The sequence below is a fragment of the Myodes glareolus genome, chromosome 14 (assembly GCF_982192425.1).
Source record: "Myodes glareolus chromosome 14, mMyoGla1.1, whole genome shotgun sequence".
In the NCBI taxonomy this organism is placed as follows: Eukaryota; Metazoa; Chordata; class Mammalia; order Rodentia; family Cricetidae; genus Myodes; species Myodes glareolus.
In genome coordinates this window covers 39,785,489-39,855,871 of record NC_142039.1, presented here as the reverse complement: position 1 = coordinate 39,855,871, position 70,383 = coordinate 39,785,489, and the positions used below count along the sequence as shown (strand labels likewise).

The following is a 70,383-nucleotide window of genomic DNA, read 5'->3' as shown; positions in this document are numbered from 1 at the left end:
TTGTAGATCTTCAGGAAGCCTGCCTTTTGAATAATCACTGTCGACTCTGTAGAAGTCTTGTGAGGCCAAGGCTTTTCTCCCTCCCGTGATAGGATTCATCCCGAAATACCCTAGTAGTGTATAAATCATTCCTTAATTATGATTTCCCCTGTACTAGCAATGGGATGATCTTTTCCCATACTGTGGGGCCCTGGTGTGAAAGCATTCACACAGCCAAACCTTACTGACAAGACTTCTGACAAGGAAGCGACCCCTGCTATGGACCACATGGGAACCTCAAAGGGACAGACATTGAGCAGGGGAGACAGTCTACCCTTTCTGATATGCAGATCTGGGCAGCCCTAAAATCTCCAACAGCCAACTCAGAAGAGTATAATCTGCTGGTCTTTGCTCTGCCCTAACAAAGAACTAATATTCTGTACTTCCCTCCACCTCAGGGTTCATTGGCACAAGGTCTTAGTCTAGAAAATTAACTGTGCTTTTACCCCTAGAAAACAAGAAAAAAGCTTAGATCTCTAAACCAGCCCCAGAGAAAGGAATTCCTTCTCACCTGGGTGCCCCCACGGCACTCCGACTGTAACCCGGACCGGAAGCGCTCAGAAAGAGCAGCAACACTGCTGCGTTTTTCTCTACAGTTACTAATCACAAACTTCTAGCTTCACTTGTCACACGTAAGAAATGTAGTTAGTACACAACCTCCACCCCCGTTTCTCGTCTTGGAATTCTGTACTGATTTAGTCCACCTAGTATCTCACAGCCGCAACCTTTCTGAGACTGCGGTAAGACAACCGGCGTATACTTTACCCATTTTATTAGGCCGAAGAAATGCATGCTTGGTATCATTGGTATTTTGCTGAGAATTGTGAGCTGTGTCTGGGTGGGTATACCAACTGGAATCGTTGTGGGTTCGAGAGGGACATCAAGAGAACATGGAACGGGAACAGCAAGAACCATTGAGGATACCATGGAGAACATCGGAGAGAGCATAGGAAAAATAAGTAGAACATGATAAAAGATTTATGTGAGCTAATTTACTCGGTTTACCTGCAGATCTTTTTAGTCAGTTTTTACCTGCTATAGTGGTTGGTCCTTCTGAGTCCTGAGTGGTTTAGGGGTTGGTATCCCCAACATAAACCTCGATATGAAACAGGATTTCTCTGGGATCAGCTTCTTAAGGTCTCCTATCAGACAAACCAGTCTTTCTGGCCAGCTAATTCTCAGAGAGGGATGGTGTTGGAGTGAGGACACAGGACACCATCGACACTTATTCAGGCTTTCAAAGGGCAACTGCCTTGAACTCAGAAAAGGCTAATTCAGTAATCGCTCATTTATTAAAGTTATGGCCATCATGGGTATTCCTACACAAATAAAGACAGACAATGGTATCTAAGAAAATGAATTTTTTTGCTTATTATAATATAAAGCGCATTACAGATATACCAAATAATCCTACAGGTAAGGCAGTTTTACAAAGGTCAAATTGAACTATAAAGGATATGCTAAACAAACAAAAAGGAACGCAAAATACCCCCAGAAATTGATTGCATAATGCTTTATTGACCTTGAATTTTCTTAACGCTAATGAGAAAGTAACAACAGCAGCAGAGAAACATTGGATGGTAGAAAAAACTTCTAAGTTAAATCAGCTGGTGCATTTCAAGAATGTGATGACCTCAAAATGAAAACCAGGAGATGTGCTATGTTGGGGAAGGGGTTTTACTCTTGTTTCCATGGCTGCGGGGGGGGGGGCAAGGACTATGAATATCATCAAAATTAATAAGGATTTGCTTTCAAAAAGAAAAACCTCTTAAAAAAAGAAAAATGACAGCTCATCCACAGAGGTGACAACCACACAGATGTTAAGGAACCTCATATAGGGTTAGGGCAGGCTTCTGTTCTTGTCTTTACAGAAAAATGCACATCTTCAAAAAGTCAAGAGATCCTAAATATTTAGATGCCAAAAGAGAGAAAAAAATAACTATCCAAAAAGGATCACGAAGCCCCCCCAAAAAAAAAGACTTATGAGGACAAGTGATCTCTCTCTCTCTCTCTCTCTCTCTCTCTCTCTCTCTCTCTACATATGGATATATATTCACATATATATAGATATATACACACATATATGTGAATATATATCCATATATATAGAGATATATATGAATATATATTCATAAATATATAGAACTGGCTTTAGAGTTGAACAATGGCTATCCTCTAAATGCGAGCATGTGTTTAAAGAAAAATTCAGAGTTTCTGTCTCATGTCAGTAGCCATCTTGTATGGGACAAAAAAAAGAATTAAAAAGATTTTTACTTTCTTCCTGCCTATTTTGTCTATATCTTATTTTTTATTAAATATATGTCTATATAAGTAATATTTAAGTTTTCCACAATAAACAGTAGATTTTCCTAAAAATCTTTTTCCTGCAGCAATCTTTAAAATTTTCAAAAAAAAGATGGGGCCCCACAGCAACGACTCCACCTGGTAGAAATGATGTCGTAAGCTAATGGTGCTACTATAAGACCAGATTTTTAGTACCAGCTGCTAAAATGGCGCACCTTCTTACCACGTTCTGGCCAGAATTTCAAAGAAGAACCTCAGAAAAACCCGATTGACTGTTCAGAAATCATTTACAATCATTCTAGACAGTAATCTTGAAACTTAATCATCGCTTTACTTTTACAGGATCCCATAAAAAAAAAGAAATCACCCCCATGACAGCTAAAAGCAATTCTAAAATACGACATCCTCTCTCCCAAGGAAGTTTGTCCTCAGGACTGGTGTCACCATTTAGGGTTTAATTATTAGTTGTATAGGGTAGAGGGTTGGGGTGAAAATTATATAGGCCAACATATCTCTTAAAACAAAAAGAGAGGGAAAATTGAATGGGATAATAGGCAATTTAGTAACAATAATAATAGTGAGTAAGAGAGTGATTCCTTGTGAGCTATAATTTATGGACAATTTACATTGGTATAGTTTTTTGTATATTGATATAAATTCAAATCTTTTGCTATTTATGTCAACAATATTTGTACACCTATGCAAAGTTATTTTGTCATATTGTATGCATGCATGTTCCTATCTCTGTTTAAGACATTTTTTATATTGATATAATTTCCGGATATATTTATCATATTGCATTATATATTTCTATCTCTGATTAAGATACTTATACATTTTTTACATTTTGAGGTCATTGTCCTCATTTTACAGCACAGTTGATTACAGAATATTTAATATTCTGATATACAGTCTTAGTCTTTAAGTTATGCAGGTATTAAGCATTATAGGTCATTAGTTATTCATGTTTGTCATACATATAGTCAGAGTATTAGGTTATTTAGATACATAGAGAATATATTCTGCATAGATAGATAATCTTCAACCACTTCAAAGATCTGTAGAACATGGCATTTAAATAACTTAGGGTTCTGTTGATGTGAGACACGATTGCTCCTGATAGCACTGATCTATTCCCAAGAGAATATTAAACACTGAGGACATTTCACTTGGAGTTCATTTTTTTCTTGGCACCATTGACCTTTGGGCAAGGAACTGTCCATGCCTTGACCACTGACCAAGTACATGATATCTGGACTGGATAAGCAGGACACAAGGAAAGAACTGCCAAACCTTGCCAAGACTGGGTAAGACGGTCCTAAAAATTCTTCTGCTTCTGAAAATGGTTTGTCAGTTACTCTAGGCCTTAGCCAAAGTTGGTTGCTTCAACATTGCAAATGAGACTTTGGGTGATTGTCCAGGTAGCCAGTTGTCTCTGTCATCTGCTGCACATTTTTGAAGCTGCTTGATTGCACTTCCTGCCTACTCAAGTAATATTATCTCCCTTCTCAGGCCTTCGACAGGGTTGAAGAATAGACAGTTGTAGTTATAGTTATAGCTTTTTTCAGTTATGACGAAAGATAAAATAGATATAAATGTTCTAACTGTAATTCTTGCTTGATACCTGTTTTGTTATATGTAATTTTACTATGTTAAAGTTAAAAACCTTTCTTTTGTATTTAAATAGAAAAGGGGAAATGGTGTGGGAAGTCCTTCTGCTTATGTGTTGCTTTTATTGGTTAATAAAAAAAGCTGTTTTTCGGCCAATGACTTAACAGAACATAGCCAGGCTGGAAGATATATATTGAAAGAGTAGGCGCAGTCAGAGAGATGCCATGGAGCCACCAGAGGGGAAAGACACGAGCTGCCAGTTGGAACCTTGCTGGTAGGCCACAAGGCTCATGATACAATATAAAACAATAAAAATGGGTTAACCAAAGCTATAAGAGCTAGCTAGCAATACACTTAAGTGATTGGCCAGGCAGTGATTTAAATAATATAGTTTCTGAGTGGTTATTTCATGGTCTGGACAGCCCGGAATGAGCAAGCAGTCTGCCACTACAGACAAGTGGTCTCTTATGACAGGATGAGGCTGTTAGAACAGTATTTCTGGTTTTAAGTTTGGTAGAAAGGCAGTCTTGTTTCTGTCATATAAGGTGTTCTCTCTTTGCTTGACTTAGGGTAGAAAAGGATCAGGAGACCCCTCTGTGTGGGGGCAAAAGGCTAGCAATAGACTGATTCTAAAACTCCATTTCCTTCATGTCCTTAGCATGTGAAAGTCCCATAGTTTGGTGAATTCCAAGATCATTAAAAACCCAGTTTAGGGGCTAGAATAAACCATTTATTTTATTCTTTGGACATTAGCTGTTTCTTTTGTGGACAGATGAAAGCTGTTTTGTCGAAAATCACCAGCACTATTCCATACTGAGACCAGTTCTGAGAAGTCTGTCCTCCTTATCCATCATTCTAGTCCTTAAGGATTGGCTGCCCACTGGATTATCTCTTCTACAAGTTGACCAATATTGTAATCAGCCAAGCATGTATATTAGTTAGGGCATTCTAGAGAAACAGAATTTATAAACTACATACATTTGGAAGCCATTCTAGTAAATCCCTGTTCCCTATGAAAAGGCTAATGGGCTGTTTGGAAGTCCACGTGTGACTCAGTTTCCATCTGGAGTCAATTCTGACTTTAAGGAGTCATTTGAGTTCAAGCTTGCCTGCTCTGCCAGCATCTTTGAGGGGTTTGAGAAAGTTCTGATTAAGCCCTTGGGAAACAGCATTTTGCCCACGAGACAAAAACATATTATCTATTAAGAAGTGAAAGAAAAATAAAATTGCTTGCTGCTAGCAGAATTCACATGAGCTATATGAACCTGTTTGAGCTTCCTCTCAAAGACAGCGCAGGGAGGTGGTTACCTCTTTCTTGTGCCGTCTGCCATGGATCTGTGTAAAAGCAAGCTCTGAAATGAACTCTGGGCTGTGAGACTGTTTTCGCATGACCAAACCGACCTCCCAATTCTATCCTGTGTTTTCTCTCTCAATCTTTTTCATCCGACATGTCCTTAGCCTTCACATACCTCCAATCTAGGAACCCTAGATGATTTGTGGGAGTAGACTCTTACAGGGCTGTGTTCCAGCTAGCCCAAAACTGGCTGTCTGTGAACGGAAGGTCTAAGAATCTAGTAGTTGTTCAGTCCGTGTAGGCCGACTATTTCAGCCGGTCTTCTGTGCGTTTGGGAATCCCAAAGAAGTAGACTCCAACGGCACTGAAGAAATGAACTTGCTAGCGAGAGTGTCCTTTATATTTAAAGGCTGCCAACAGAAGGTGTGGCCAAGACTAAAAGTGGTTCTTTTCACCTCAAAAAAATCTGGATTAAAGGTGTATCTTCCGGGGGCTGGAGAGATGGCTCAGCGATTAAGAGCATTGCCTGCTCTTCCGAAGGTCCTGAGTTCAATTCCCAGCAACCACATGGTGGCTCACAACCATCTGTAATGAGGTCTGGTGCCCTCTTCTGGACTACAGGCATACATGCAGACAGAATATTGTATACATGATAAAATAAATAAATATTTAGGAAAAAAAAAGGTGTATCTTCCATCTCAAACGTACAGTTTAGAAGTGGGTCTTCTCATTTTAAATGATATAATTAAAAATTTTTATAAATTCTTTATAAATTTAAAAAATTAAAAAATTCCTCACAGGGGTGCCCAGCTACTTGGGTTTTAGTTAATTAAGGATGCAGTCAAGTTGGCAAGCAAGAATAAGTAGCCATCACAACATGCAAAGACCCTCCCCTTCTGAGCACTTCCACCCCAGGTTGAAAGAAAGTCATACCTGCGAGGGAGCCGGAGATACAGAGAAGAGTGAAATGTAGATACAGTTGATTAAATTAGTACAGAGCGCTGACCCTTTGAGTATTTACATCCAGTGAACTTCAACTATCTCTGGAGAAATAAGAGTCACATAGTCCACATTTCTGAAAAGGGCACATTTAGAAGATACAAGCAAGTACCTACCTGTCAAGGACCCTCAAACCTTCCTTTGATTTACCTAAAAGACTGCTTTTTAGGACAAGGGGCAAAAAATACTTATAGAAAGGCTAGAGCTTCTCCGTGGCTGGCAAGATGTCTGAGAGGTTAAGAAAACCCAGGTTTTTGTTCCCAATGGTGGGGAATAGTCTCAGGTCACGAGGAATTGAGTCAGGTTGTACCAGCCACAAAGAACTGATTGGCCCTGGCCAGATCCTTCTGGTCCATCTGTAGAAACAATAGCCCTGGGAATCAAAAACAACCCATCTCACTCCCAGTTAAACCACACAGAGACACACAGAGACACACACAGACACACACACAGACACACACAGACACACACACAACTGTAACTTCCTGGGAGCTGTCTCCCCAGTTTCTCTAACTGCAATCAATCTTCTACCAGAAAGGCTGAGGCTGCACTGTTCCCACACAGCAGTCTCAGCCTTTAGCGGTTGGAGAGTCTGTCTACCTCTCCACCTCATTTTTTTTTCTTCACATACCACCCACATGGCAGCTCACAACTGTCTGTACCTACTGTTCCAGGGGATCTGATAGTATTTTCTGACCTATCTGGGCAAAAACATGCATGTGACATATAGGTACATATGCAGCCAAAATACCCACACACCTGAAAAAATAAAATAACAAAAAGAAGTAATTTTAGTTTTATTAAAAAGCAACAAACTTTCCAGGGTTCTTGGAGATGTTCAAGGTTTTTAAAGGTTCCCCAATAACAAAAGTGTCTGCTTCCCATGTGTCCTTTCTGTCTGAACTAAATTTATACAATGCAATGAGATGACTCAGGATAGGAGCTGCTAATTAGAAAAAAAAAAAAACAGGCAAATATAGAGTTTGGGTTGCTCATTGAACGGAAAACAGTGATATAATATTATAATATCTCTTACTTTCTAATAGCCTGGATTTTTTTTTTTTTTTGGCCTCACAGCCAGAGTTAGTAAGTCACTTTTGAGAGTGTTAGACTAGCCTGTTTGTTTAACGTGTGTTTAAGAGAACAAAGTAACATTCAACCTTGTCTCGGATTTCCCATGGAACCAACTTTTGCCACCTAAACTAGTGCATTTCTGTAGTCTGTGGTTACATACTCTTCCACACTCCTTACCTAGATAATGTGTGCGTAACATTTGCTGTAAACATCAACTCCAGAAGTTGAAAGCTACTTTCTAGAATCTACCATACAAGTTGAAAGTGACATTTATGGATGTTAGTTTATAAGGACTAATGTTTGTTGTCTGGTTCACTTATGATCATTTGTAGCCAGTGATATAATCCTTGTAAAACTCTGTTAAAGATTTCTGCAAATCTCAACCTTCCTAATACTGTGACCCTTTAATACAGTTCCTCACATTAAGGTGACCCCTCAACCATAAAATTATTTCATTGCTCGTTCATAACTGTAACTTTGCTATGGTTATAAATCATAATGTAAATATTTGATATGCAGGATATCTGCTAAGTGACCACCCCCCCCCCCCAGGAGGCTGCAACCTGCAGGTTGAAACCAATGCACTAAAGGCCATGGGATGCTTTCTATGCTGTTCAAAAAAATACAGCGTGAAGCCCTTTGTGAGAGACAGACACCATCCACACGCACAGTTCATACAACGGACAGACACACAGAGACAGAGTCAACAAGACAGCCTTCGACTAGGCAGTTCAGACTCATTCACACAGACACACGTTAAGTCAGAACAGACACGTGAAGCAGGAAGCAGGAAGTAGATAGAGAACTCAGATTTGGACTTGATCTTGGTTAAGTGACTCCTAAGGGAAATGATTTTATTTCTCCCCTTAATGTGACACCCATGTGTTACTGGCGACTCAGAATCAATCATTAATTTTTTTTAACCCGCACAATATTCTACCTAGGTTTTTCTCTAAGCTGCTATGTGCCTAGCAAGCACAGCCCCAAGTGGGGCGGGGCAATAGAATGACCAGCGGTGGACACTAGTAGCCCCCCACCCCGATTCCAGGATGGAAGTACCATTCAGACCCTAAAGCTCAGCCTGTAGACGGCACCACCTGCCAAGATGGAAGCCAAGACCTAATCCATCAAAGTCCCTACTTCTGGGGAAGTCTCTAGATATATTATCCTTGCTTTTTGACTTCTATAGTTCTGCTTCTGGCTAACTGTTCCTGCGAACAGAAATAAGCCAACTCAGGATATATTTTTATAATTAAAAGCTCACCCTGAGAAAGGCTCAGTGCTACACTGGGTTCCTGAATATGTAGTATAGTTGCCGGCTGGCTAATAAAGACTTTCAACTTTTTTTTCCCCAAGGCAGGGTTTTTCTGTAGCTTTAGAACCTGTCCTGGAACTAACTTGTGTAGACCAGGCTGGCCTTCAACTCACAGAAATCCACCTGCCTCTGCCTCCCAAGTGCTGGGATTGAAGGTGTGCGCCACCACTGTCTGGCAAGACTTTCTATTGGCTAAAACTTGTGTCAGAATAATCTTCTCTCGTGGGTGCACCATGACAGAGCTTTCTAAATTGAGGTCATATATGTTATTTAGGACTTTTAATAATCTGTAGAGCTCAGATCCCCTCTCCCTCTAATGGCTATGAAGGTAAAGATTAACCCCTTGTGCTGTGGGCAGGCTTGGTCTGCTGTGATGCTGAAGGACCTCATCGCCTGACACCCATCTCAGCACACGGTTCTTCCAAGCCTGGAAATAATGTCTAAAACAGTGACCTGAATCCTTTATGATGAAAGCGTAATAAAATCTCAGTACTTCCCCTTGATACCCGAGTCAGCTGAGAAGTTAATAAGCCCGAAAAGCTGTGAACCTCTGAACTTGATGCCGGACATTCAGGGGAAATAAGAGTGGTCTAGGAAATGCACTTGCAAATGTCACATGACAGGAAGTCAGTCTTGTTGAAGGACATGTGTCTATTTTTGAGTCTCTTTCCTTGTTCGACTTGCCACAGAACTAAACTCCAATACAGTTGTTGACATCAGTAGTTACACGGAAATTTATGGACACTTAAAATATAGACCAACAAATTAGAAAAATTAGACAAACTGAAAAATACCCACAAAGCAAAATCCAAAGAATACATCCAACATGACTTCCAGGGGCTCAGTCATGGCTGGGACTGTGAAGAAATAAAAGACAGACTCATGGACAGAAAGCTGAGATTGGACAGACTGGTGTCTAGGCTGTAGAAAACACAGCGCCCACAAAGCTCAGCATGTTTCTTATATAGAGTTGAACAGGAGGCAGGATTGTTGCGTACAGCTGGGCAGGGAGATAGGGTTATTACACACAGATAAAGGAGGAGGCAGAGGTCATGGCATACGGTTCCATTAAGGCAACAGGGTTTGCTAAACTCTGTGACCCTGGGGCTGGGGAGTTATGGTAGTAATTTTCTGCACACACTGTCAACATCCACTCACAAGAGGAGGTTTTGCCATGCTTTGAGCCTCATCCTGGCATGGGAGGTTTTGCCATTCCTTCATGGGTCTGGTAGTCTAGGGTCCTTGACATTACCTTTCTCTTGTCAACAATACACACTCACTCAGGACTCCACTCATTCTGGGCTTCCTGGGCTCGCTACACCAAAGAGCTTCCTCAGGACTCGTGGCAGAGTGCTATTTAGTATTTGCTAGGTAAGTTTATTCACAAATTCTTTATAACATGAGCTTACTACTCAGTTTCTCCCACATCAATGGAAACATTCTTTTTCATATATTTAATATTCCTTACATATATGATATAGAAAAATTTGGTAAATGCCTGTCTAAATTTTGCCCTTTGCAATGCAAACTGAGGGTATTTTGGAAACAAATTTACGGATATGCTTGATCTGAATTTCCATTAAATTACCAAAGACAAGCTAGTCACCCAGAAGCAAAGGCTTTAGCGTGAGGATCCTCTGAAAACACCAAGGCCAGATGAGGGGTATAACTTACCTTCTACTAGTCTGCTGGTCGCCCTCCTTCACCAAGAAGAAATATAAAGTTACAGATCTCTTTCTTCATGTAATCAATGTATGCACTTTTGTTAATCTATCAGTTTATCTCATTGACTTAATCATGGAACAATGAGAATGGGTACCATGAGCATTATACCAGTAAATTGCCTTACGATGTTTGAGTTCACTGAAAAGCTACCTCTGAGAAGGGTTATTGTACCACTCAACCAGTTCAGACCTAAGTGTGATTGTCTTAAAGTCTCTTTGGAGTCCTTGACAACACACGCTTTTAATCCCAACATTTGGGAGTCAGAGGCGAGCAGGTCTCTGAATTCAAGGTTAGTCTGGTCAACAGAGAGTTCTGGGGCAGCCAGGCTTCAACCCCTCCTCCTCACCCTGCCCATAAAAAAGCATCAGTCTCTTACAAGGCCCCAGAATTATCTGGCTCCCCTAATGCTGTTGCTAGGAAAAAATAGGAAACAAGCCAAGCATAAAACCATTGTGTCCTTAAAAGTTGAACGGTTTCTAACAAATGTTACTTTTGTTTGTCCCATTATGAAAAAGTGCTCTCAGGGGCAAAAACAAAACATAGCAAAACAAACAAACAAAAAAACTATCCAAGAAGCAGAGGCCGGTGGATCTGTGAGTTCGAGACCAGCCTGATTTTACAGAGCAAGTTCCAGGACATCCAGGTCTACAAAGAGCCCTGCCTCAAAGGGGAAAACAAACAAACAAAACAACAAAAACCTAGGACTTCAGTTCTTCAGTTATGGGAAGCTTAGTAGTGGACGACAAAGCCCCAACAGGAAACTCCAGCCGCCTGCAGCTTCCCCAGTTGGTTCCTGCTATATCCTGTAAGCATCTGATTTGATGGTATTATCTCTTCCGCTGCTCTTTGCTTTCACATTACAGGAAGAGCCCCTTCTGCCAAGGACTCCATGAGATCCAGCTGACGGCTTCCTCAGCTGATGGCTGCCGGATGTTTTGAGGTCCGTTTTGTTGAGGTTTTACTGTTTATCTGCTGCATCTCTCATTATTTTTATTTAGTTGCTTTTGACTTGTTATATATTTAGTAAACCAACTCGAGTTCTAATTATCACAGAACATTCTCTGGACTGTAATGAATGTCAGAGTTTACCCTCTTGCAGGAATTCAGGCTGAAACTCTACCTCTGAGTGTGTGTCTGGGCCTGGTGGACAAGCCTCCAGTCACAGCATGTAGCAGGCTGAGATAGGAGGACTCAAGTTCCAAGCAAGTCTGGCTATAAAGCAAACTCTCACTCTTTAAAACAAAATAAAACAAAAAACAAACAAAACAAAACAAAAAAACACGAGTAAACAAATCAATGAAAGAAATTTTATTGAAATTTGACAGAATTTGAGGTATTTCACTTTACAGTGTAGTAGAGATTTTCTTTTCAGGGACGGTACGATTATTTTGGAGAACAGTTCACAGCTCAGTCTTTGCAGTCAAACAAGACAGGATAGTAGCTGCGACTTCTGTGTAGTCCATCCTCATTTAATTTCCTCAACTTTAAAAGAAGGAAGACAATAAAATTTGTTCCACAGGATACTATAGAGATTAGAGATAATAAACAAATGGTTAGACAGGCATATTAACATCTGACTATACCATAGCTAAAATTCACTGATGTTTGGGCTGCCTAGTTTTTGCCTACTTGACACAAGCTAGAGTCATATGATGAAAGAGGGACCCTCAGTTGGAAAGAATATCTTCCCCTTCCTTCTTCTTCTTCTTCTTCTTCTTTTTTTCTTTTTGGTTTTTCGAGACAGGGTTTCTCTGAAGCTTTGGACTTTGCCCTGGAACTAGCTCTTGTAGACCAGGCTGGCCTCGAACTCATAGAGATTCACCTGCCTCTGACTCCCGAGTGCTTGGATTGAAGGCGTGCGCCACCACCTGGCTGAAGAGAATACCTTTATCGGATTGCCCTGTACATAATTCTGATCGATGTGATTGAACTAAGTTTACAGGGAGCAGTGCCATCCCTGGCTGAGGTGGTCCTGGGAGGTAGGAGAAAAACTTTGAATATGAATGAATCTGGTTTCTGCATCTGCTAATGCTTGAGTTCCTGCCCTGACTTTCTTCAGTGGACTAAATCAGGAAGGACTTGTAAGTCAAATAAAGCCTTTCCTCCTCAGCTTGTTCTTGGACATGGTGTTTACAACAGCAACACAAAACTACGACAATATCCTATTACCTACATTTAGGTGATTACCATCCCATTGCACTTTCTATGCCACTAAGAGAATTTAGAAATAACTTTCCTTTTCTAGAGATTTCTATTATAGTTGAATGAACTTTTACCTAGTATTTTATGATTAAGAAACAAAAATTCTTTGTAAGCAGAATCCCAAAACTATATAAAAATATAAATCACATTAAGACTCACTGAGGTTTTCTCCTTTAAATTCCTTTTTGAAACATCACACTAATACATTCTTATATACATAGTTAAAAATCAACAGAAGACAATTTTTAAAATCAACAAGAGACCTAAGGTTACCAGGCAGACTGATAGAAAAAAACCGGATGTAAAACAACACTTGGTTGTATAGGCCTATAACCCCAATTAGCCAAAAAGTTAAGGCCCAAAGATGCAAAATTTGAGGCAAGTTAGGTGTTCAGGGTGAAATCAAAGCCAAGGAGACCAGGTGCCTAGAATATAAAGTGAAATCCTCAGTAAGGCGTGGCCAAGTTATGGTGCCACAAGAACAAGGGCAAAGTAACACAATCCTGTTGTCAAACTTGTTAAAGATGGAACCAAATTACGATTGAAAAATCTCAAGGGCATACTTAAAATATCTAGTAGGGGCCAAGATAAGCAGCTCAAGGATCTGGAGGGCTTGTGGGATTTTGGGTTCCAATACTAAACACAAGTCTTATACAGCCATTCCAGTATAAACATTTGGGTGGCCACATATTGCTACTGGCACAGGGAGGCGAAGATTGCATCGCCAAATAGCTATACAGGAAATGGAGGAGAGAAGGAACGTCGTGTAACAGCTATTTTATACGAAGTCGTGAGGGGCTCTGAAAAGAGCCTTTGGGTTAAGAGCGAGATGGGCGCGCTCACTTGGAGCTGGTGTACTTGGTGACGGCCTTGGTGCCCTCGGACACGGCGTGCTTGGCCAGCTCCCCGGGCAGCAGCAGGCGCACGGCCGTCTGGATCTCCCGGGACGTGATGGTCGAGCGCTTGTTGTAGTGCGCCAGGCGCGACGCCTCGCCAGCAATGCGCTCGAAGATGTCGTTGACGAACGAGTTCATGATGCCCATGGCCTTGGAGGAAATGCCGGTGTCGGGATGGACCTGTTTCAGCACCTTGTACACGTACACCGAGTAGCTCTCCTTGCGGCTGCGCTTGCGCTTCTTGCCGTCCTTCTTCTGCGCCTTGGTCACGGCTTTCTTGGAGCCCTTCTTCGGGGCGGGCGCCGACTTCGTTGGCTCAGGCATGGTAAATTACTCAACAACGTCAATTAACAACGCCTACAGCCAAGCGAACGCACTCCTTATATAGATTTCCATATGCAAATAAGGTGAAAATTTAGACGCGATTCTATTGGTTAGTTGATGTTCGTTTTGTCCAATCACAATACACATTTCCAAACCGGTACTTCTATTGGTTAACATGAAAATACACTTCTAACCAATACCACGTCTTCTTTTTTAGCGCCACCGTGTAAATATAAAGATTGACCTGCTCTCCCAGTTTAGTAGGTAAATTATAGACCTTTAGTTCACAATGTCTGGACGTGGCAAACAGGGCGGGAAGGCTCGCGCCAAGGCCAAGACCCGCTCCTCCCGGGCCGGCCTACAGTTCCCCGTGGGCCGCGTGCACCGTCTCCTCCGCAAGGGCAACTACGCGGAGCGGGTGGGCGCCGGCGCCCCGGTGTACCTGGCGGCCGTGCTGGAGTACCTGACGGCCGAGATCCTGGAACTGGCTGGCAACGCGGCCCGTGACAACAAGAAGACGCGCATCATCCCGCGCCACCTGCAGCTGGCCATCCGCAACGACGAGGAGCTCAACAAGCTGCTGGGCCGCGTGACCATCGCGCAGGGCGGCGTCCTGCCCAACATCCAGGCGGTGCTACTGCCCAAGAAGACCGAGAGCAGCCACCACAAGGCCAAGTAAACGGTATCATTTTCGGAAAGCTCTTAGAAACAAAGGCTCTTTTCAGAGCCCCATTCTGTATTCAAAAGAAGAGTGACACTTGGATCTGTGCTTATTCCATTAAGTCTTACTTTAATTTTGTTCTGTTGAGTTACTAAAGTTATCTGGAACCCAACGGAGAACTTGGCTCTACCTCAGTTTTGTTCAAGTTCAGATTATAGGCCTACATGACAAATGCCTTGTTAAAATTAGTTATTTTGGGTCATAAACTATTCCAAATGGAACACTGATTAGGTTTCCGTGTGGTTCCAGTGTAGAGTTCCTGGAAGGTGGAACTCTGTAGAAGGTGGCCGCAGCACTTTGTGTTTTATTGCTTTGTGCCTGGAGCATCACATCTAAGGAACAAGTTTTCTGCAGTCTCCAGTTTTGTATGAATAAAGTTCAGTTAGTGACCTAGTCCAGAGCCAGGAAGTCTTCGTTGCACTTAATAGTTGAGTTCAATCCCATGAGCCCACATGGAAGGAGAGAGAATCAAGCCCCATAAGTTTGCCTTCTGGCTTTCACATGTGCACGCCCCACCCAGTTGTAACTAAGAATAGATACATATTTTTAAAGAAACTAAGCAGTATTAGCTTAGCTGTTTTTGACTTAATCTTTGATACCTCTGTCTCTGTTTATGACTCAGCTTGGAAATAAAATGGAGATGGAGTTACAGGTAGGGAGAGGTTGACCATCTATTAACATGTCCATTGAGAACACAACTTAAATTTTCTATAGTGATCAGTATTCATATACATGATTCTGCTACTGTAACACCGAAATTAAATTTCACAAGCCAGGTACAGGTATGGGTGGTCCGTACCTGTAAATAACATTGTTGCTGTTTGAGGCATTGGGACAGCTGAGTTGGAAGAAGCCAAGTACCGAGGAAGTAGGATTGCTATATGTGGTGGGTCTATAAATTAATAAAAGTTTAGAAAATAAAATGTTTCTAGCTTTATTTTCCTGTTATGAATATTTGCAGTTAACCACTGTACTTTGCTGTCTTACAATATTGGCTCATCTCATAAACTGTTAGGAACATTGCTTTGCCGGGGTGTCCCACATCTCTAAACCCAGTGTTCAGGAGGCAGACACAGGGAGAGCTCTTGAGTTCCTGGCCAGCCAGGAGACCCCATCTCAAAAACAAAAATTCATTTGCTATAATCAAACGAGTTAAGTGTTTATATACTGAACACACACACACACACACACACACACACACACACACACACACACACACACAGATGGCCAGGGATGGTTCCTAAATGAGACTACGGTAATAATGATGATATTGAATGTGCCATCCCAACCACAGAAGTACTAAAACTAATAAGCAGACAACCCGTTTTCAGGAAGCTTAATTTCTCCTGGAAAGCCAAAGGCCATTTGGGGAACTGTGGGGTCAAATACCCTTGATGCAGTCTATATTAGCATACAGGAAATCTGGATAATGGAAAGAAAATTTATATTTATATCATGTAACAGTTACGTTGTCTCAAGAAGCTCAAGGAGAGTGACTGTTATTTTACCTACTTAAATTCTAACTATTCATTCAGAACCAATTCCCCTCACCCATAGATATAGTGTCTGAGCTACAGAAACCATCTAGGGAGGAGAAATCCAGAAGTGAGTAAACAGCATAAGAAGGGTGAAGAAGTGTGCAGACGTAGGGGAACAGGAGCATGGTGCTTTTAAAGAATAAAAATCTACAGAGGGTAACATCTGCTCAGGAGATTAAAGGAGATGATTATTGAGGGGTACTATGTGGATCCAGCAGAGAATGCCCATAAGCGCAGATTCATGCCTGAGAGGAACAAGCAAATTAGGAAGTTTGATATTGACAATAAGGCAAAAGTTCCAAGAGATACCCCTCTCCTTTGGTTTTAAATATGTTTGCTATACTACTGAATTCCAGATCTTTATGTCTGTGGGAGACTTAACCCCTCTATGTTACCTTTCTGCTAACTCCAAGATTTCTTCTAGGAAAACAAAAAACAAAAATAAAACTAAACACATATCCTAGATCTATTACTCAACAATTCAATTCTTTACGTGTCCTTGTCTTGATAAAGAACATTAATGTCTACCCACTAGGACATGCCAAAACTATGTCCCATCTGTCACCTAGTATTCACTTTTATATGCCATTACAAAAGCAAAAAGACATTCTTATGAGGTGTGCTTGAGTTTTTAAAGTTTATTTAGAGGATGATCTGACCACACTACCATGATAGCCACCACATGGAATATTGTCAGAAACAAAATAAAACGTATACGTAGGCATATCTTATCACTGCCCCTGAAAGAACATTCCATGGAATTCTACCCGAAAAGCTAAAACTGTGAAATGTATACTGAGTATTGATCAGTGCAAGCCTGAAACAAAAAAACCAACAAAATCCCGTGTGAGGCCGTCTAGAGTTTGTAATATAGCATAGTGTTACTCTAAAAGGAAAGAGTGTCCAGATTGCTGTCCAGTCGACAAGTGGCTCAGCCTGGATGCAAAGACAAACGTTTCATCTGTAGTGAGGGCCATTCTGTGTTTGTGTGTGGTGTGTATGGTAATGTGTGTGCACGGAATGCAGGTGTGTGGCCAGGGGTTGACTCTGGCTTGAGCGCTTCTTGTGACCTTCAGTTGAGGTCTCCCAATCTGATCCAGAGCTGAGGGACTCAGTAGTTAAGTTAGTCAATTTTTCTCTGCCTCCCCCTCCCTTGTACTGGAGTTACAGGCAGGCACATGATCGCCAGGGACCAGAACTCCTTCTCTCTCTTGCACAGTGCTATTTTTTCCAGTGAGCCTCCTGACAAGCTGAGGCAGGAATGCTATTAGGTCACTTGGCCAGGAGAAGCTGAACGCTTTGAGGAAAAGGAAAATGAATGTGAGAAAGATACATGCACCCAGAAACTCAAGGACGGCCCTCACAGGCCACGGGAAGCTGGTTTAAGTACTTCGGCTGATCACAAGTTTTGCATCTTCCATCTGGTTTTCTTGCTGCTTCTCCACCCACTCATCCATTTATCCGAGGATTCTTAACGCATTTCCAGGACTATCCAAACCAATACAAATTCCCTTCATGGGAGTGGAGAGACGGCTGAGCGACTAAAGCGACTTGTAGCTCTTCCAGAAAGACCTCAGATTCCCAAGACCACATGGTGGCTCACGTAAATAAGGGTGCGAGGAAATGCTAAAGGAGACCCTAGACTCAAACAGTATGTAAAAGCTAAGTGTTTATTTATTGATTAATTAATATGCAGGTTGTTGACCTATACAAAATGGCGACGACCCCGAGAGGACTATGTAAGTTCCTTAAAAGTTTCAAGAAGTTAGGTCATCTCACATATAATTGGTTAAGCAAACAGCAGGTACATTAGTATACTTTTAATTGGCTGAAACTGTTATCCATTTTTGGACATATTTGCACAAGTTTGGGCAAGTTCGGACTTTGAGTCAGGGGGGCTGCAGGACTTGCCCTTGAGACATTGAGGCTGACCTGACTTAGGCCTGTGTTTTCTCTTGTCCCTGGGAGTAAGGGTATTGCGGATAAGTGGCCCATCTTGGAAGACACCTGTTTTGCCTTTCTCAAAGAGACACCTGAACTCAGTTGAGAGTGGGAGAGTTTAACCCTTCACTCCCAACCCTCTAGAACACTAGTTGCAGGGGACCCTATCCCCTGGTCTGGCCTGAGAGCATCAGGTACACAAGTCGTGCAAACATGTAAAGATTAATCACCTCACTTTTTGAGCACATCTGCTGCTACTTGCAAATTCGTAAAAGCGGACACTATGAAATTATAATCGGGGAAGAGCGACGGTGTTGCAGACTGTTATCGAAGCTTAAGCTGTAAATATACCGAAAAAGATGGCTTTGGACTGGCTTCAATGGCTACGTCAGGATATAGAAACTGACCAAATACACTTAGGAACAAGTAAGCCCAACACTCTTTAATTTTAACCCAAACGTATTTATTCTGGAGTAGCTCGCTAAACACAGGAAGGTACCATTAACTTAGGGAGTTTGAAAACCAAACCTGGCACTTATTAAATACATGCCTCAGGAAACAAACCGGTCAGAAATATACTAAGGAAGTGAGCTAGTGTCTTCCTAAGGGTAAAATTCTAAAATGGCAAGGCCCAAACAGAAGCAAACAGCTCCTTCCGTGCAGATTTGGGTGGCTCTGAAAAGAGCCTTTGAAAAAAACACTGCAGAGACCAACTTAAGCCCTCTCCCCGCGGATGCGGCGGGCCAGCTGGATGTCCTTGGGCATGATGGTGACGCGCTTGGCGTGGATGGCGCACAGGTTGGTGTCCTCAAACAGACCCACCAGGTAGGCCTCGCAAGCCTCCTGCAGCGCCATGACGGCCGAGCTCTGGAAACGCAGGTCGGTCTTGAAGTCCTGCGCGATCTCGCGCACCAGCCGCTGGAACGGCAGCTTGCGGATCAGCAGCTCGGTGGACTTCTGGTAGCGCCGGATCTCGCGCAGCGCCACGGTGCCGGGCCGGTAGCGGTGGGGCTTCTTCACGCCGCCGGTGGCCGGCGCGCTCTTGCGAGCAGCCTTGGTGGCCAGCTGCTTGCGCGGGGCCTTGCCGCCGGTGGACTTGCGAGCGGTCTGCTTAGTACGAGCCATTACTACTAGCTTAAGTTCACAAAGGAAACTCTGAGCCTGGAAGAAGCGCGACCAAAATTTATACGGAGGAGCGGATTCTGATTGGTCCAAATGGCTGCAGGAACAACTTAATTGGCTGTTGACTCCTTTTGTTTTCTGCATAATTTGTGTTTTTTGAGCAATAGTGTGGAATTTTCGCTAAAAGACAACCCGACGGCCTTCATCGGAAATCAATTAATTCTTCTTAAAGCGTTTATTTTAAAGCCTTCTTTCTGTTTCAGATTATACGAAAAGATAACGTATCAGGTAGTGACTTTTAAAAGCGGTTTTAAATGATTAGCAATTTGGGCCCTACAATTCGTGAATTTTAATTTGCACAGAGCAAAGAAGGCGGGAAATGGAAAAGTGTTTAACCGTGGCATCACCAAATTACTTGACATTCTTAGTTGGTTTTGATATTAGCAAATGGCGGCTGATTTCTCAGTCATGCTTACAAATCAACATTCAAGTGAGGACTGTACTCAGTGACTAGTTATTTCCCAGTAAATATGAAGGTCTCGAAGTGTCGAGTTGAACATTCAGTGACCAAAGTGTCTGTCTTAACCTCTAGAAAATTCAGGAGGTAATAAGATTTTGACTTAATGTAGCGGAACATACAGGACCAGTGATTTGAGCAAACGGTGGGGCAACAGTTGTTTCTTGGGGGGGGGGGGAGGGGTCGAGAGGGTTTCGCTGTAGCTTTTGGAGCCAGTCCTGGAACTAGCTCTTTCAGATCAGGCTGGCCTCAAACTCATAGATCCGCCTGTCTCCCGAGTGCTGGGATTAAAGGCGTACGCCACCACCGCCCGGCTAGAACAAATCTCATAATGCCCTACCAGCCATTATTCTTTCCGTAATGGTCAGTTCTTTTAGAGAAAGGGTGAGTGGCTCTGAAAAGAGCCTTTGGCATAGCTAAAAGGTTGTTTTAAACGACTTATTTTCCCTTGGCTTTGTGGTGGCTGCTCTCGGTCTTCTTGGGCAGCAGCACCGCCTGGATGTTGGGCAGGACGCCGCCCTGCGCGATGGTCACGCGGCCCAGCAGCTTGTTGAGCTCCTCGTCGTTGCGGATGGCCAGCTGCAGGTGGCGCGGGATGATGCGCGTCTTCTTATTGTCGCGGGCCGCGTTGCCAGCCAGCTCCAGGATCTCAGCCGTCAGGTACTCCAGCACGGCCGCCAGGTACACCGGGGCGCCGGCGCCCACCCGCTCCGCGTAGTTGCCCTTGCGGAGGAGACGGTGCACGCGGCCCACGGGGAACTGCAGGCCGGCCCGGGAGGAGCGGGTCTTGGCCTTGGCGCGAGCCTTGCCACCCTGCTTGCCGCGTCCAGACATGATACAATCCTAGCTGGATAAAAGTATAGCTGCAAAAAAGCAACACTGGCCCTTTTTATAGTTACCGTAGGGCGCGAAAACGGAGCAATTTCATTGGTTGCACATAAACACCAACGGCACCGTGGTTTTTAAAAACTTCTTTCTTTGATTGGACAGTTTATAGATGACGTTTTGCGATTCATACCAACCATAGCCACAAGTTTGTTTAAAAAGGGACCAGTGCCTGTCACAACCGCAGATCGTTGTATTTCTGTGTTTCTTCTCTTTCGTTTGTTCTTCGCTATGCCTGACCCTGCGAAATCCGCGCCCGCCCCGAAGAAGGGCTCCAAGAAGGCCGTGACCAAGGCGCAGAAGAAGGACGGCAAGAAGCGCAAGCGCAGCCGCAAGGAGAGCTACTCGGTGTACGTGTACAAGGTGCTGAAGCAGGTCCACCCCGACACCGGCATCTCCTCCAAGGCCATGGGCATCATGAACTCGTTCGTCAACGACATCTTCGAGCGCATTGCTGGCGAGGCGTCGCGCCTGGCGCACTACAACAAGCGCTCGACCATCACGTCCCGGGAGATCCAGACGGCCGTTCGCCTGCTGCTGCCTGGGGAGCTGGCCAAGCACGCCGTGTCCGAGGGCACCAAGGCCGTCACCAAGTACACCAGCTCCAAGTGAGCGTGTCCATCTCTCTCTTAACCCAAAGGCTCTTTTCAGAGCCACCCACAATTTCGTATGAAAAAGCTGTTACACGACATTCCTTCTCTCTCACCCATTTCCTGTATTGCTCTTTGGCGAGGCAAGCCCCACCTTCCCATGATAGTATGAATATTTGGGCAGTAAGTCCAAGGGCTCGCCGTCCAAGGATTGTCCTTTTTATTTTGATAGTTTAAGGCGGTTTCTTTTGTAAAGTTATTTCTATTAAGTGTACAGGTCATTCGAACTTTGCATTACTCGTGTCACTGTCCTTTGGGTCCGGGTCAAGCCAACTTTTCATTCCTAAATAGGTAAAGAGGCAGTGTAATCACAGTTCAGCAATGCTGAGTGGGTAAAGGTGAGTCATTACTGGAGATCTCTTCTATTGCCCCTTCCCTGGGAAATCCATACATCCCTCTTTGGGTCCTACTTATTACTTAGGCTCTCTGGGGCTGTGGAATGTAGCCTAGTTATCCTTTACACCTAATATCCACTTCTGAGTGACTACACCATGTTTGTCTTTCTTGGTCTGGGTTACCTTAGGATCTTTTTTTTTCCCCCTAGTTCCATCCATTTGCTGAAAATTTCATGATGTCATGAAAACAATCATTCTTTTCTACTTATGTTACCTTCGTTCTATTTTTAACATTATTCTTAACTGGCAAGGAAAAGTTTTATGCATTAGTTGGGACACAGTATGATGTTTTGATACGTGTATACAATGCCAAATAACTAAATACAAGGAGTTAATATGCTAGTTACTTATTTGTCTGTGTCTGTGATGTAGTCTCTTCTACTTGGTCTTCCTCAGTTTTGTCCCTAAAATTCCCTCCCTTTTTCTCTAGTGGTTTTCCCTTCTGTCTTACAAGAAGTAAAAATGATGAGGGTAGAGGTAAGAAGAATCAGCCTGAGGACTGATTCCTAGTCCAGCTCCCTTGGCAAGTTAACTTCCTAAGTTGTTTTTTTTTTTCTTTTTTCTTTTTCCTTTTTCCTTTTTTTTTTTTTTTTTTTTTGCTCTGTTTTCTGTTTGTTTTTAAGGCTCCCTTCTCTCCCCTTCTCTCTTTTTCTCTCCAGTCTATTTAGATGAAGCAAGGATCTCCAACGACATTTAAAATGACCCTTTAGTGAACTGATGACCCTTTTTCTTTATTTCCACTCATCTTTGAGAACCAGAGAGAACTGTTTCCTTCTGACTTTAACATCTCAACAATTAAGATTTTTGAACAGAAAAGAAAGTTGCCAGTCTGTATTCCAGAAAGCAGCACATATTTTAAGAGGAAAAAGCAGCAGTACCAGATCCAGATCTTATTATATTTGTACTTTCCCCTCAAACAAGTTCTCCATATGCTGCCCAGCCAGTTCACTGGCTGAAGTCATCCTCTATCATTGGCCTGAGCACCTGCAATTAGAGGCAAAGTTTTAAGTTTTAATCGTTACTTTTGTGTCAAAATCTCTGAACTTTGCCCGGTAAAATTCTTCATCTGAAGTATCAGTTGCTGGATCAGGTTCATTTTATGATGCCTAGCAACAGCACGGGTCCTCCGCTGTTGTCATGAGTCTCTGTGTGCAGGATTTTGAAGGGCTGGTGCTTTCAAGGCCTGATGCTGAAGAGTCCGCAGTTACTGGAAGATAAACGCAACCAGGCTTGACACAGGAAGATTGGCTTGGAGCAGTATCGATGATTATTCACAAAAGAGCTAAGAGATGTCAGAACAAATTGCCAAAGTCTCAGAAGTCGGAGGTGCACAAAGAAAATTCCAGGGGATTTTATGCTCTTTCAGGGGGATAACCTAACTGTCGTCATGGGGGTCTTTAGCTGCCTTTGATGTATCAGGATAGCTTACAGCTCAATAGAGACTGGCCAGAACTGCTGAGATGCTCATTTATTTGGTTTTTATCCAGATGTTGCCTGTGGCAGGAAGGTGAGGCTGATATGTGGGTCTCAGTCCCCCTTTCCTTCTCTAGACCTCACCAGTTAACACTCAGTTCTCTGCCTCGAGACTATCGCCCCACACAGAGTTCCTGGTCCTGTCTAGGAAATTCGGAGGTTAGAAAATCTCCATACGTCCAGAGCTCGAAAGTGTGTAAATGCTTTGAAGAAAGGGAGGTTGTAGCTCTGCCCGCCACATTCCACTGCCTTCTGTGGAATTTTCTGAGGGTCTACCCTTCCTGCTCCCTTCTCTCTGAGTCAGAAGGGCTCTCCAGAGGCTCTTCTACCAGAAGCAGCCTGTTTCTAGGAATGTTTCACTCACAAATGTGAACGTGAAAAGATTTGTTTCAGCTGTGGCAAAGGGATTTGCTGTACAAAGAAAACGACTTCCCATGAGGTGCTCTCTCAAAATGACTCTGTGTTGTCGAAACAAAGAGTCCTGTAGGCCAACTGTCCTTGAACTAGCTATGCAGACAAGGACGACTTTAAACTCTTGATTCTTCTGCCCAGACGTCCTATGAGCTGGCTCAAAAGTGTCTTCATACAGCTGTTCTCTGTTGATTTTATACTTGTCATGCTGGGGTAGAAGAAGCTCAAAGTAATGGTGTCAGAGCCTGCTCCAACAAAGCCAGCCAGGGTACCTGGATGGGGGGTGCTGAGGCTAATGAAATGTTAGATTGAGAGAAATTAGGACAGGAAACACAGGATAGATTTGGGAGGTCTGTTGGTCAAGCCAAACAGCCCCGAGTTTATCTCTCAGCCAGCATATATACTAATACGAGGTAAAAAGCAGATCACAGAACAACGTCATCAGTTAACCACCTTCCTGTGCTGTCCTTGAGATAAAGAGGAATTGTAGCCTCATTGTCTATCCTGTGAATCCTGCTAGCAGCAAGCAGTTTTTACTTTCTAACTGGATGTGCCTTTGACTGGCGTTCAACAGCCTGTACCTTAATAGATGGTATGTTCTCTATCATGGACAAAATGTTCTTTCCCATGGGCTTAATCAGAACTTTCTCACAGCTCTCAAGGATGCTGGAGCAAGCAGACAGAGCAGGCATGCTTGAACTCAAATGACTGTGAAGTCAGAATGGGCTCCAGATAGAAACTGAGTTACATAATGGAATTAATGTTATAAGGGGATAGTAGATTTGCTTGGGAGACATTCAATCACACAATGTAGGATTTATCTAAGGGGGCGTTGATCCCCAAAATAATTAGTATGCTTAACTAGGTCTGTTAGAGATAAGCAAAATTTACAGTGCTAGGTTGTAAATGTTCACGAGGATGGATGGGTCATTAGACCCATTCCCCCAAAGCCTCTAACAGGCATCGCGACCTGAATCACTAACTTCTGGCCTGCATTAAGTCCCCGTGCTCTTATTATGAGAAGCCTAATTCTCTAAGGTGGGGAAGACAGACCTGGGTGACAACTGTGTGGAAAAGAATGACACTAGTGTACTTTAGAGTGGATTCTGGCCAGTCTTGACTGTGTAAGTCTCCCCAAGTGGTCAGACGTGTAGTCTCCTGTCTCTGTTCAAACTGTAAACTGGGCCAGACCTTAAAATGTCCTTTAAGCCTGATAGTGTGGTGGAATGCAGAAAGCTAAGGTGTATGTAAGTTAGGGAAATCTTCTGTTCTACGCCATCTCTTGCTTGGGCATTTGCCAAGAGCCAGTCAAGCGCTGTCATCCTTCATCCCTAACCGTGCACAGTGATTTCTCATTACGAGAACCTACTCTTTCTATAACAGTATTAGTGACTTTTCCCCATTGCTGGAACCAAATAAATACCCAACCACCACCAACAGCAACTTAAGAGAGGAGAGGTTGATTCTGGCTTAAAGGTCTAAGGGATCAGGGCAGAGAAGCCACTGTGGCACACTTGAGGAGGTGATAGTCTCGAGGTTCACATAGCCAGGGAGTTTAGCACACTTCTTTGTACTCGGTCCAGGGCCCATGTTTGCGGAATGGCACTGCCCATGTTTAAGGTGGGTCTTCCCATCTCAATTCATCTAACCTAGATAGCTCCCCACAGACATGACTAGGGACACCCTCCTCCCCTGTCTTCAGTGACTCTTGATATTGTCATCTTGACAATAATAACCATTGTACTTCCTAATAGAAAATTCCATAGAGAGGGAGAATTAGTAAGTAACTAGGATGTGAATTGAATTCATCACTTAAAAAACAAATTCTGTAAGTGAGTATCACAATATCCATGACCAAACTGAAAAATTTTTTCTTAAATAGGGCCCAGCACAGAAATTGTAGAGAGTTCCTTTCTCTACAATTGTTTTAGATAAACTGAGTTTGTGTTCAGATCTCTATGAGGCTGAAAACTGAGAACTGGAGTGGATAATATGACTGCAATAATTTTGGAAAATACTTTAATTTTAATGAGTTAGTCTCTCTCTCTCTGTCTCTCTCTCTCTGTCTCTCTCTCTTTCTCTCTCTCTCTCTCCCTCCTTCTTCTCCCTCCTCTCACTCCTTTAAATATAAGAGACTTGTAGTAAACGTGTTATGATGTAAAACAAATAGATCAATGCCATGTGATCATTTCTGTAATCTTTGAAGAACAGAAAATGTTAAATTCTGGTGAGTGGTAAACCAGAAAATGTGTCTTTTAACTCATTCCAAATTACAAGTATCCAAGACCTGTCAAGTGCCACCCCGCTAGGCTCAAGATACAGTTGAAACCATGGAGCAAAAATACAATAACCCCGGTCCTACTGAAAGAGCTTCCCAACACTACCAAAGGAATAAAGCACACCATACTGAACTGGTGGTAATAATCGGCAAGGAGGAAAACGGAATAGGAGGAAACGTCTACTCCCTATCACTTTCTCTGACACTCTTAATCGGGGCTAGCCTTAAGCACCAGCTCCTTTTAACTGTGGCATACAGTTGTGTTACTTTGGCCGCTGGGTTTAATACCGCCGCTCCGAGACTGTCACCATCTCCCAGTTAATTGGAAACGCGGTGTTTTCAACTTGAAGGAATATTTGAGGGCAACACGCTTTGATTGGCTATTATTTTGCGTTTCTATAAGCAAACGGTAGAAAGTTAATAAAGTTATAGTTATAGTTAAGTTCCATACATTCTCATTGTGGCAAGAAAGTAAAGGAGAAAAGATACTAGCAGAGGATGGTTTCGATCCATCGACCTCTGGGTTATGGGCCCAGCACGCTTCCGCTGCGCCACTCTGCTAACCACAACTGACGGGCTTTGAATTCTTCCCTTTACACATTCATGTAACTCCTCCCCTTTTAAAAATAAAATGGTTGACTGCCTTATTTAGGGACTTGGATTTAGCAAAATTCTTTTGGAAAATTTTTATTTTAAATGGCCTCAGATAAATAAAATTCACTATTTCTTTAAGAAAACAGTTTGTCGCTAACCTACTAGTCCCTTTTATTTGAAAGGGTGATTTTAATCAAAGTATGATTAGCATATACGAGTCATCGAAAATTTAAGTAGGTAAAATGTCTGACTGCGAGGGAAATTGTAGTCTAGAAAGAAAAATAAACACCTTGCATTGGCCGGGAATCGAACCCGGGCCTCCCGCGTGGCAGGCGAGAATTCTACCACTGAACCACCAATGCTTGATAGAGACAACTGCTGTAATAATCTTACAAATGGGTACTTTGCCTATTTTTTAAAAAGTATTAAAATACGGTTTTTTTGTTTTTTTAAAAGAAGGCATGAATGTTATTTTACAGTTTTATTGTAATGCTTCTTCCTGATTTATTGCAACCATTGGGAGTTTGCATTGCAACCATCAAGAGCAAGGCACTTGACACGGCCTTGAAAACCATAAGTCTCTCTTCAGGGATGGAAAGGTTTTCTGACCCGGGCAGATATTGTTGGGGGGCAATAAGGAGGGGGGAACCTGCGGAGGCCGTGAATATCACCTTAAGGGCTAAAATTCTCAGCACTCGCTTAGGAATCTGGATGGAAACGGGAGAAACGCGAGCAGGAGAATGAAAAAAAGTAAAAAAACAAAACAAAACAAAACAAAACAAAAACCGGGAAGGACTTCCCCAGGCTAACCAGAGGGCGCAGAAGAGCAGAGCAAAGGGAGAATAGGAATCCCACACCCGCCCAGGTTCTTGGGATCCAGTGCTGCTCCCTGCTGGTCGCCTTAGGAGTTTTGGTCAAGGTTACATTGATTTAGGAAGTAGCTCCAAGGTGTCTTTTAGGAAAACCGAGTGCAACGTCTCATCAAGGGATAACTTCTCCCAAAAGGCATAATCATGACTTCCATAAAAAATATAAACATGAACTCGTTTTAGACGACTTTATATAATATGACAAACTCAAGATGTGATTTCTGTACTCAATCAACAAAAAAATCCGAAGAAGAGAAGCTTTTCCATAAGAGGTCAGGAAGGTCGAAATGAGTGTGTGAGCGAGGTCCTAACTAGGTTTTCCTTTGCGCATACTAAGTCTGGCTTTGCCTGGGGTCTCCTTTCAGGCACCTCCCCGATGAAAATATAAATGTGCAGCCCCACAAAAACTTCTGGAGAAGTTGAAAGGGTGGAGAAATTCTCTCCAAAAATCTTTAGGATTCCGAATATCCGATGGGACAGAAGCTGAGGGTGGAGTCCGGCGATGAGGGTAAGAGAAGTAGAGAGAAGGTGGGAGATAAACCAACCAATCCCTTTTATGGATGTTGCTTCAAAATCCCAAATTAAATGATAAAGGAGAAAGGATATTCAGTATTAAATCAAAATGTAAAACCTGTTCAGCAAAAGGTGCTGTATAAAAATTTAAGAACAAGCCACTGACAAACAGAAAACATACACTACTTTCCTGATAAAGGGATTTTCCCCAGAATACATTGTTAAATTAAAAACCATATTGAGGAAGGAGAGACCGTTTGGATGCAACACTGGAGAGAGAGACTATGGCAATAAGAACTCTTTCAGAGCTAAACTGTCCAAAAACGAAACTTTAAAAAAAATTACATTCAGGAGAGACTTCAATGCAAAATTGCTATTGCAAAGAGAGAAAAAGACTCCTGAAGAAAAGAAAAAGGGCTTTATGCCGCAGAGAACACTGATCGTAAGGCTGGGGCCTCAGAAGCATTGGTTCTGTTTGCCTCTCAACCTCTCACCCCCTCAGAGGGCGGAAGGCTCAGGTGTCATTATTCTTTTTGAAAGTTTTACTTTGTTATTATTGTGTGTGTGTTGTGTGTGTGTCTTGCAAGTGTGAGCCTGCGCGTGGCATGGAGGTCAGAGGACAACCCTTTGAAGTTGATAGGTTTTGCTTAGGGCCTTGGGATTGAACTCGAGTCTTCAGGTCTGAAGGACAAGCGCCTTTGCTGTTGGAGCCATCCCTCCATTCCTGATGCCCGCCCCCCTTGTTTACCTAGAACAAAGCTAGATTCTCATTATTTGTTGCTAAGTGATGAGGAACGGTATGCTTACCTTTGCCATCTGTCAGAATAAAATGCTCACGAACTAAATGCTGCTCCTCTTAGCACGAGCCGAGCAACAAGAGCAGCTTCCTTGTGTATAAGGCATTATATGATATGACTGTGCTACCCTTTCAGTCTAAATTCCTCAACCGCTGGCCTTTTCTGGTATAATGACATTAAAGGAGATCATTCCTTTCGAGTCGTTCATAAAGCACAGAGCCTCTATTAAGAAAAGAGATTAACAGGAAGAAAACATAGCAACTATATTTGATCAAAGTTTGACAAGATGTGGGAGCCTTGAGACTGACCATTTTAAAACCATCTCTCTTTATGATTGCATTTGTTGAAGTATGGGCAATGATGAACAGTAGAAATGTAACTGAACAGAAAACAGTGTAAACAAGCACAAATTGTCTGAGTGGGAACCCTATGATGACCAGTTAGATTCTCATGGTTAAGGATAAGACCCCTCCTGAAATGTCTTAGCAGTCACATAGATCAGCTGATATACAGAACAGAAGGGGAATGTCGAAGTAATATCCCTGGGGCTTATGCCTATAGAGAGCAGGCTCTGGTTTCCATGGCCTGCCTTGGCACTGGGGCTGTGGGAGAACAGGAAAAAGAAGGGCAGGAAAAAATGAGTTAGAAATGATGCCATGGTCAGATCACTCTCCTCCAGTTCTGGGAGCAATGACAATTTGCCTGAACCCTGGAGAACCCACAGTTATCAGTCAGTCCACTCTGAACAGACTGCATATATCTTCCTCTGCCCAAATCCTTCCTATTTAAATGTAAATAAAGTTCATGCCTAAATACCAAGGACAGATTGTTTGTATCTTTCTTTACCTTTCTCCACTTCTTATCTATGATTAGAATATTAGCTAAAATGTGTTATATCCTTTTATGCTATGGAATATATGTTTAAAAAATGCAAAGACATGTTGCATTATTTTATGTTGCATTTGTTTGAATGTGTAAAGCTGTGTTACTTTGCCTGCCTAAAACACCTGATTGGTCTAATAAAAAGCTGAATGGCCAATGACAAGGTAGGAGAAAGGATAGGCGGGGCTGCCAGGCAGAGAGAATAAATAGAGAGAGAAAAAAAGGAAGGAGGAGTGAGAAAAGGAAGAGAGAGGATGCCAGCCAGCCACACAACCAGCCACAGAGTAAAAACTAAAGAAAGGATTGTAGAATAGAGAAAAGCAAAAACCCAGAGGTGAAATGTAGACAGGATAATTTATATATATATATATATATATATATATATATATATATATATATATATATATGCTAGCTAGAAATAAGCCAAGCTAAGGCCTTTCATTCACAATAAGAAAAAGCCTCCTGTATTTATTTGGGAGCTGGGTGGTGGCCCCCAAAGAGCAAAGAGAAAAGAAAAAAACCTATACATCTACTTAGTTGAGTCCCATTGCCACACTTTTGCTTAAAAACTTAAGAAAAGCAGTGACTATCTCTTTGAGCCTGCACAAGTGTTTTCTGTCTGATGGCTTAACCGCCACCCTAGGAACACACTGCTCGCTGCTACCATCTTCTAAGCATGTTTCTTCATTCAAACAACAGGCCACCGCTTCACTTTTCCCTGCCTCCAGTTTCCTCTTCCCCACTGCAAGGTCCCACAAAGACCCCTAAACCCTGCTCTCAGGGAGGCAGCTGATTGTGCCTACTCACAGGCGATGTCTGCTGGGTAAACTTTTTTCCGGCCGTTCCCAGGACTGACTGGCATTCTGTGGCAACTGGCGACACGGTAGCTATCACAGCATCCTGAGCTACACACAGGTGAGTGTCCGGGATGATAAAAGCGTCTAGAGCCTGCTTCACTGCTGGAGGTGCCGGCGTTAATGCAAATTTCTTTATGTTTCTGTTCAAGTCCCGTTGACGATGTCAATTCTTTACAACGTGCAGAGCTGCTCCCGTGTCTGCCAAAGTCTTCAGCTGCCATCACGAGCTTGACTACTTTTCCTCCGTTTCCCAGATTGTCCTCCTGTATCCTGAAGCTGTATCACGTGTACATGTGCTTAAAACTTACATGTCTTCAGAGGAAGCCAATATTTTATCATTAGTAAATGATGATAAATTCTTGGTAATGTTCTTTGATCTGAAATCTATTTTTTTTTTAGATAATAATACAGCCAATTCGGTTTTCCTTTGATTGGTACTAGCATCATACAGCCCTTTCCAACAATCCACCGTTTGCCTTTCTGTGTCTTTAAAACATGGTTTCTTTTTGTCTCAACAAATCTAAAAGAACTGACATAATACCAAATGTAAATCTATTTTCCAGCCCAATCACAGTAGTAAAACTAGAAACTAATAGCAAGAAAGAGTTGGACACCGTACAAATGCATTGACATTAAACAGCTTACTCCTGAACCCCAGAGGATCAGGAAAGAAATCATGAGGTAAAGGTGAAGCCTTCTGGAAGCCTGTTGCTCTGTCCTTGTGTGATGTGTCCTTGGCCTGTGTCTTCATCTCAGAAAATGGTAGCAAGGGTGAGCACTCAGTTCGGTAACAGGGTCCTTGTCTGCCATTCATGAAGCCCAAGATGTAATTCTAAGTGCCACACAAAGAAAAATTAAGTAGCAAATAAAAGGAAAATAATATGGTGATAAGCCCTAGACATTTCCGAGCTAAAACAGAGCTCAAAATGTAAATCCAGTTAAAACCTATCAACTGCCGCAGAAACCCAAAAAATCTCAGAAAGTGTTGTGTGGTGGTTATCTTCTCTGACAGGGTGACTCGAGCATCCTGGGCTGATTAGTTAGTGCTTTGCTTGGCATTTAGCTTTGCTGTCTTGTCGGCTTAACCCAAGTTAGGGTCATCTGAGAGGAAAGGATCTCATTTGAGAAGATGGCTCTGTCGGCTGGTAGACAAATCTGTGGTGTCTTCTTAATTAATGATTAATGTGGGAGGAGCTAGTCCACTGTGAATGGTGCCAGCCCTGAAGAGGTGACACTGGGTGACCCACCAGGAACAAGACAGCGAGCCATAGTCCTGTGCGGCCTTTGCTTCAGTTCCTCATTCCAGGCTCCTGCCATGACTTCCCTTCAGATGGACAGTAAATTTTTTCCTCTCCAAGTTGCTTTTGGTCAAATAATATAAAGCAAACTGAGACACATCCTAAACCTGTAGATTCATCTTTTGTTTTGTTTTTACTTTTTGGCTTGTTTGTTTGTTTGAGAAAGAATCTCAATAGTTCAGGCTGGCATTGAATTTATGATCCTCCTGCTTCTACCTCCCAAGGGATGGGATCCTAGCTAGGGGGCCAGGCAGCTTAGACTCATGATCACTGTCTAAGAAAACTGTTTCTACATCTGTGCACACTACCACCATTCTTTCATTTTTCCCAATACAAGTAATTCTGTGAGGAAACTAGAAAGAGGGTTAAAAGCATTTGCTAGGCTTCCACAAAATAACTGCAAGTTTGGTTTCTACTACTTACATTGAGCAGCACCCAACCACCTATATAACCCAATTCCAGGGGATTAGATGCCCTCTTCTGGTCCCTACAGGAACCCCCACCACACACATTCCTACAGACAGACACATAAACAAAAATAAAATAGGTCTTTAAATAGTAATTTTGTGTAGAAGAAATAACTTGAAACAAATGAATGGAGAAGAGTTATAACATAACAGAAACCATGCCGTACAGTAAAAGTAGTACTAAGAGGAAAATACATCACAGCTATATCAAGACAGCACAAGGAAGGTGAAAGCTGTGTTTGTGTGTGTGATGGTGGCAGGCTCACAAATAACTCACATTACCTTTTAAGAATCAAGGAAAACAAGAATAAACTAAAACCAAAATCAGCCAAAAAAAAAAAAAAAAGAAAGAAGAAAAAAACAAAATTCGGATAGAGAAAACTTAAATAATGACAAATAAAATGACACTGAACAGTCAGGGAAACTAAGGGGTTTTTGTTTCTGTTTTTTGAGACAGGGCTTCTCTGTGTACTCCTGGCTGTTCTAGAACTCATGATGTAGACCACGCTGGATTCGAACTCAGAGATTTGTCTGCCTCTGTCCCCTGAGTGCTAGGAGTAAAGGTGTGTGCCATCACTGCCCAGCAAAACTAAGATTTTTCTTCAATAATATAAACAAACTTTGCAAACCCATCACTGCTCAGCAAAACTAAGATTTTTCTTCAATAATATAAACAAACTTTGCAAACCCATCACTGCCCAGCAAAACTAAGATTTTTCTTCAATAATATAAACAAACTTTGCAAATCCTTTTCTAAATAAGAAAAAGAAAAGACTCAGATAAAAGAGGAGATACGTAACATGATTAATAAAAACCCAGAGACAGATATTGGGGTTCAGCCTGAAGGTCAGAAAAGCAAAATAGTCAATCACTGGCTCTGACCTCTACCTCAGTGCAAAAGCAATCCTGCCTCCAGGAATCTCAGAATGGGAATGTGACTGAGAGCTGTCTCCTCCTGTTTTATATTTCTCTCTAGGACTGGGATTAAAGGCATCCACCACTACCACCCGTTTCTATGGCAAACTAGTGTGGCTACTGGGATTAAAGGTTTGTGCCACCGCTGCCTGATCTGTAAGGTTGGCCAGTGGGACCAACTCTGTGATCTTCAGGCAAGCTTTACTTATTAAATACAAATGAAATATCACTACAGAGATGTAAAAGGAGACAAAACAAAGAAATAAGACCATTAGAGACTGTCATGAACATTTATATGTCAACAAATTTGATAATTAACCGAGAAAAAAAACCAGACTAATTCCTGGGCAAACATACCTTGACAAAATGAAACCAGAAGAAAAACAGAAAATTTGAAGAGATCTATAACAATGAATAGCAGTGAAGAGGTTTCCACCAAAGAAAAGCCTGAGGCCAGAGGCCTTCACAGCAGAGCTTTACCCGGAGTTTGAAGTGTAGCTAATATCAGCTCTCCTTAATGGCTCCAACAAAACTGAGAAAGGAATTATTCCAAGTATATGTTGTGATGCCAGCATTACCCTGATACAAAAGCTGACAGATACACGGTGATAATATTACAGGATGATATTTTTGATGAACATGACTGATTAAATTATCAAGAAAACACAACCCAAATCCAACAATATACTTAGAAGATTATTCACCATGACTAAGAGGGCTGAAAGGATAGTCCAACAAATAATAAGCATATTATATCATACAGTAAAGACAAAAATCCTCGCTCTCAACTCTGTAGGTGCAGAAGGCATTTGATACATTCAATGACCCTTCAAATGTATGTTTATATACCCATGAACATATATACACACCCATCTCCCTCCTCCCCCCCCCCCTCTCTCTCTCTCTCTCTCTCACACACACACACACACACACACACACACACACACACACACACACACACGAAGTCTTTCCCAGCCTTTGGGAGGCAGAGGCAGGCAGATCTCTGTGAGTTCAAGTCCAGCCTGGACCACAGAGGGAGTGCCAGGACAGGCTCCAGAGCTACACAGAGAAATCCTCTCTCAAATCCCCCACCCCCCAAAAAATTTTGGTCAAAAATAATAAAAATACTGTAATCACATATCTTGGTTTAAAAGTATACTATCAAGCAGAAACAATCAAAATAGAAAAGTTCTGGCATAAAAACAAACAAAGCGATAGCAGAATAGAAAGATTGATAGTAATCCTGTACTTCTCTGCCAACTGATTTTCAACAAAGATGCAAAAAACACATTTTCAAGATAGGGCAGGCTTTGTATTAAAAAAATAGAGGAAATATTCGACAGCATTAAAATGTAGAAGGCTTTTTTGGACAAGCTCTTAAATGCACAAGAGACAAAACCGAAAGTAAGTATATGGGACCATGTCAAGCTCAGATGCTTCTGAACAAGAGGAAGCAATTGAACCAAAAAGATGGAAGATGTCTGCAAATTGTATATGTGTCATTATTCAGAGTATAGGAGGAATTCAAGATACAGCAAGGCCTGAAAAGACAGAAGAAATGGCAACAGATCTAAGCGGACGTTTCAAAAGGGTGACCTAAGGATGGTCCGTGGGTTTCTCTAAGAATACTGAGCCTCACTTCATCAGGGGGCTGCAAATGAAACCACAATGACGTTCTGTCATTTCACCCCAGCAACACTCGGCTTTATAATACTGGTGATGACGTAGATAAAACGGAACATTTAGGTACTGTTAGTGCTAATGTAAATTAGTTACTCACCACAGAAAACAATTTAAATTAGCACACCCGTTATAGAAAACAGTTTGAAGATTCCTCAAAGACCTTGAAATACCACATAATGCAGAAATCTCGCTGTTGCACACTCATCTATAGTGCAGAAATCTCGCTGTTGCACACTCATCCAAAGTGCAGAAATCTTGCTATTGCACACTCATGTACAGTGCAGAAATCTGGCTATTGCACACTCATCTATAGTGTGGAAATCTCACTATTACACACTCATCTATAGCACAGAAATCTCACTGTTGCAACTCCTCTATAGGGCAGAAATTTCGCTTTTGCACACTCATATACAGAGCAGAAATCTTGCTGTTGCACACTCATCTAGGAAATGGCATCAGTATTTCAAGGCATCTGCATTCCCATGTTTACTGTGGCTCTAGTCACAACAACCAAGAGATGGGAATTTAACTTCTTCTCCTGCCAACTTCTGACCAATGTTTAGTTCAATGTATACCCTAGTAAGTGATGCAATCTCCCTTCTACTGCTTCAAATAGGAACAATATCCCGAGTTTAAAGTCTTCTCATGATAGTAAGATAGGGATGATGCTAGGAATGAGAGTAAAGTGGATTCTTGTGCATTTCATCAAGATTCTAGAAAACAGCTTAACTTTGTCCTCCTTGCCTTAGGAGATGAAGGGCTATGTGATCCCCAACGGTAGAGGTGGCTCAGCACTTTAGCGATGATCTTCTTTTAGCAATGAGGTAGGTATACAGGCATGCCTCATACCTTGTGTTACCTTAATTAGCAAAAGGTGGGGCTGAGAATCTTAAGAGGAAGTATTTATTCTAGATTATTTAGATGGCTCCCAGGCGCCATCATGAATATTTATGGGACAGACTGAGAAAGATTCGGCCGAGGTTCACAAAGTGGAGAAAGCACTGTGAAGTGACCCACAGGTGAGACTACATGGCTGTGGGTAAGCAACCTGACACATGCAAGGCCTCCAGGAGCTGCACCATGCCTGGGACAGTTCCTCCCAAGGACGCTTCTCCTCCTCACCACTCAATGTGAAAAATGGCCAGGCTGATTGATACCTTAATTTCAGGTACAGAACTTTGGAAATCTTCATATCTAACCAAGTTCTTATAGCTTCCAGGACCTTAACGTTTTGGGTAGAAGAATCTTTACAAGCTGCACACTGCGGCTTCTATCCAGCATTTGTAAATCTCAGAGACATTTACTCATTGCTGTCATTTCATATTTTCTAGTGTGACGTCTATGAGCACAATTGAAATAAGCGATTCTGTCCCTTGAAGCCACAGCCACCAGCTCAACATCTGCACAGACTTTTCAATGTTACAGCTGTCATTTTCAGTCTGCTTTCTTTCCTTTAGTCACTTAGAGGAATTAGTGATTCAAATTTGATCTCACTGTTGAAAACTGCTGAAACAGAATGAAATAGAAAAGCATTGAGTAGGTTTTGGACTCAACCTTGTTTCATAAATATCTGTTTTCCAAGATTGTCAGAAATGGTCAACTTTATTAGGACTTGACAGTATTGATATTGTTATGAGTCCTTTCTTTTATTGTTAATGTGAGATTCCCCTCTGTATGCTATGAATATGTTTTACCTTTGGTTACTAAAGAAGCTGCTTTGGCCTATAGCAGGGCAGAATAAAGCCAGGCTGGAAGAGATAGAGAGAGAAAGTAGGCGAGTCAGAGAGATGCCATGTAACTGCTGACAGAGAAAGACGCCAGAACAGAACCTTATCAGGTAAACCACAGCCTCATGTTGATACACAGATTAATAGAAATGGGTTAATTTAAGATGTAAGAGTTAGATAATAAGCCTGAGCTAATAGGCTAAGCAGTTACAATTAATATAGTTTCTGAATGATTATTCAGGCCTGGGCAGCCGGGAAATGAAAGAGCAGCCTCTACCAACACATTATCCTAAAATCAATTTCTTGATTTTTTACTCACTGGTCGGAATTCTTCTCTTTATGAAAGAAGAGCACCCTTCCAATCTGATGTCAATGACATCAGGACAAAGTACTCCCTACTCCATGATGAACAAATCCATGCCTTAAAAAGTCTTTGAGAAGTTTGGTATTCTGATTGATTCTTACCCTCTATTCTATGAAGGCATCTTAGATGCCTAATATGTCTATTAAAATGCAAATCCCAGCGCTCCAGCCAATTGTTGATCAGTATGTTCTCCCAGGTGAGGGTTTTATGGAATATATTGTCAATCATATTTCTGTATCTTCTAGTGTAGAAAATGAATTTAAAATATCTATACTGGTTTATGTTAAATACCACCCATTTGTTGCTTTTACCTCAAATCTTATTTCTCATATTTGTAGAATTATTATCTCCTATTAATCATCCTTTTAAAGCTGTCAGATCTGTCATTTTTAAACTCAGACAGGCTATAGATAAGTGTCAATTAGTAGAGTAAAATATTTAAACCTTGTAGCAACAGTGAATTCTTCCCAAGATAGTAGCATTTTATTAATAACTTTTAATGTGCAGTTTTCCTACAGAGGGAACACATAGAATGATTCTGCCTGCTTAGTCACTATTGCTCCACATCGTACAAAAGTGTAAGAAGAATCAGCTAGGGAGATAAAGAAACACATATCATATGTATATGCATCAACTAAACAGGAAAATATTTCTAGAATTAAGATGTAAATCCCTTTAAAATTCATAATATACAGTGTGCTGGATCGATCAGATTGCTCATCCTCTAAAATATAAAATACTTCAATTTCCGTCGCTCTGCTTATTCCTCCAACCCCACCGCTGGTTTCTGTCAAGGGTCAGTAAATACCTTGTGCTGGCTTCACACTAGTTCTGAACGCTGGATCTGATCCCAGATGGAATTTGAGAAAATAGTCAGCACTGTCTCAGAGGGCCAGGGTGGAGCACACGATTCAAAGGCTTCCTCCTCAGCCTCCCGCCTTTGTGAGCCATCATAGTCAGCTCCTCATAGATCTCTTAGGACACTGACATTGACGCTGAAGTGACATAAAACGTTGTCTCTGGAAATTTGGTCTTTCCTTTACTTGGGCTTTACAACAAGCATGGTCTTCCCTTAGAAAATGCCCTCTGGTTTGCAAAACACACTTTTAGTATTCTCTCCCGTTTTTCTCGTTAATTCCCATTGATAGAAATAAAGAATAGGATCCCAGTATAATTGCTATTTTTCTTTAACTGTTAGTAGAGCAGTTCTTAAAGTCTGGTCCCTGCCTGGATAAATCAACATATCCTGGGACTTTATAGACAGACAGCTTCTTAGCCTCGCCTCAGATCCACTGGTTTAGAAATCCTGAGGGTGTTGCAACTCAGTGTAAGTGTTCCATGTGGGTGTTGTTGTCATTACTGCCTTTTCTGTTTTAAGATCAGTTTGGTGAAAAAAGAATCGAAGAGATCAATTATAGTGTGATATATAATAAGCATTATCAGTTATGACTTCTAGTATATAAAAATTTTGTTCAGCACTGTTGAATTCTGAAAGCAATATGGGAGAACTATAAATTGTAGTCTGTGTTGATGCAAGGCAACTAGCAGAAAACAAACTTTCTTCTTGCATTGGAAAAGTACAGGGAAAATGAGAGGGCAACACTGTAAGACTTTTTTATTATTTAAACTATATCTCTAGGATATAATGAGAAAATATTATACATACATATATATATATATGAGAAAGCATTTAAAATGTCAAACAAGAGTTTGATTAAAGATTAAAATATTGCTTTATTGCTATTTCTTTTTTAGTAGATGAAACAGGATGTCACTTTAATTTAATAGAAGTATAAAGTGTAAAAATTAAATAATGGAGTGCTTTAATAACCTTTGAGTGAGTGATTCACTGTGGGATTTAAATTGTATTGGTGTAGAAATAAAGCTGAATTTTCCCACAAGCCTCAAAAAGATGGGTCTATGGCCAGCACCACAGACTTCTGTTCAAGCTTCTACACATCTTTAAAAGCATGTAGGGGGTGTGCTTATATACCTGACAGTGTGTCTGCATGTATAGTAAATGCCTTGTTTTTGTAGAAAGGATTCTCAGATTTTTACCTGAGAAATCTAAGGCATCTTACAAAGCACACACAAATTATGATGCTTGAAAATATGCAGGGTGTAGGGTTAGCTTTTTGGGAGGATCATAAAAGGCTTGTGAAATGAATATATTTAGGCAGCAGAACACTGATGTAATTCTTTCTCGGCAAGATTTTATTTGAGAAGGATCATCATCATAGTTCAATAAAGAAGAAAACAATATAATATATGAGGTTGTAAAAACTTACATTAATAAGGAAGTTATTTGGGCATTCCTTATTTTTTAATCAAGAAGACCCTTGTCATCAACCTCTTAAATGCTCCCTTTACCTCTTTGTTCCGAAGGGTGTAGATCAGGGGGTTCAGCATGGGTGTGATGATCCCATAAAAGAGGGACACCATTTTCCCTCTGTCCTTGGAGGCAGGGGACGGTGGCTGCAGATACATGTAGATGGCAGTACCATAAAACAGCACCACCACAATTAGGTGGGAGCCACATGTCCCAAATGCCTTTCGCCGACCTTCAGCTGACCTGATCCTCAACACTGCTTGCACAATGAAGGCGTACGATATGAGGATGAGAGTCACAGGTATCAGAAGAAACAGCACACTGATGAAGAAGAGCTCTGCTTCATTTGCCGTCGTATCCGCACAGGACAGCTTGAGCAGGGCAGGGACTTCACAGAAGAAGTGATCCACTTTCCTGTGGCCACACCGTGGCATCTGAAGGGTCCACGTGGACTGCAATACTGAGTTGCTGAAGCCACTGATCCAACACGCAGCCGCCAACTGGAGGCAACGCCTTTGGTGCATGATGACTGAGTAATGGAGAGGTTGACAGATGGCTACAAACCTGTCGAAGGACATGACGCCCAGGAGAAGACATTCAGTGGAACCCAAAGCCAGGAAAATGAAAAGCTGGACCACGCAGCCTCCATAGCTGATCACCTTCCGGGAGCTGCAGATGTTGACGAGCATCTGGGGGACTGTGCTCGTGGTGTAGCACAGGTCCAGCAGGGACAGGTTCGTGAGGAAAAAGTACATGGGGGTGTGGAGTTTGGAATCCAGGCGGGACACAAGAATTATCGTCATATTCCCAAAGATGGTCAGGATATAGGACACCAGAAACACCACAAAGAGTGGCAGCTCCAGCCATGGCCGATCTGAGAACCCTAAGAGAATGAACTCCCCTGAGATGCTCTCATTCGCCAGAGTCATGGTAGATGGTGCAGTCTCTGGGTCCCTGGAACACAAAGGGTTAGTAAGCCGGTGAACATGTTTATTGACCACATCAATTAGATATGAAGTAATGATGCCAGAGTGTTTCATGCATTTACAAACTGATCCTGTTAGTGTGAAAACCGTATTGATAAAAGGTTAAGCGTCTGCCAAACCTTTCACAGGTGTTCATGGATTCCTCACAGTTTTTAACACAGCGATTTCAAGTTTGCAGCACTGTGTTCATTTCTACAGTCACAGAGCTTCTCCTCTGTGTTTGCCTATCCTGTGGATGGTTGGTTGTTCTGGGGTGTTTCTATCTGTATATGTGCTGTTTGGGAGGACAGAGATATTGCTCCTGTTATTTAAATTCACTTAAATTTCTTCTCAGAGTCAGTGAGAGTGTCTGGTTGCAGGCATTTGTTAGAATTATGTAAACCTCATTTCTTCACTATTCCTGTCCTTTCCTCAAATAAGTGCAGGCATTATGGCATCTACCTCGTAAGTGTTCAGACACAATGTCAGGAGACTCATCCTCTAATGCTGTGTCACAGAATCCACACAGTACTGTTACTGGTGTGACAGTGAGGCTGGCGGGAACTAGTTTCATTGCATCTTGTGCTCTGATCTTCAGGGTCCTCATCTGTAAGGTAAAGACACAGATGCATTTTCTGGCCTGTTGAGAGTCACAGGTGCACCCCGCTCAACCTAACTCTGGGAGGGAACAGAGGAGTGAGCTCAAAGCATCCACAGTGACAGAGGGACAGAAGTGCTCCAAAGAGTCACTTGGAGCTCCTACAGTGTTCTTTTTCCAAATATGTAAGCACGCAAGTGGTTATGTTACAACCCTCAGAGTCAGGTTCAACCCCAGGGGGCAAAGAAACAGATTCTAAGTATGGATGTTATCTTTTGTGTAAACAGACCAGGCAGTGCCTGCTCTACAGGAGCGCAGGTGTTGAGCCACAGGCATCAGAGAGCTGGGATACCTAGAGAAACTGTTGATAGCTCTACATTGTGACAGGACTTATGAGACAAGTCTGTCATGAATGTGCGCATCGCAAACAACTCTCAGTGATAATCCAAATTATTTTATGATTTAATCATCATTAGAAATTATGCTTTTCAGCTTTGGTCCTGTTCATCAAAATGTTTGTTAGCAAACAGGGCTGATTTTTTTTTTCTATTCATTACAGAACGCTTACTCCCTCAGGGCACATCCCCTTGCTTCCCTCTCAGAAATCTGAAATATGATTATAGAGAGGGACTTAAGTGTCAAGTTTTTCTTTTAGACATGATATCAGGTGCCCAAGCTTGTATGGAACTTCCTGGTAACCAAGACTCACCTGGAGCTCCCTCCTGCCTCCACCTCTAGAGTGGAGTTAGCAGGTGAGCACTATCACTCCCCGTTTGGGGTGCTGGGACCGAACCCTGGGCTTCAAGCTCAGTAGGCGAGTGTTCAGCTAACCTGAGCTAGATTCCCTGTCTTCGATGGATTCTTAAGTGAAAATGTGTTACTGGACAGCTGTGGAGCATGATGCCTCCCAGCTAAAGAATGCACAGCACTCAGCACCTAAATACGAACATGCAGATTAACAGGTGCCCTGAGGAATGCAGAAGAGGCTCCTCCCTGGGAAACAGAGGCAGAGAGAGGAGAGCAAAAGTGTTTTGGCTTACTCTGACAGTTGTCTGTTGAGTTTTAAAATAACCACATTTCTCATATAATAATTTTTAATTGCTTTACTCCCCAGTCCATCTGGGTTTCTATTTTCAGAGTAGTGTAGCTTTAGATAAGACTTCAATGGCCATCAGACTCAAATCTTCATAAGAAATCTAATTTCTTAAACTCAGTGCTTTCTTAAAATTCAGTATGACTCTACGAGGGCATTTAAAACATGGACTGAAGAAACACATTTTTATCCTCTTAGCCAAAAACATACATTGCCAAGAATTGTGGGAACAAGGTAGAAAGAACAGGATAAACAATATAAGTAAAGATACATTTCACATACTTTACAGTTTTATTTTTGCTTCTTCTCAGGAAGGGCCTTATGGAGTCAAAACTAGCCTCAGTCTTGATATATAGCTGATGTTGGCATTATCCTCCTGCCTTCCCCTCTAACATGCTGGGTACAGGTCTTTAGCATAATATACAGTCTACATATCTTTGTATTACAAGAGTGTATCACCCCAGTTCGCCAAGGACTTGCTGTCCTGGTATAGTAACTGGTAGAGTTACTTCCGTTTCCAAACTGGATCCTCACTGGGTAAGTTGTAAAGTCTCCCTAACTGATGCTGAGTAGGAAAATGATCTCTGTCTTATTGCTAAAGAGGCATCTCACCAGTGAGGACAAAATATGTGTTCTCCAACATGACTAATGACCCGACTGACTCTGATGTTTCTTCTGAGAACTCAGCAAAAGACTTTCTCTCCAGGAAGCCTCATTATTGATAAAGGAGAGAAAATTAGTTACTCATTTCTAATCAAAGTACCCATCACCCTGAGAGTCATAATTTATAACTGCTTTATGAGTAGCATATTAGTGCACCAGTGACATGTGACATCCTATCATGCTTTATTGTCACAGCACAGGGAGAAGCAAAAGCAGTTATCACTCTAGCAGGAACTGTTGGAACAGAGTACCACAGAGGGACAGCCAGGAAAGCCAGGGAGGGAATGGAAGAATTTAATGATCCAGTTCTCATGCTGTGCTTTATTCAAATTTCTGAATGTATCCATCTTCCAAGTGAGACCCTAAAATGTTTACGAACTCCTAAAAGCATAGCTCTAGATTGTATTGGTATTATCCTGTATTTTAAGTGATTTGAACTCAGACTTACAGCCTTTGCCTTGGGAGAGAGTATTTGCTAACAAAAAAGAACATAAAACCAAAGGTTAGGGTGCCCTTAGCTGCATTAATAAAATGACATAGATTATGTATACTATTATCCTTGCCTCTTAATGACTACTCTACTTGTTTGCAGGTGCTGCTGGTGTCTTTGAGGCCACCAAATAGGTTTTCTCTCCATTAAAACAAACCTGCATTGCAGCACCTTAGGGTGACATCATTCTCCTTTGGAAGAACACACATTCACTTAGCCAGCAAAAAGAGCAATTAATAAATAAATAAATAAATACATAAATACATAAACAGAAAACATTTGGGTCGCATGAGAGCCCAGCAGTGAGGTGAAAGCTGACAGAGGTTATTGAGAGTTCTAAAAAGCTGCTGAGGGGTCTTTACAAGTTTTATCTGCAATCATCTAAGAGTATTTTAATCCAAAGTTTAGGATGTTTCCTTAATGAGTAATATCATTACTGTATGTATTTATATATTTATTTTTTAGCCTATAACGGGTTGACCTTGTATTTCACATCTCCCTCTTGAGTTTTCTAACCCCATATCTGAGCTTGAATACTCAAGTGAAATCTTGTTAACAACTCTTTAAATTTCATGAGTCAAGAATATTGGAATAAGAAAGGTAAGAAGAGTCAGTTCCAGGTCTGCCAACTGCACAGCTGAGCAAGTGGATTAAACATTTTGAACATCAGTTTTATTTTCTGCAGTGGGATTGAGCTGTTATTTTCCTCTCCATGGAAAACTCTTTACTTGTGCTTCCTCACATTACCATATACCCTGATGAGATATAGACCCTTTGACCACACTGAATTATAAGCATAAATAAAAGGGGGCCCTCTGCCCTGCTATTAAGAGAAGGTTTTATTTAAAATTAACCCTTTAGAAAAGCTGAGCTCTGGAGGCAGAAGCTTGGGTATACATGCTCCTCTAGCTTAGCTTGCCTTCCTGAGAGCCCAGGTCTGCTTCAGCAGCCAACAAAAGGGAAAGCTGTGAAGACCACGAGAAATTTCTTCTAACTGTCAAATTCTAATGTGTGTTTTAGCAGTTTGTATAAATGTGTTTACTTACCTCCAACTTAAGCATTGGGAACAGATAGGCTTGCTTTGATGTCCAAGTGGCCTTGAATGCGAGTAGAATTAATTTAAAATGCACAGATAAGGTGGCCCCTTCCCACACTGCTTAGCCATATACTCATTTTGGCAAACTGAATAAGTTCTTTAGTTTCACTTGCTTTGGAGAAGCTCTGAAGTCCCCAAACACAGTCTGGAAAGTGAGTCGGAAGTATCACTCAAAACTGGAAGCTGTACCATTGGTTCTTTGTAATTTACAGTTTAGGGACTCTACTATTATATTTAAAGATTATTTTTTCCCTGTCAGTCTTGTAACCTGGGTAAAAATACTTCCACTGTAAAGACTATTGTTGTTTTTTGGCCTTGTGGAAGAAATCTCAACTCTACATTGCCAAAGTCTTCTGTTTATAGTGACAAAGTCAGCACTTGACCCAATGGGACACAGGCAGGGGATCATGGAAATGATGGCTCATCACTGATTAGCTCAGAAAAGAACTTTCCTCTAGGGATGGGATGCTCTACTTTTTTTAAGCACCAACGAAATGGCATGAAACTGAGGTGCTATATCAAATGGAAACTAAAATTGTGTTCAGTAGAGATTTATTTTCTTTTCATAAGCTATCCAGAGAGCCTCCCCAAACCATTTAATTGCTTTTGTTTGTTTGCTTGATATTTATTTTTGAGACAACGTCTGGCTGTGTAGCCCAGGATAACCTCAGCCTTCTAAGTGCTGGGATTATAGGGGTTTGCCACCCCACCTCTGCTCACTACTTAGTTTGATGAGAACAAAAAAAATTATTTTACATATAAATTTCCTAAGATAGCATGCAAGGTCATGTTGTTATCCTTTGATTTAATCAGGAAGAATCCTTTAGATATCCTTTGATATCCGTTGGGTTTTTTTGTCTGACTAGCCCCCCCACCCTGCTTCCTGCATCTCATTGATGCTCATCTGCATCCGTGACACCATGGCTTTGAAGAGCTCCTTTTCCAATCTTCTGTGCTGATTAGTTGCACTCTACCAAATGCCCACATTGGTGTTCACAGTTTAAAGCAGTATGGACTCATGTATTCCCTCTCCAACCTATCAGTTGAACTTCCATTCAGTCATTATTTTGACACTTAGATTTCCCCAAATTGTGCCCACATAAGTCTCTCCAAGCTTCCACTACATCTTTTTGTCCTGTCCTCTTGTTTCTAGAAACACTTCCTTAAATTATGTACAAGATGTGTCTGGAACTGCCATTTCTCCGCAACACTCTGGATTCCTGCAGGAGGGGATGGAAAAAAAAACCCACCATGATCTAAAAGTGCATGAACACATTAGTATGCAATATCCGCACACAGACATTCTCCACCTCTTTCTAGCTCATTCACCTGTGCGCATTAAGCACGTCAGTTCTCAGTGATACCTTCATTCCAATCTAATTTGTCCAGGTCTTCTCCCTTTTCTCACTTATCCATTACTTCTCCAAGTAGAAAAAAACCAAGCTCCTCGACACAGTTCCTTGCTTATTGAACCCACTGCATGCAATCACCCTTGCTTTGAGACAAGCCATCCCATCGAGTCCTGACAGTTTCACACGTGTCTGGTACCCGGTGTGAGCACCACACACTTCTCTCTACACCAAAACTTTCATGTATGCAGTCTGTAAACTTCTGTTAGATTTTTCAACTATGCATAATGTTTTGGAATTTATCCACATCACCACAGGTATCTTAGTAGTGTTTTTCTTTTATTACACCTGGAGCCCATTTTACGACTACATAAACAATTGCCTGCCCATTTCTTGGTTGAAGGAATGCATTTCATCTCTCTTTTCATCTTTAATAAGTTTTTCTTCTACTTTTGGGTTTGGTTTGCTTGGGTAGCACATTTCTTGGGTCATTGCAATTGGCTGTTTATCTGTGATCTTTCACTGTTTATGTGGGGACTGGTGGATATAATTTTTCATCAGTACCACCTTTGCTGTATTACACATTTGCTGTATTACAACACAGTGGTGTGTTGTGTCTATAATTCCCTTTGTTTGTTCCTCTTCCTCTTCTTCTTCCTCCTACCTCTCTTTCTCTTTTTCCTCCTCATCCTGTCTCCTTCCTTTCCTCCTGACCTTTTTGGCCCACTGATGTCCAAATAGTCCTCTGATCTAACTGACACAAACTTATATTTGCTGTCATGCCCTCCTGGGCTCAATGACTGAATCCTTGCTAAGTCACAATAATAATAACACCACCAACAGCAAAAACAACCCCTTTGTCCTCAAAGTTATCTCTGTCATTACAATCACAGTGGCGCATACATAGCTAGTCCACGATTCCTATTCCAGAAAGGTTAATAAGCACTTATCTGGATATGCAAATATGCTATAAATCATGTCATCTTTTAGCTGGATGCTAACACTTCTCATAGTTACTTTATTACCAATCAATATGAAAATTAAAAAGAGTGGGAGTCATGAATTATGGCTGAAATATGTTTATATGAATACATTATTAGGACCCACCCCAGAGTCTTAGAAAGACCCTGGGCAAGTGCTAGTCTATGAAATTAAGCTCAGTTTCACGGTGAAACTGTGACATGTGACCACTACCTGTGAAGTCACCTGTGGTAGTGAAATCTATGTCCTCTGTTGCAAATTTAGTACAAATTTAGATGGTCAATTCTGCTTCTAGGCAACAGAACATCTTGGGAAATATACTAACCCTTCAAGAACTGAAGAAGTCATAATAAATAACAAAAATATTTGTGTAACACAGAACTATTAAAGTACTAAACACAAAAGGTTACTATTCCACAGAGTGAAGACCTATGAGTGGACCTGAAGTGGCTTTTTCCCTGGAGAAATGTGCTGGTTTTGGGTGCCAGCCAGAAGCTGATGGCTTCATAAATCTAATCATATCATAGCCATCTGGCAAAAGGACAGTTAGTGAAGAATAAGCGGCAAGGGATGGGGAGAAAATTGCTATTATTATAAAGCTTAAGTGACCAAAATTAAGGACCCCATGCAAGTTTTTGAATAAGACTTTAAATGTAGGAGAGATAGAAATAAAAATAAAACTACACTAAAGTGTTGTCTGATTTTCTGTCCTGCCTGGTTCCCACAGTCTTTAGGTCCCAAAGAAATCACACAGAGAGTCTACATTAAAGATAAACTGATTGACCCATTAGCTTAGGCTTCTTATTAACTCTTATAACTTATATTAACCCATTATTCTTATCTATGTTAGTCACATGGCTGAGTACCTCTTTCGGGGGACAGGTCACATTTTCCTTCTCCTGTGTCTGGGCAGGACTGCAGAAGGAGCTTCCTGCTTCCCAGAATTCTCCTGTTCTTATTGACCTGCCTCTACTTCCTGTCTGGTTGTCCCACTTATACTTCCTGCCTGGCTACTAGTCAATCAGCATTTATTTAAAACATAATTGACAGAATACAGAATTGTCCCATACCACTAAAGAATGAAAAAAATAAAAACCCCAGCTGGGCATGACGGTCCATGCCTTTAATTCCAGCACCCAGGTGACAGAGGCAGATCTCCATGAGTTCGAGGTCAGCCTGGTCTACAGAGTGAGTTCCAGGACCTTCAAAGTCTTGAAAAATAAAATTATAAGAAAAGAAAATCCCTGAAAAACAGTTGCATTTTCAAGTCTCACAGTTCTGGGGAATAAAATCCAGTCTTCATGATGAATACAGTAAATAGCCCCTGATGAACTCACAGCTCTTTAGCAGAAAGGCATGGGAGACTGCACTCCAAATTTCAAAGTAACTAGCGACATGCCAGTCTTTTATAATAAATAGAGTGATCTAAGTTAGTTTTTGTCACCTTGACACAAGTTAGAGTCATCCGAGAATAGGGCTCTTCAACTGAAAAAAAAAAACAAACAAATGCCTCCATGAGACTGATCTACAAGCAAGTCTGTAGGGGTATTTTTTCTTAATTAATGATTGATTGTGGTGGGTGCCCGCCTGGGTAGGCAGTCCTGGAGAACAAGTCAGTAAACAACGTTTCTCCATGGCATGTTCTTCAACTAATGTCCTGATGCCCCTTCCATGATGAAATATAAATCGTAGGATGAAATAAACCATTTCCTCCCCAACTTGCTTTAGGTCATGGTGTTAATCACAGCAGTAGAAAACAAGGTACGACTTATGGCTGCCTGATTTTGGTTGTTCGGGCCCTTGCTGCACAGGGGGCCCAGATTCTAATCTACTTAGCAAAGGGATAACTTCCAAACTTAGGAAAAATGGTCACAGATTTTATTTTTGGATACCATGAGGCTCTGTAGAACCAAAGTAAATGAATACAACCTGTATTATTTTATTTCTGAAACTCCTGAGAAAATACTTCCATGAAAGACTTCAAAGATGTGTTGGATTCTAGTTATATTGTCTGCTTAGAGTGTGTAAGACAGATGAATCCATGGGTTGAAATGTTTACCACATAGCCATTATAGCCGCAAATGACCATGAAGCTGACACCTTTACTGGAAGCATCCATTCAGCTGCTGACTCTGGAATAGACCTATCCTTTTGACTCTTACATTGTTATTGTTAAGGCTGCTGTTGTTTTGGTTTGGGTCAAGAAACGGTCTCACTAATATTTAACACGGGTTGGCTTCAAATTCTCCTGCCTTCTTGAGTGCTGAGATTACAAGCATCTGTTTCTTTCTGTCCTGATAAGGCTGCTCTTAAAAGCCATTTCAATGACTTGGTAATACCAAAAGAAGACATGGAGGGGCCCATTTGCCTCAGAGACACATAAGCTCTCAAGTTCCATGGCATACATTATCCTTGCTTATCTTTAATCTACCAGTACCATGGAGGGTCTCTGGAGAGTGTTGTAGTCAAGGGTTCAACACTCTTGCCATCTTTCCTCTACCAGCCATATTCAAAAGTGTTGAGGAGTGAGGGAGATACATTCTGAGAAATACATCATCAATTGGTTTCACTCCCTGAACACAAATTGTACAAATTCATCAAAAAATGCAGTAATAACAAAACATATAAGGCTGCTACCAACCCAAAATAGCATGATGCTTTACAGGAAACATTTATGAGTAGAGAGAGTGCAATCTGAAACCCCAAACTGTAAGCTAGTAGCTTAGCCACTCTTCTAGTGCTGCATACCATGTGCATGATAGTATGTGGCACATAACTACCTGTTTGTCACTGGGCAGCACAGGTCTCTTTACATCAGTCTCACAGCAAACACAGATGCCATGGCTACCAGTTGTAGCAACCACAATGTCAGTAGAAAACAGGAAGTGTCCATCTCTGTTGTGATGCTTTGGGGTTATAGCCTTATATGCAGTAGGTCCATAACTGAAACATCATTATGGAGCCTAAGGTTGTGTTTGCATTGGAGCATCCTGGGTACCTGCAATAGAGACATGGGCCTGGCCAGGTACTTGACTCAGATTCAATACTCTCTGCTGATCTTTCCTGTTTTTGTCCTGACTATTGGGTTCAAAGAATAGCAGAATTCCTTGAATCAACTCACTTTAGCAATGAGTTAAACCTTCTATCTGCACTTACTTAAGTTTTCCAACTGAGTTTCTGGCCGGGGGGGGGGGGAGGAAAGGAATTTTGAGTGAAAATGCAATTTTTCTTATAGTTTAAATGATCTCAGTGAAGACCAGTTTGTTTCTTGTTAAAACTTTTCTGCTTTCCAGCTCAGCATTGGACCTGGCTGCTTGCCAGGGTATCTTGGGTTATGTAGACAAAAGTGCATTTCTGGTCTTGAGATCTTCTCACTTATGTTGTGACCAAGTAGCAGCTTGTGAAAAATTTGTGTCAAATGGACAGACTGAGCTAATTTTAAAATGGATGGGAAAATATACTATATCTGGGTATGCTACTTTTACTTAGATATAGATTAATATTTGTGTGGCTTTAAGCCAAGAGAAAGCTAATGAACCCATCCATGCAAAGGCAAGATGCTTTATATCCCCGAAGCACCTTGGATGCTATTTGGAAACTGTGTAAGTGATGAAAGAAGGGTTTTAGAAAAATTACTGGAGTACTATAGCAATTCTCTCTATATAATCTAATATATATGCCTTGTCAAAGAATAGCCAGCTGAAGAAAACAGGTAAAAAGTGCACCTTAAACACTTTTTATAGTGTTATAGCCTCAATTTTCTGAAGAAGTGTAAATTACACACACATATATGTGTGTGTGTATGTATATATATGTGTGTGTATGTGTACATATATTTTTTTACATTTAAATTAAATGTACTATAAATGAATTATTCTCAATGCATTTTGTTCAAAACTGGTTTTAAATTTCTAAGAAGTTTGTGAAGACAATTCAGAAACTTTCTGTATTCAGGGAATTAGCATTGACAAAATGCTGTTAGAAGTTGCAGATTAGACCCTGTTTTAGCTGTCACTGAAATTGTCCTCTCTTTGTCTTTTGATAAAAACAAAGAAAACAATACAAAAAAATCAACGAGACAAAGAGTTGGTTCTTCAAGAAAATCAACAAAATAGACAAACCTTTATCCAAACTAACCAAAAGGCAGAGAGAGAATATCCAAATTAACAAAATCAGAAATGAAAAGGAGGACATAACAACAGACACAAAGGAAATACAGAGAATCATCAGGTCATATTTTGAAAACCTGTACTTCACAAAATTGGAAAGCTTAAAGGAAATGAACAACTTTCTGGATAAATATCACTTACCAAAATTAAATCAAGACCAAATAAGCAAATTAAACAGACCTATAACTGCTGAAGAAATAGAAACAGTCTTCAAAAGTCTCCCAACCAAAAAAAAAAAAAAAGCCCAGGACCAGATGTTTTCAGCTCAGAATTCTACAAGACTTCCAAAGAAGAACTCATACCAATACTCCTCAAATTATTCCACATAATAGAAACAGAAGGAACATTGCCAAACTCTTTTTATGAGGCTACAATTACCCTGATACCCGAACCACAGAAAGACATTACTAAGAAAGAGAATTACAGACCAATCTCACTCATGAACATTAATGATCATCTCATTAGATGCCAAAAAAAGCATTTGACAAAATACAACATCCCTTCATGATAAAGGTCTTGGAGAGAGCAGGGATACAAGAAACATACCTAAACATAATAAAGGCAATATGCAGCAAGCCAACAGCCAACATCAAACTAAACGGTGAGAAACTCCCAGCGATTCCACTGAAATCAGGATCAAGACAAGGTTGTCCACTCTCTCCATATCTGTTCAATATAGTTCGTGAGGTCTTAGCTAGAGCAATAAGACACCAAAAGGAGATCAAGTGGATACAAATCAGAAAAGAAGAAATCAAACTCTTACTGTTTGCTGATGATATGATAGTTTACATAAGTGATCCCAAAAATTCTACCGAGGAACTTCTACAACTCATAAACACTTTCAGCAATGTAGCAGGATACAAGATTAACTAAAAAAAAAATCAGTAGCCCTCCTGTACACAGATGATAAATGGGCTGAGAAAGAAATCAGAGAAACACCACCCTTTACCATAGCCACAAATAGCATAAAATATCTCAGAGTAACTCTAACCAAACAAGTGGAACACTTGTATGACAAGAGCTCTTTCAAATTTTCTCTTTTGTCCTTTCAATGTGCCCTCATCTCATCAAGGGCATATTCAAGGACAACAGCACAGCACAGTTTTGTCTCTCAGCACATCACAGCTTTGTCTCTCTCTTTTTTTTAAATCACGATTTGTAATGGACTAATATCAGGTTATTCCAGCTTTGACCTGTGACAGCCTGGCTGGAAGCCTCCCAGGACCTTGTAGCATGCTCATTGTTTGAGCATGTCTAAGCTTTGTCGCTAGTATCTAGGGTCATCTAGTCACATTTACTGTCCAGCCTTGCAATAAATTGTTTCTCCCAGGGTGCCTGACTCCTTCTACTGGAGAATACATTTGGAAATCAAGTTGTAGGCACTAAACATGACCCTTTATAAATATATCTTGTTTCTACTTTCTTTCAGCAAAGTTTTTTTAATTAATTAATTTATTTTTACAGCAAACAACTTTTTAATACATGTAATTAACACTTTGGTTCAAGTATGATTTGTCTCCTTCAAAGAGTCATGCAGTAGAAGCCTGAATCCCAGTGGTGATTTTTTATTTTGTTCTGTTTTGAGACAGAGTCCACTATGAATCTCTGGATGTCCCGAAACTCACTATTAGTAGTGTGGGGCGCCCCTCTGCTGTGGGACAATGGTCAGTATCCCGTCAAATATATTTTAAATAAATGCTGATTAGCCAGTAGTCAGGCAGAAAGTAGTGGCAGGGCAATGAGAACAGGAGAATTCTGGGAAGAGGACACAGTCATGACCCAGTCACAGAAAAAGCAAGATGCAACTGCCTCGCCAAATAAGGTACCAAGCCACACGGTTAACACAGACATAAATAATGGGCTAATATAATTTATAAGACTTAACAAGAAGTCTGAGCTACTAGGCCAATCAGTCTATAACTAATGTAGACCGCTGTGTGATGTCTCTGGGACTTAACAATGGTGGGAACTGGGCAGGACAGAAAACCTCAGACAACACCCCTCTGTATGCTGTGAATATATTTTATTACCATTGGTTAATAAAGAAGCTGCTTTGGCCTAAGGCTAAGCAGAAGATAGCAAGGCAGGACATCCAAACAGACAAAAAGGAGGAAAGAAGGCAAAATCAGGCAGACACCATGTAGCTACTGAAGGAGAAAGACACCAGAACATTACTGGTAAGTCCACAGCATCATGGTGATATACAGATTAATATAAATGGGTTAATTTAAGATATAAGAGCTACCTAAAAATACGCCTGAGTCATTGGCCAATAAACATAGTTTCTGTGTGATTATTCAGGTCTGGGAAGTCAGGGACACCAAGCGGAGTCTCCATTTAAAATGTAGGCCAGACTAGCCATGAAATCAGAGATTTGACTGCCTCTGCCTCTCAAGTGCTGGGATTAAAGGAATGTGTCACAATGCCTGACACTACTGATGAATGTTCAATACGGAAGAAATGAAGTCTGTCACAAGATGGCCAAATTGCAGAAGGAATTGATGTCTCATGGAACACCAATTTTTTCACAGCAAAGAAATGCTACAAAAGGCAAACCTGGTCCATGACTGGTTTCAACATGCTCCTAGCATGATAGAAACATCTCATCGATACTGGTACCATATTGGGACTCTTACCTTCTCTATCTGTGGGCTAAATATGTCATTCCTTCAAATACAACATAGTTTCAAGTATTTTGTTATAACCATGAAAAATGAATATACACATATTGTATTATTTCAATCTTTCTGTGTGTGCATACATGCGTGTATACACACATCATTCTGATGCCTTTAGTTCATATCTAAACACCACAGTATTCCTTTCAGCCTCTTTCCTTTTTATTGTTTCTTTCTTGAACAATGGGAATCTGGTGTCACTTTGTTGCAATACGGAGCAGTGGGCCACGTTCCTGCTGCCTGGCTCCTGGTTAGTTTACACCCAAAATAATTACACGGAAACTGTATTCTTTTAAACACTGCCTGGCCCATTATATCTAGCCTCTTATTGGCTAACTTTTACATATTTATTCAACCCATTTCTAATAATAGGTATCTCACCACAAGGTTGTGGCTTACCAGGAAAGATTCAGCATGTCTGACCTGGCAGCTTCATGGTGGGCAGTTCTCTGCCTCTGCATTCTTTCTCCCACAATTCAGTTCTGTCTCCCCCACCTACCTATGTTCTGACCTATCAGGCCTGGCAGTTTTCTTTATTAATTAACCAATGAAAGCAACAGATAGATAGAAGACTCTCCTACATCATTTCCCCTTTTTCTGTTTAAACAGAAAAGAAAAGCTTTCACTTTAACATAGTAAAATTACATATAGCAAAACAGCTATCAAGAAAGAATTACAGTTAAAATATTTATATCTATTTTATCTTTTATCATAACTAAGGAAAACTATAACTATAACTAATTATTCTTCAACTCTATCAAAGACTCCAGAAGGATATAAAATTACCTAAGTAAACAAGAAGTAAGCAACTATATATTTATTCTGTGCTCAGTCCTATTACAAATATTGTTTCAGAATTGTTAATTTCTCCTTCTGGAAATAATATTGTTAGTACCAAGATTAGAGAATTTTAATAATTTTCTTTTTGTTTTGGCCCTGAAAGCAGCAATTATAATACAGTTTTCCTAAACACCCCTACCCAGCTTTCCTTGTTCTTTATAACTTAGGAACAGTGCACACTTTTAGTTCAAGTAGATCACTTACTTTTATTTGTATTTCTTTTGGACTCCTTCTATTCTGCTCTACTTTATCTATTAAAATTTGAATATACAAAACATTATTACACTATAAAGAGGAACTACATAAAACACACTTAAGAATCAGTTCTTTTTCAACCTGACCACTACCCCACCATCTTATTCTGTAAACGTCAAACCATCACTTTTTATAGTTCTTTTTATAAGTTTTTACTTCCCTATACTTCTGTTTGCATTAAAGAGTGTACATGTTTCCATGTTCTCTTTTTTGAATATCAAAAAATACATGCCAGATATTCCACACCTTTGAGAAATTTGAACTATAAATGAGTCATTCAAACATTGGTTTTTACAGATCATCCTATTATCTTCATAATATGTGTTCTCTCTCTCTCTCTCTCTCTCTCTCTCTCTCTCTCTCTCTCTGTGTGTGTGTGTGTGTGTGTGTGTGTGCATGCACACACGCGTGCGCAGGTTTGTGGGACCTATAAGCAGAGGGTTCTATCCTGCCTGGTCCCACAGCCATTCAGTCCCAACAAAACACACAGAGGCTTATATTAATTATAAACTTATCAGCCTATTCACTCAGGCTTGTTATTGACAAGGTCTTACAATTTAAATTAACCCATAATTCTTATCTATGTTTAGCCATGTGGCTTAGTACCTTACTCAGTGAAACATTCTCAACTTGCTTCCTCTGTATCTGCATGGTGACTGCAGACTGAGCCTTTCTTCTTCCCAGAATTCTCCTAATCTGGTTGTCCTGCCTATACTTCCTGTCTGGCTACTGACCAATCAGCATTTTATTAAACCAATACAAGTGACAAATATTTACAGGGTACAAGAACATTATCCCACAGCATTTCCTCTTTTTTCTTTTTAAAACAGAACTCTGAATTTAATCTCCTTTGTTTTGCTTTTTCCTTGACTATTATCCATAACAACTTGTAACCAACACTCTAAACAAAGACAAACATCCATAGTTCAATTTTTGGGAATGTGGGCATAGTTCTCTAGGCTACTTCCTGCTCATTGGGGATGCTGGTAATTTTATGTGGACCCAAAGAAAATCTAGGATTATGGTTAAGTCCTAACTGGAGTATTCTTTGAGGCTAAATTATCTCAACTACCAGACTTGAGGCTGTTCTGGATGTAGAACTCAGAGGAATCTGCAGCAGAAATGCTCTGAAACATTGGATCATCTGAACCATTGCGCCTATAAGAGAATTTTCAGGGGTTCTTCCTCAATCAAACCTGATTTTTCTTAACCCAGAATGAATCCACAGCCTCTCATTTCCTGGGGAAACAAAAGTAAAACCTCTTCCTCAAAGTAAAATATCAAGGCATTTTCAAAATATATAGTTTGGATTACTCTAGCAGCATTTATAATCAAATGCCTTTTAGCAGCCATTGCTCCTTCTGCAGCAGTCAATTGAAAGACAACACAATAAAATTTAGTATCCGGACTCTCTGTCTATTTTCCATCTTTACATGGCTTTTTAAAAACACTCTATTTCTTTTATTTTTATGTATATATATTTTCAGACAGAAGTTCTCTGTTTTCTTTGGCTGCCCTGGATCTCACTCTGTAGACCAGACTGTCCAGAAACTCACAGAGATCCACCTGCCTCTGCCTCCCAAGTGCTAGGATTAAAGTTGTGTGCCACCACACCTGAAAATATTTCTTTGTTTTTCTTTTCTCTCCCAAGCCTATGTATACTTTTAAGCACTCTGTAACCATTTAGAGATTTTTTTTTCTGAATCTGTGTTTACAGTTTATCTCTATCTTTTCCTGATCACATGAATCTTCAGTCTACTAAGCAATATGACTAGGATTAAAGCCACAGTGTTGGTGACTGGATCTGCCCCACTCCTTGACTTCTGTTGCTTTATGGTGGAGGTACTGGCTAGAGCCACATTTTTTTCCCACAACTCTGTGGAGTTTCTAGGTCCATGCTACCACCAAGAAGCATGCTACCAGCTACTCATAAACACCATGTAAGTGATTGGTGGCAAGGCCTATTAAAAGAGCTGTGAGGTTTTTGCTGCTAACACTGAGTCAGGAAGCCTTTCTTAAAGGAGCTGCAGGTCTGCTTGCCTCTAGCAAACAGAGCCCACCTGAGACAAGGCTGCTACCAAGAAGTTGTTCTAGACTCTGTTCTTTTGTCTGTGTAGAATCTTTTTCAAAAGCTTTTTTAGGCTTTATGTGGAAATTCTTGCCAAACGTTTGGGCGCCATTTGCAGGCAGAGGTTTCTGTCCTATTTGAGTCCTGTAACATTCAGTTCCAACAAAACACACAGACATTTATCTTAATTATAAACTGTTTGGCCTACTTGCCCAGGCTTATTATTAACTATCTCAATTAAACAATCTAAATTAACCCATAATTCTTATCTTAGCCACATGACTTGGTACCTTACTCAGTGAGGCATTCTCATCTTGTTTCCTCTGCATCTGGGTCATGACTGCAGATTGAGCCTTTCCTCTTCCCAGAATTCTCCTAGTCTGGTCATCCCACCTATACTTTCTTCCTGGTTACTGGTCAATCAGCATTTTATTAAACCAATACAGGTGACAAATATTTACAGGGTACAAGAGCATTACCCCGTAACAGGGGCCAGTAGTCAGATTTGTCCACATTGTCTTTTGAGACAGACTCTTTCACTTTTCCTGGGGCTTACCAATTTGGCTAGGCAGGTGGCCAGCAAATGCTGGGGAGTCACCTGAACACTGGGATTATGAACGAATTCTGCTACATTTAACATTGTAACTGGGTGCTCGGAATTGAAATCAAATCCTCATGCTTGTACAGCAAACACTGTACTGACCAAGCTATCCCCTAGCCTCTCGTTCTCTTTTTAAAACATGATTTATTTTCATTTTAATGTATGTGTACGGGTGTGTCTATGTGTGTCTGTGTGTGAGTATGTGCACATGAGTGCAAGTTTCTTTACAGGCCAGGAAAAGGCATCAATTCTTTGGAGTTGTAGTTATAGGCAACTATGAACGGCCCCAAGTGGATGCTAGGGTCCTCTGCAAGGGCACTATGCATACTTAACCACTGAGCCATCTATCCAGTCTCACTTACTAGCTTTTAAAAATGATTTTTACTTTATTTTTTCTATGATACATTTATAGGAAGTCACAAAAATGATAGCACAGAGATATTCTGTGTACTCCTTACCCAATGACATATCTTTACAACTACAGTACAATATACTATTGCTCTGAAAAGATACCATGACCATGGCAACTCTTATAAAGGAAAACATTTAATTGTGCTGGCTTACAATTTATTTAGAGATTTAGCCCATTATCATCATGGTGGGTCATGGTAGCATGCAGGCAGGCATGGTGGTAGAGAAGGGGCTGAGAGTTCTACCTTTTGATCTGCAGGCACCAAAAGATGTCTGTGTGACACATGTTGCATGGCTTGAGTATAGGAGACCTCAAAGCCCTCATCCACAGTGACTTACTTCTTCCAACAAGGCCACCCCTACTCCAACAAAACCATACCTCCTAATAGTGCCACTGCCTATGAGCTTATAGGGGCCAATTACATTCAAACTGCCACAGCATTTTTGAAAGAAATCTTAATTATTGATTGTATATGGCTCTGATTTCTTCTCATATTTAGTAGTTTTTTGTTGCATGCTGGAGTTTGCATAACAAACTGTACAGGGACTAGATGATGTTATTATCACAAAATCTGAAGTCTTTCTGCGTGTAGATCAGCTAAGGGGCTTAATTTTCTGCCCTATCCTTGTCTTCTACCCCTATACCAACATCCCTTCACTTACCAACCACAACACACATGTATAAAGTCCTGACATGAAAGCCCTTTGCCTAGAGAAGGATGTGAATAATCTTTAATACTGATTTTGAACCTAATTGTGTTTCTATTCCTGGTTCTCTCTCAAGAGCTTCTCTTTATCTTATGTTAAAATTATTAAATTATTGACCATCTTTTCAGTCACAATAAAAAAGCTGAACTAATTATAATAAAATAGCTTGAAATAAAAGGAAAGGACACAAGAATTAATAACTGAAGCAGGGTGTGTTGTGTACATCTGTGATAATTCCATCATTCAAGATGCAGAAGCAGTACTGTCGTGAGTTTCAGGAAAGCCTTTACTACAGAGTAATACTCAGCCCCAAAAGTTTACTAATGAGAAACAATTTATTTAATGAAGGTGTCTTTATATCAATGGTGGGAGTAGTAGGGTAGGGTAAGAAAAGCAGAGAGAAAGCAGAAGTTGGGGCTTTGAAAGGCAAGAGTCAGCATAGGCTTACTATAAATACTAGCTAGTAAATTGTGCAAGAAACCTTTGCTGTTTTAAACTTTGGAATCTGCACAAGCCACAAAGAGGCTAAAATTATGTCCAGTAGTTTGGGAAAATAAATTCTAAGAGCTAATGGGTGCTTGACATCGAATGTTCTGGGTTCGTATGATGAACGGACTATGGGTGATCTCTTCTTCCCTTCCACTAGGATTGCCATGAAAACAGTTCAACTACATTGCAATAAAAAAGAACGTGTTTCAATATTATTGAATTTGTGGAAATGATGACTGGAAAAGACTTTGTTTCTTAGTCTGAGATAGTCTGTGGTGTCAAATTGTAATACATTAAGTCACATTGTCACTGCAACACTTAGCATCTTTGGGTTGTATTACATTATCTAACCTGAAAGAGATTGATATAGCCATAATATTCTCATCAGTTGTAAACTTGAATATATTTGTAATGAGTTATGGGTAAGGATGAGCCAAGGGTGAACAAAATGAAAGGGTTGGAGCAAAATGGAAAAAGTAAAGAGTATGCTGAATTTTCTATCCTGGCTAACTTTCCTCGACTTTTATTGAACTTCTGACCTATGAAAACCTCATCTTCATTTCTCAGAAGGACTCATTATCTCAGACAGGAAATTCTTAAGACCATCATACCCTCTAGGTATTTCTTCCACCTCCTATTTCTGATCTGAGATGTGATAGCAGTATCCAAATAAATAAATAAATAAATAAATAAATAAATAAATAAATCTGTGGAAGATCTAACTCTCTAGGGGTAATATCTTTAAGTATCCTTATATGCAGACAATAGGATTCTATACGTTAAAGACTCTACCACGAAGCTCCTACAGCAAAGCGGTAGGATAGTAATTAATACACAAACATCAGTAGCTACTAATCATAAGTGGCAAACACACTAAGAAAGACATCAGTAGCTAGTTTTGCTTTTCCATATGTAGCCATCAATTCACAATAACCTAAAAATAAAAACAACCCAAAATCCTTGAAATAAATATAACCAAGGAAGTAAAGGCTTATGCAGTGAACACTTTAAGACCCTGAAAAAACCAATGGAAGAAGATAGCATGAGAAAGACCTTCTATGTTCATGAATTCATAGAAATAACAATGTGAAAATGGCCAGCCTACAAAAAGCAATTTCAACACAGTCACTATCAAAATTTTAATGCAATTCATCTTAGAAATTGAAAAAAAACCCTTAAATTTCATATGGAAATACAAAGACCAAAAACAGTGAAAACAATACTGAACAATAAAGAGGAACCATTATCCCAGATTTCAAGTTATACTACAGAGTTATGGTAATAAGAACAGTGTGGTACTAGCATAAAAAAATACACGTTGATCAGAGAAATAAAATAGAAAACCCACAAATAAACCCACACACCTATAGTCACATGATTCTTGATGAAGAAGCTAACAGTACAAATGGAAAAAAGAGAATACTTTCAACTATGATGCTGAAAAAATTGGATAGGTACATGGAGAAGAATGAAGCTAGATACTTGTCTCTAAGCCTGCATAATTAAACTTTAAATAAATCAACACAAGACCTGTCCCTGACATGAATATCAGGGAAGTAATCAACCACTTTCTGATTGAACTTAGATCTGCTCCACTTGTTGAAACTCATGTCTGTTCGTGTTATCAAGATCAAGAACTTACGACTAGACAGGTCCTAGTTTCTAGGGGAGAAACTTCTATTACTCTGCTAAATGTGCAGAGTATTAAACAAACCCCTAATGACTTATCATTGTACCCAAATAGTAGTGCAGTTCTCTACCCTCATTAGAGGAACTGCTTTTTAAAAAATAGATGGAGACAAACACAGAGACTCACAGCTGGTCAAAGTGCAATAATAAGAGGGCAGGATGCTCAGCCCTAAATGGGACGTCTGTATCATACTTCATCTGCTCAAGGCTCTGGGTCATCACAGAAGAGAGGCTGAAATAGTTTAAGAATCAAATAAGTGGTATTTTCTGTCTCCAGCTAAACAGTTCTACATATGAATTCATGGTGGTTCAGACAGCATGCAGAAACGGAACGAGGTCAGACAAAACTCCCACTAGGGGAGGGAGGCAGGAACTAAGTCCCATCTCTAGCTAAGATCTGCTGCCAATTGATAGCTTCTGGAAGAGGAGAGTCAGTGTTCTGTAAGGGCGCAGTCCCTTGGGAGTTGGCCACCCTTCGGTGAAGGCCACACACCCAGGAATAACATATGGGCAGTGCAAATTGGACTTGATGGATTTAAATAAGGTGAGAGAATACAGTTGGATGTACTGGGAAAGGGAGATGGGTGTGGAGGATTTGGGGAGAGGACAAATATGATCAAAATCCATTGTGTGAAATTCTCAAAAACAAATAAAAAAATGAGAAAAACAAATAAAATGTATTATTTTTATGTCTCTCTTCAGAAAGCCTACAACACTCAGTTCTCCTTTTAAATCTGATGAGAGGGCAGAGTTTTATTATTTCTATGATATAGACTTCTTTAATAATTGGATCTCTTCTCTTGCATCGATCATATGGGCATGCTCTTCTCAAACGGGGCTACTCTATATCAGTTTGTTATTTTTTTAAAAAGTTGGTAGTTTATTGGAATTTTTTCCAAATTTTTTAAAAGTTAATTTTTTTGTCTTTAACATTTATAAGCCTATCTTCTACATCTGCCTTAAAAATAAATTGAAGTGAACCCACACATTATGAACTTGAAAATACAAATATATTGTCTTCTGGTTGAACTAAATAATATATTGCAGACAAATTTTAAACAAAACAATTTAATCGGCCATATATGATCCTCAGAAAAAGTAACTAAATCTAGAGAGAATGAAAGGAAAGATATTCTGGGTATAATGTTTATAAATATATGTTTTGAAATTTTTTATATGAAATATATCATAGAAACAGTTAATAAGCAGATTGGAAAGGTTGGATAAAGAGCAGTCCCTTTTCTGATGTGCAAATCAAAGGAGTGACAGCATGATTTTAGATGGCATCTTAGGGAACATAAAATGAATTTTCTTCTTTCTAATAGAATTGACTAAATGATGGCGAGATGTAGTGACACACCCTTGTAAATTCATGTGGTGACACACGCCTGTAAATCCATGTAGTGACACACCCCTGTAAATCCATGTGGTGACACAATCCTGCAAATCCATGTGGTCACACACGCCTAAAATATCAACACTTGTAACACTGAGTTGGGAGGATCTTAAGCTTTAGGATAACCTGGGCTATATATCCAGACCCTGTCTCAAAACAAAACAAACTAAAAACAGTAAAAGGCAAAAGAACAAAAGCAATCGAATGACGTTAGAGAACTCACTGAAAAATAAGTTTCAAGTGCAAATAAATCCCTGTTGGATGCTCACCTTCCTAGACCTGGATGGAGTGGGGAGGACCTTAGACTTCCCACAGGGCAAGGAACCCTGACTGCTCTTAGGACTGGAGAGGGAGGAGGAGGAGGAGTCGGGGGGGGGGGGAGTGGGAGGGAAATGGGAGGAGGGGAGAAGGTGGAAACTTTTAATAAATTAAAAAAGGTGTACGAATGTCAGAAGTTAAATTTAAAAATGAATAAATAAAAAAAATCCCTGTTGGCACAAAATTCAGCTGTTAGTTGTAAAGCTGTTTTGTTGTTATTTTTTTTTCTTTTGTTTCCACTACCACCACACCCCATCACCCCACCCCACTCCACACCCCGGCCATCGCTGCTGTCATGTTACAAAGTTAAGGATTTGGTCCCTGGAGAGCAGCTCCTCCTGAACCGCACAGTCATGAAAGAGAGCCAACCCTTCACAGCTCTCCTCCTGTTTTTCATTGGTCCAGGAGTTTGCTGAGCCCCTGGTGAATCCTATAAAGGAAGCATCAGTGTTGGGATTTTTGCCAGAGGCCAAAACTACTATTTGGTTATAAATGTATTTTTCCCATTTTTTGTAAAACCAGTAAGAAAATATCTCTTTAAAAAGTAGTGATTGGCTCACCAAAGTGTAATGGACCTGACTCCGGTACCACACTTTCTGGGCATCACCGGTGCATCCTGCTCTCCATCCACTGCACTCTGACTGGAGACCTCGGGACGCCCAGCAAGAACTTCAGTGTGCTTCACCTGAACAAGTCGATGACTATATAGCATACAGAAGTGGCACTGTGTTTGAGCCTTTCAAATTACTTCTGTTAAAATGCAAGCTGTTTTGGAAGGCAAAATGAATTTTCCTATATCTCGTGCTTAAATTAGAGGTAAGTAGAATATATAAGAAATTACCAAATAAACTCACATTAGAATTTGAGCATTAGGAGACATGTGTGATCTCGGTGGGGACCATGGTCTTCACAGCAGGTCAGTTTTCCCTTCTGTTGGCTGCTGAAGCAGACCTGGGCTCTCAGGAAAGCAAGCTAAGCTAGAGGAGCATGTAAACCCAAGCCTCTGCCTTCAGGACTCAGCTTTTCTAAAGGGTTAATTTTATGTAAACTTTTCTATTACTAACTATGTTAGGGGAAAAATCCCATTGTTTATATATATATATATATATATATTTAGAAAAAATATATTTCAAAGACACTCTCAAAGAATATGAGGCAATTTAGGAAAGCATAAATAGCAAGGTATCATGAGGAAGGAAATGTGAACAAGATTGAGGAGAGCCTGGGATACAAGCAACCATAACTTAAAAAATAACAAAAACTTTGCTGCGGGACTGAGAAAATGACTCAGCAGATAAATGCCTTACCACACAGGTTTGAGGACATAAGTTCAAAACCACAGGAACCACATTAGGCTGAGCACAGGGTGCACAGGGTTCTATTCAGAACCCCAAGTCCTTCGAGAAAAATGAGAGACAGAGGGGAGAATCACATCAATCTGGAGGGTCAGCTAGCTTGTCATATGCAGCGTGAACAACAAGAGAGAAATTCTGTCTCATCCGAGGTGCCCTCTGACCATCATATTTGTGCTGTAGTATGTGTGTGCAAAAATTAGCACCCATCAGCACATACACAAACACACAGACAGAAAAATACATTGACATATTATTTCATATCTTATTTTCATGAACACCTAGCAGATGATGGGAACTAAATGGTTTACAATAAGTGAGGAAAAATCAATCCCCATAGATAATATTTTAAAAACCTTGGACAAAATTGTAAAAAACACATAAAAAACACATTCTCATATAGGTAAAATAAATTTGAAAACTTAGTTTTTTATGGAAATTTCTTTGGGATACATACTCTTTAGAGGTTGGAGTTGCTATATCACTACTTCCAAGATATTTAGGATTCTCACTCACCTCCACACTAAGTATCCCAGCGCTCTGACACCTGTGGCCAGCACCTGAACTCCAGGCACTGCCTGGTCTGTTTACACAAAAGATAACATCCATACTTAGAATCTGTTTCTTTGTCCCCTGGGGTTGAACCTGACTCTGAGGGTTGTAACATAACCACTTGCCTGCTGATGTATTTAAAAAAGAAACACTGTAGAAGCTCCAAGTGACTCTTTGGAGCACTTCTGTCCCTCTGTCACTGTGAATGCTTTGAGCTCACTCTTCTGTTCCTTCCCAGAGTTAGGTTGAGCGGGGTGCACCTGTGACTCTCAACAGGCCAGAAAATGCATCTGTGTCTTTACCTTACAGATGAGGACCCTGAAGATCAGAGCACAAGATGCAATGAAACTAGTTCCTGCCAGCCTCACTGTCACACCAGTAACAGTACTGTGTGGATTCTGTGACACAGCATTAGAGGATGAGTCTCCTGACATTGTGTCTGAAAACTTATGAGGTAGATGCCATAATTAATATCTGGACTTATTTAGAGAATGGCAGGAATAGTGGAGAAATGAGGGTTACATAATTCTAACAAATGCCTGCAACCAGACACTCTCACTGACTCTGGGAAGAAATTTAAGTAAATTTAAACAACAGGAGCAATATCTCTGTCCTCGCAACAGCACATATCTAGGTAGAAAGACCCCAGAACAACCGTCCACAGAACAGGCAAACACAGAGGAGAAGCTCTGTGACTGTAGAAATGGACACAGTGCTGCAAACCTGAAATCGCTGTGTTAAAAACTGTGAGGAATCCATGAACACCTGTGAAAGGTTTGGCAGACGCTTAACCTTTTATCAATATGGTTTTCACACTAACAGGATCAGTTTGTAAATACATGAAACGCTCTGACATCATCACTTCATATCTAATTGATGTGGTCAATAAACATGTTCACCGGCTTACTAACCCTTTGTGTTCCAGGGACCCAGAGACTGCACCATCTACCATGACTCTGGCGAATGAGAGCATCTCAGGGGAGTTCATTCTCTTAGGGTTCTCAGATCGGCCATGGCTGGAGCTGCCACTCTTTGTGGTGTTTCTGGTGTCCTATATCCTGACCATCTTTGGGAATATGACGATAATTCTTGTGTCCCGCCTGGATTCCAAACTCCACACCCCCATGTACTTTTTCCTCACGAACCTGTCCCTGCTGGACCTGTGCTACACCACGAGCACAGTCCCCCAGATGCTCGTCAACATCTGCAGCTCCCGGAAGGTGATCAGCTATGGAGGCTGCGTGGTCCAGCTTTTCATTTTCCTGGCCTTGGGTTGCACTGAATGCTTTCTTCTAGGCGTCATGTCCTTTGACAGGTTTGTAGCCATCTGTCGGCCTCTCTATTATGCCATCATTATGCATCAAAGGCGCTGCCTCCAGTTGGCGGCTGCGTGTTGGATCAGTGGCTTCAGCAACTCAGTATTGCAGTCCATGTGGACCCTTCAGATGCCACGGTGTGGCCACAAGAAAGTGGATCACTTCCTCTGTGAGATCCCTGCCCTGCTCAAGCTGTCCTGTGTGGATACCACAACTATTGAAGCTGAACTATTTTTTGTAAGTATTGTGTTCCTTATAATACCTGTGACTCTTATACTCATATCATATACTTTTATCGTTAAAGCAGTGTTGAGGATCAGGTCAGCTGAAGGTCGGCGAAAGGCATTTGGGACATGTGGCTCCCACCTAATTGTGGTGGTGCTGTTTTATGGTACTGCCATCTACATGTATCTGCAGCCACCGTCCCCTACCTCCAAAGACAGAGGGAAAATGGTGTCCCTCTTTTATGGGCTCATCACACCCATGCTGAACCCCCTGATCTACACACTTCGGAACAAAGAGGTAAAGGGAGCATTTAAGAGGTTGGTGGCCAGGGTCTTCTTGGCCACAAAATAAGAAGTAGGCATACTTGCGTCCTATGAACATAACCTTTTACAGCCTGATAGATTATACTGTTTAGTTCCCTGTAGAACTATCATGATGATCCTCCTCAAATACCATCTTGTTGTCTGAAACCTGTATTAGTGTTCTGCTTCCTAGATATATTCATTTCGCATATCCTAAGAAGTGACCATTTTTCAAACAGCAACAAAAACAAAACTTTGTATTGATTCTTCCTGGATTTCACATGATGCATCTCGATCCCGTTCATCTCACTGTCTCTTGGTATTGGTCCTCTGTCTTCTCCCCTCTACCCTTGCCACCTTCTCCCCAAAATAGAATAAAATATAAAAGAAAAGCAAAAAATAAAAACAAACGTCTCAGCATGGAAGCTGTGGTGTGAAGCAGTGAGTTACACACTTTATGCTTTAGTCAAGTCCATACATCTTCACTTCTAAGTGTTGATTGCAATGAGTCATTGGTTTGGCTCAAGGCCTCGGACCTCTACTGCAGCATCACCTTGGGCCCTCCTTGGACATCCTTTTCTTGCCTTGGGAGACCTGCGCCTGCCCTTCACTGGCTGCAGCACACAGAGTAGAGGGCCCTGAGTCTCTCCTAGCTTGCACACTAGAGCTGACACTGTTGCCAGGGGCAGGGAGGGGACAGTGCAGGTGAGGGAACCTGATGGCATAAGAGCAGGAGAATTTACACCCTCCATATTTACCATGTGGTGGCATCATTGAGGCCCTCCCACTCCCCTCACCCCCTGTGGCAGGATAGAAAGCTGGTCTCTACAGTAGCTGGGAAAGCAGGTCCTGCACCTCTCATGGGCAAAACGGAAGAACTATCACTGGTGGTGTGGGTGTGGGTGAGTCAGCCCTGCGGGCATGGGAACAGGAGAAGCAACCCTGATCTTTCTGCCTGCTGCACTGGCATTGGGTGAGTTAGCCAGGGCAGTGCTGGATGAAAAGTTTCTGCACTCCAACAAGCCTCCTCGCCAGTGCAGCAATCCAGATCAGACCTAATCAAACCAAACAGAAAAATCCCACGTTTCATGGAAGCAACACTCCCAGATGCTTTTCCAGCCCCCCAGAGTGGAGACAGGAAAGAGAGACCTGAAAACTATGTGTCTGTTTTCAGTGGAGGAGGTGCAGTTCAAATACCTTCCAGGAGTCGTCTTGAGCATCTGTGAGGGAGGGGTCATTATTTGGCGAGCATTCTGAGATGTGAAAGTGTTCACAGAAGGCAGCTCGTTCGTTCCCAATTGCCCAGACACAAAATAATCACACAGAAACTATATTATTTGCAATACTGTTTGGCCAATAGCTTAAGCGAATTGCTAGCTAGCTCTTATATCTGAAATTAACCCATTTCTACTAATTTGTGTATCACCACATGGTTGTGGCCTTCTGGTAAGGTTCTGTCTGGCATCTGTCTCCTGCATCTGCCTCCTGCAGGGCTCCATGGCTTGTCCTTGACTCTGCCTACTCTCTCTCAGCATTCAGTTTAGATTTCCCTGTCTAGCTCTACTCTGCCCTATCACAGGCCAAAACAACTTCTTTATTCATTAACCAATAAAAGCAACATATACATAGGACATCCTACATCATGGCAGGCTTTGGAGAGAGATGAGGGAGAGGATTTTAGGTGGAACTTCCCCCAGAATATTCCAGACTCTTTGGGTATATGGATGCCAGGGTCTCGGGTGGAGCTTCCACCAGAACACTGGAGAGCTTGCTTTAGTGGTGCTGATGAGGGAAAGCTGGTAAGCTGGGCAGCTCTGCTACCACCCAGGCCCAGAACCAGGGCTGTAGTTAGCCCACCTCAACATCTACCCCATCCCGGAACTGCTGGAGCATGTGAAGGAGCCGGTCCTGCAGATCCTTCCCTGCAGGAGGATCTCCAAGATTTGAGAACTGACTTTTTATGATCCTCCCAAGCAATTTACCCTACACGTTTCCCATGTTCAGGACTTAGACCACTTTTATACTTGGCAATGTTTTTTAAAATTTTAGGGTCTAAACTATGTTTGTGGATCTTTTTCCCAGAAATAATACATTTTCATACACGTGAATATTCTCATCTACATTCATAAGTGAGAACTCTATGATTTTTCTTCAGACAGCTGTAGATCTAGCACAATGCTACAAAACTGTCTGAGGCTTCTGTTCTCTAATCAGAAGTGCACAGTTATGAGACCCAGAGTGAAATTCCACACTGTTTAAGAAACACTAGTTGGGTGGTGGTGGTGCACACCTTTAATCCCAATATTGGGGAGGAAGAAACAGGCAGATCTCCGTGAGTTCGAGGCCAGCCTGGTCTACAAGAACTAGTTCCCGGACAGGCCCCAAGCTACTTAAAAACCATGTCTCGAAAAGCCAAAAGAAAAAGAAAAAAAAAGGAAGAAAGAAAAGAAAAAGAAACAACAGTATACTGAAAAATTCATTGATAATTTCTAAAGTTTTAATCAAATCTTCAATTCTTTTATTTTTGTGGTTTCTACTTCTGTTAAAGTCTTGCTCTATTTCATGTACCAAAAATAAATAAATAAAAATAGTAAAGCTGTATTTTATAATCAGAGTCAAACTTCTTTTTGGCATTTTGAACAATTTCTCCTGGCCATACATCTCTCTCCTTTAACCATTAGAGCACTACTTGCAGTTTAAATAATTTCTCAAATGTTCATCATACAATGCTGTTCGCCATTTTTTTAAATCAGTTTTCATATTCAAGAAGAATGCTTATTGAAGCTTTATTAGTTCCCTTGAACTAGAACATAATGATTCATACATCTTCCACTTGACTCTCAGAATCAACAAAGTGCTAAAGAACATTATTTTATTTTTATGTGTACTTGTGTTTTGACTACTTATATATCTATGGACCATATTCATGCAGTGTTCATGGAGGCAAGAGGGTCTACGGTTTCAAGCATCTACAAGACACCATGTAGATGGTGGGTCCTGAACCCCAGTCCTCTCGAAAAGCAGCCAGTGCTCTTTGATCCCCAGTGTCCACATGACCTCACACAATCATCTGTGATTACAGTCCCAGGAGATCTGATGTCCTCTTCTGGCCTTCTGGCCTCTGTGGGCAATAGGTACAAAGGAGGTGCATAGATAAACAAGCAGGCAAAACATTAATAGTCATAAACATAAATGATACAAAAAGGAAAATGGAATGAGAGAAAAATTATTCTAAAGATGTATGAAATAAGAATAAAAGCAAAAACAAGAAAAAGCTGGTGAAATTTAACAAAACTCTCTTTCTCTCTTTCTCTTTCACCTCTCTCTCTCTCTCTCTCTCTCTCTCTCTCTATATATATATATATATATATATATATATATATATATATATACACTACACTCTCTCTCTTATACACTCTCTTATACACTCTCTCTCTTATACACTACAAGATACTGAAATATCTTGACAACCAATACCATAAAAGCCTCACCTGGATCGCTTACTGAGAATAGCATTGTGCTGGCTGGCTTTTGTGAACTTGACACAAACCTAAGTATATCTTGGATGAGGGGATTTTAATCGAGAAACAGCCTCCATAAAATTGGGTTATAGACAAGTCTGTAGGACATTTTCTTGATTCATGGTTGATGTAGAAGGGCCTTACCCACTGTGTGCACTGCCATCCCTGGGCAGGCGATTCTGGATGGTAAAAGAAAGCAGGCTGAGCAAGTCTTTTGCACCAAGCCAGTAATACATGTTCCTCCATGGTTTCTGCTTCAGTTTCTGCCTCTGAGATCCTGTCCTGAGTTCCTGCCCTGAGTTCCTGTCCTGAGTTCCCTAGGTGATGGACCAGCTGTAAGATGAACTAAATCCTTTCCTCCCCACGTTGCTTTTGGTCATTATACTTGACTTCAGCAATAGAAATTTAATTAAGACAAACATGTAGTAATATGCTATTGGTTTTAGCTCTAGGATTTGCATTTTAATCAATCTATTTTGCAACTAAAATGAATTCATAGACTAGGGAGTGAGTGAAGAATTGAGGAATCAGAATATCAAACTCTTGAAGATGTTTTAAGGTATAGATTTGTTCAGCTTAGAATAGGAAGTGCTTTGTCATGATGTCCTTGACATCAGCATTAGAAGGGTGCTCAAGAAATGGAGTTTCTTTCACAAAGAGCAGAATTCCTTCTAGTGTGTAAAAATTAAGAAGGTAATTTTAGTGCAGTGGAAGAAAGGACTCATAAAGATATCGGCCTTATATAATCCTAATAGAAGTGGCCATTTTTGATAATATTGGAAAATGAAAATTTATATAAAATAAAGATCAAATTAAAATCTACTTAATGATTTCCCATTTAAGTTCTGTTCTAGGAATATTTCTATAATGAAAATAAATTTTATACATTGGTGTCTGTGAATGACCAAAGAACAAACCAGAGAAAGTGAAGAATGGCATAGCAGGTGTCATGTGGAAGTCTGGCTGATGGCTTGTCATTTGAGGACAGAACTGCTAGAACCTATTCTAACTTTTCTCATAGACACTACACTACAAAATACAAAATGGGTTAGTATCTCTGATATTTACAAATGCTGGAGGATGTTGGAATATACATCTAAGATCCCTTCTAATCCAAAAAAAGTCTATGACTCTGGCAATCATAGTGTAGGAAGAATTTAGTTAGTTTCCAGAAGATAAAATCTTGAACACAATAAAGCAATCATTTGTATTCATCACCCAGGGCCACTATAACATGTTGCCCAATTCT

General features: G+C 40.9%; 7 protein-coding genes and 2 non-coding genes across 9 annotated transcripts; 3 read left to right on the top strand and 6 right to left on the bottom strand.

The window, feature by feature from the left end:
- Positions 1-11,648: 11,648 nt before the first annotated feature.
- Positions 11,649-13,856, bottom strand: LOC148119808 (histone H2B type 1-M-like). The gene is made up of 2 exons (XM_087896450.1): positions 13,407-13,856; positions 11,649-11,884 (listed from the first exon to the last, which is right to left on the bottom strand). The coding sequence occupies exons 1-2, from the start codon at positions 13,781-13,783 to the stop codon at positions 11,827-11,829; spliced, it is 435 nt and encodes a 144-aa protein (XP_087752576.1). The 5' UTR covers positions 13,784-13,856; the 3' UTR covers positions 11,649-11,826.
- Positions 13,857-14,059: 203 nt separating this feature from the next.
- LOC125417457 (histone H2A type 1-H-like) lies at positions 14,060-15,389 on the top strand. Its single transcript, XM_048461038.3, has one exon. It carries the CDS (start codon positions 14,073-14,075, stop codon positions 14,460-14,462), a length of 390 nt encoding a protein of 129 aa, XP_048316995.1. The 5' UTR covers positions 14,060-14,072; the 3' UTR covers positions 14,463-15,389.
- Positions 15,390-18,362: 2,973 nt separating this feature from the next.
- Positions 18,363-19,821, bottom strand: LOC125417454 (histone H3.1). Its single transcript, XM_087896449.1, has one exon. The coding sequence runs from the start codon at positions 19,247-19,249 to the stop codon at positions 18,698-18,700; it is 552 nt and encodes a 183-aa protein (XP_087752575.1). The 5' UTR covers positions 19,250-19,821; the 3' UTR covers positions 18,363-18,697.
- Positions 19,822-20,015: 194 nt separating this feature from the next.
- LOC125417456 (histone H2A type 1-E-like) lies at positions 20,016-20,484 on the bottom strand. Its single transcript, XM_048461036.3, has one exon. It carries the CDS (start codon positions 20,454-20,456, stop codon positions 20,061-20,063), a length of 396 nt encoding a protein of 131 aa, XP_048316993.1. The 5' UTR covers positions 20,457-20,484; the 3' UTR covers positions 20,016-20,060.
- Positions 20,485-20,711: 227 nt separating this feature from the next.
- Positions 20,712-21,134, top strand: LOC148119807 (histone H2B type 1-H). The gene has a single exon (XM_087896453.1). It carries the CDS (start codon positions 20,739-20,741, stop codon positions 21,117-21,119), a length of 381 nt encoding a protein of 126 aa, XP_087752579.1. The 5' UTR covers positions 20,712-20,738; the 3' UTR covers positions 21,120-21,134.
- A 5,069-nt stretch (positions 21,135-26,203) lies between these two features.
- Positions 26,204-26,275, bottom strand: Trnam-cau (transfer RNA methionine (anticodon CAU)). Its single transcript has one exon. It is a non-coding gene; the product is annotated as a tRNA-Met (tRNA).
- A 324-nt stretch (positions 26,276-26,599) lies between these two features.
- Trnag-gcc (transfer RNA glycine (anticodon GCC)) lies at positions 26,600-26,670 on the bottom strand. Its single transcript has one exon. It is a non-coding gene; the product is annotated as a tRNA-Gly (tRNA).
- A 12,326-nt stretch (positions 26,671-38,996) lies between these two features.
- Positions 38,997-40,011, bottom strand: LOC125417402 (olfactory receptor 2B2-like). The gene has a single exon (XM_048460951.3). It carries the CDS (start codon positions 39,936-39,938, stop codon positions 38,997-38,999), a length of 942 nt encoding a protein of 313 aa, XP_048316908.3. The 5' UTR covers positions 39,939-40,011.
- A 24,709-nt stretch (positions 40,012-64,720) lies between these two features.
- Positions 64,721-65,662, top strand: LOC148119804 (olfactory receptor 2B2-like). Its single transcript, XM_087896446.1, has one exon. The coding sequence runs from the start codon at positions 64,721-64,723 to the stop codon at positions 65,660-65,662; it is 942 nt and encodes a 313-aa protein (XP_087752572.1).
- The last annotated feature ends 4,721 nt before the right edge of the window (positions 65,663-70,383 follow it).

Bases quoted from the DNA above. Each gene is read 5' to 3' on its own strand.
- LOC125417456 (XM_048461036.3), bottom strand. From the start codon at position 20,456: ATGTCTGGACGCGGCAAGCAGGGTGGCAAGGCTCGCGCCAAGGCCAAG.
- LOC125417457 (XM_048461038.3), top strand. From the start codon at position 14,073: ATGTCTGGACGTGGCAAACAGGGCGGGAAGGCTCGCGCCAAGGCCAAG.
- LOC125417402 (XM_048460951.3), bottom strand. From the start codon at position 39,938: ATGACTCTGGCGAATGAGAGCATCTCAGGGGAGTTCATTCTCTTAGGG.
- LOC148119804 (XM_087896446.1), top strand. From the start codon at position 64,721: ATGACTCTGGCGAATGAGAGCATCTCAGGGGAGTTCATTCTCTTAGGG.
- LOC125417454 (XM_087896449.1), bottom strand. From the start codon at position 19,249: ATGCAGAAAACAAAAGGAGTCAACAGCCAATTAAGTTGTTCCTGCAGC.
- LOC148119807 (XM_087896453.1), top strand. From the start codon at position 20,739: ATGCCTGACCCTGCGAAATCCGCGCCCGCCCCGAAGAAGGGCTCCAAG.
- LOC148119808 (XM_087896450.1), bottom strand. From the start codon at position 13,783: ATGCCTGAGCCAACGAAGTCGGCGCCCGCCCCGAAGAAGGGCTCCAAG. The intron at 11,885-13,406 runs GTGAGCGCGCCC...TAATCTCTATAG, and splicing joins ACCAAGTACACCAGCTCCAA to TATCCTGTGGAACAAATTTT.